Raw genomic sequence first — 65,291 nt, 5'->3', positions numbered from 1 at the left:
CTCACTACTTTTGTGGCATAGTGACTCACAGTATCATGAAGTAAGACAGCAGTCTTCAAATTGTAATTGTATGTCTTTGGCATGAACCATTGTTTTTGTTTGTTTTGTTGTAAAGTTCCATATATATTTGATGAGACTATATAAATGAACTATAGCCTTAACAACAACAATCCATGCTCTCTAAAGAAATCCCATGAAACCCACTAAGATGCCTCTACATCCGTGGTTCTCAACCTTCCTAGTGCTGCAACCCCTTAATACAGTTCCTCATGTTGTGGTGACCCCCAACCATAAATTATTTTCGTTGCTACTTCATAACTGTCATTTTGCTACTGTTATGAATTGCATGTAAATATCTGATATGCAGGATGTATTTTCATTCACTGGACCAAATTTGGCACAAATACCCGATACATCCAAATTTGAATACTGGTGCCGTTGGGGGAGATTGATTTTGTCATTTGGGAGTTGTAGTTGCTGGGATTTATAGTTCACCTACAATCAAAAAGCATTCAGAACTCCACCAATGATGGAATTGAACCAAACTTGGCACAGAGAACTCCCATGACCAAAAGGATATATACTGGAAGGATTTGGTGGGCATTGACCTTGAGTTTGGGAGTTGTAGTTCACCTACATGCAGAGAGCTCTGTGGACTCAAACAATGATGGATCTGGACCAAACTTGGCACAAATACTCAATATGGGGGAAATAGACCTTGACATTTGGGAGTTGTAGTTGTTGGGATTCATAGTTCACCTACTGTCATGCTCAAGGCAACGGAGCACCAAGAACCGAACACGGAGGCCAATAACTATCTAATATCTTTATTAAGGAAATATATAAGAATAATAAAAACAAGTAGAAAATATAGTCCAGAAGCGGACCTATCAAATGAGGTCAAAGATAGTCCAGAAATACTTTGTCCAATAAATGATATTAGAGTTCAAAGTAGAATCCAATAAACCGAAACACACACTATTGCCAAGCAATAGTGTGGGGAAATGTCCAGAGTCTTTCGAGGTCCAAGGTAAATTCACAACAAGGCTGAAACAAAACTTGATTCTATGAACAAGGTCCGTGGCTAGGAACAAGGCAAGGCAATACTTGAATACTTGGTTAGGCAAAGCAAGGAGACTGGGGTTGCGGACTTTGCGAAGTCCACACAAGGCTGGAAACACGAAATCACTCCTGAAGCTGCTCTGTTGACTCCGCTCGGAACCAACCGTGCCAGGCACATTTAACTGGGTCTCGTTTCCCTGCCAAGCAGGTGTCCAGCGTTCTCTTTCCCTAGAGAACAGGAAACGAAACCCAGCTTTCTCCAGATGTGAGACTCCCTAGATTTTCCCAGGGGAAACATGGCTAATCAGTGCCTTGTTTAGCTGCAATTCTCAAACTCCTGCGAACCTGCTCCTTCACTCCCCTGTCCGCAGTATAGGACTGTCTCCTAGCGAAAGGAGGTGAGAGCTGTTCAAGGTCTGTTTTAATGGGTTCTTGGGCAAAAACATCAACATCAGGCATCTGGAAGGATTCCGGCTCTTGCTGAGCCGGCGAAAACCCCATGTTTTCATCTTCATCAGCCACAGTGGCACTAGAAGCAGGACTACAAGGCCCATGAGGCATTACACCTACATTCAAAGAGTCCCCTGAACCCCACCAACGATTGAATTGGGCCAGATTTTCAACACTGAACCCCCATGGCCAACAGAAAATACTGGTCTTTGGCGACCCCTCTGAACCCCCCCTTGTGACCTTTCCAGGGGTCTCGACCCCCAGGTTGAGAAATGCTGCTCTGCATTGTATTTCCTCAATTGTGCTTAAAAGCGCTGTGTCTTGGAATGATGGAAGTTGCAATCTCACACATCTGAAAAGTGTCAGGTTGGGAAAAGTGTTCGATATAAATAATTTGAGAATAATGAAAGTGTATTAATGGACAGAATATGTATTCACAGGAAAAGCAGTGGATTTTTTTCCCCTGGCTCTTTTTCCATAGGTAGTTACACAGCTCAAAAGGGAAGCTGCTTTAAGAAACAAATAGCAAGCAACCTGTTTCTTTGGCCATGAGAACTGCAGCAATGAAAACAGAAAGCTAAGCTCTAGCTGCACACAGGATCCTTTCTCACAGACACATATGTGCCCAGTTGTTCCTGTATTTGCTCTTTAAAAGCCTTTCCACCTGCTAGGGGGATTATTTTCTCTTCTATCTTCTATAACACATTTTGAAGAAGTAGACCCCACACTTATTGCTTCATACAAAGCTGAGAGTGGTGGAAGAATCTATTTTACTCCTATTCCCAGATGATTTAATATGACTCTGGCAAGACCATCTAATGCGGATCAATGTGCAGACTCCAAACGCAAGCCCCTGTTGGGCTGGCTTTCAAAGAAAAGAATAAAAAGAATCAGATACTAATCGGCTCCTTTGTTTTCTTTTCCACCCTTTTGGTTTATCTGGAGAACTGAGAAGAAAAATGAAAATACAACATCTGTGAAGCTTCATTTTAAAAATGGATTTGAACAAAATATAGAGGAATTTGGCAGGCTATATGATAGAAGAAAATTGATTTTCAAATGTTCAAGTTCACATGTGAATAGTTTGTTCATTTATTTTTGTTAAAAACTTTAATGTTTTTCTGAAATATATACCACTCACTGAGTATTAAACACTCAGGAGCTTTGAAAGACAAGAAATGGCAAATGTCCTGAGAATTGATTCATTGGAATACAGCTTACTATCATCTTTCAATGACAATTTTCTTTATAAGAAGTGTTACAATATGACTTCGAAATGAAGAGCCTCTGGCTGCAAGTCAAGGAGCAGCACAAAATGTACTCAAATTCTAAGAAGAGATTGAGGAAGCAAAAATGGAAAGGCATAGAAAGGGAAATCCCCAAGATTTCCTAATGGATTTTACCCTCAGCATAAAACACCAGTACACATAAATTGAGAAAGCCAGTGTGGTGTGACATAGTAAGTTTTGCGTAGTAGTTTGAGTAGTGGACCATGACTCTGGAGACCAAAGTTAGAATATCTGCTCAGGCATGGAAACCCACTGAGTGACCTTAAGCAAGTCATGCTTTCTCAGCCTTAGAGGAAGGCAAAGTCAGAAGCCTCCTGGAAAATGCATGCCCAGACCCCCATGATACCTTCACCTTAGGGTCACAATAAGTCAGAAACATCTTGAAGGCACACAACAACACATAAATTAATAAACGGTTGGTAAATGTTGTTCATTTATCACTTATTAATGTATGATTAATGTAGGGGCCCTAGTGGTGCAGTGATTAAAACTGCTAAGCTGCAAAACTTACTGATTGGAAGATCAGCAATTCGAATCCACGAGACAGGGTGAGTTCTCAATGTTAACCCCAGCTTCTGCCAACCTAGCAGTTCGCAAACATGCAAATGTGAGTAGATCAATAGGTACCGCTTCAGCAGGAAGGTAACAGCGCTCCATGCAGTCATGCTGGCTGCATGACTTAGGAGATGTCTACGGACAACACTGGCTCTTCAGCTGAGAAATGGAGATGAGCACCAATCCCTAGAGTCGGACTCGACTAGACTTAATGTCAAGGGGAAACCTTTACTTTTACCTTAATGTATGACTCTCTCATCGTGGGTCAGTGCCTTTTTTGTATTACTTACATCATTATTAGGTCTGCTTATTTTTATAATGTAGGCATTAAAAATACCACATGCAAGCTGTGATTAAGAACTGAAGTGTATCAAATATTGGATTTCAGAGATAAGACATTTTTGACTGTGGGTTCCTTTGAAATGTAACTGTGGCACATTATCACTGTCTTTCCCTACTGCCTTTCACATGTCCCCACTGAAAAGAGTAGATATTGTACAACAACACTTTTCCCCTTATTTAGAAACGAAGGTCTGAAAAAGCAAATCAGAAAAAACAGGCAAAATAATGTGTGTGTTCAAAGCAGGCAACATTTATGTTTCATCCATATTACTCCATTTGCTCTGTGGTGGCTGAGAGACTGTGATTTGATGTTGAAACCAGACAACAAAGGTATCAGATCACACTGTATCTACATGTAATATCAGGATTCATCCTCTTGCACGGTTTGTGCAAATACAAACAGCACATACTTGGAGCAAATGATGCAAGATAATGAGTTCTCAGCTAGTTTTGTCACCACCTTTGCATAGTGACTATGAAGTTTCCAAAGACAGGTTCATAATCTGTTTCTCAACATGATGTAAAACAGGTAAGGCAGAGAGTTGCATTTCTCCATTTATTTGGGGTAGGTAGGACTAGAGTCTTACGATTTATTTTCATAACACAATAGAGCTTGGCTGCTGCAATTGCTTCCATTATTTATTGACCCCAGAATAGATGGAAGTCAGAATTACTAGGCATGTCTGGCCATGCCTCAGCTGCAGTGTACATGCTTTGCTTTCTCTCCAGTCCCACTTTAATCCTTCACATCTCTTGGTAGGACAGGTTAGTGTGGTGGAGGCTCCATCTTTGGGGACTTTTAACAGAGGTTGGATGGCCATCTGTCAGGGGTGATTTGAATGTAATTTTCCTGCTTCTTGGCAGGGGGTTGGACTGGATGGCCCAAGAGGTCTGTTCCAAATCTAGAATTCTATGAAGCTACTGCTTATGGCTGTAGACAGGACAGAGCCAGATATATTCATTACCAGACCCTGAATTAGACATTGGAAGAGTTTGTTCCTTCCAGTGTTGCATATCAAGTAACATGGAGTCAGGATCTTAAAGCATAGACTTGGTGTGACTTTATAAGGCTGAACTGACTGGGAACAAAAGGTCTCTTCAGACAATCAAAGAGCTAATCCTTATCTCTGTTTTACTTCAGGATAACTGACTGTGTAAAATCCCTTTGTCATTACCACAAAAAAGAAGTTCTGGGTGGAGTTCACAGTTCACGAGAACCACACAGTGAAAAAAGAATAACTGAAACAAGCATGACTGATTTTTGATACGACTGTTTTCTAAGAAGTGAGATTAGCCCCTTAAGGTTCAGTTGGCTATGGTCCACTCATACTTAAACATTCTCCAGGATAAATACTTACATTACTGCCAGCCCTCCACAATAGTTTGGATTAAGGCCATAAGACTCCTGTGAAAGTGAACAAATGCAAACAAAATACTATTTTCTATTACTCTTTAGGTCTTCCTATTTAACTTTAGGGTCAATTTCTGGTAATTGATGTAATTAATTGTTGTTTTGGCTTTGACTTTCTATATAAAATATTAACAAATAAAAATGCTTGAATAATAACAAATAAAAATGCTAATGGTAACAAATAAAAGTTCAATAGAAGCATGATGGAATTTGGAGAAGACAGCATAGGTCTCACAGGACTAAACAACACCGAATGACAGTGAAATACTCAATCCCCATTCACAAGGAGAAAAGTGAACTACCTCAGTTCTTTTTCAAACACTTTAGACACTTGCAAGAATACTAAACTGCAGCATCAGCACTTTTCTTCATTTGTTTGTTTTACTTCCCTCAGCAAGTCAGTCAGTAAACATTGCCTTGACGTTTGGAAGTCACAAAGGGAAGGCGATGTTCCTTGCATCTGGTGGAGGAGCAAAGCAATTGTTGTCTACAACCTAAAATGTCATGTGTAACAACTACTTGGTGTGCAACCCGTACTCTTTTCAAATCACAACCTTCTTTTCCAGAAACAAAAGGAAAAGATAGGACAGATTGTGCTTGATCATGAATGGAAAACATTTTCACATATGTTGATTTCACTGATCGCTCAATTGGAGAGGAACTAGAAAAAAAAAGAACTGAATCTGTGTAAGTCAAATGTGCTTGCGTTTGCATGTTTAGGTGGCTGTGGCAAAATATAGCTTTGTCTGTGTGGTAAGATACCAGCTGTGTTAACATATACTTAATCTAAAGAATATTCAAGGATCTCACGCTAGCCATGGTTCAACAGAGTTAAGCACCCTTAAGCTCACTGATTACATTGGGCCTATTCCGCCTTGGTCAGACCACACCTGGAATCATACTGTGTCCAATTCTGGGCACCACAATTGAAGGGAGATGTTGACAAGCTGGAATGTGTCCAGAAGAGACAGCTAAAATGATCAAGGGTTTGGAGAACAAGCCCTATGAGGAGCAGCTTAAAGAGCTGGGCATGTTTAGCCTGCAAAAGAGAAGGCTGAGAGGAGACATGATGAGGGCCATGTATAAATAAGTGAGGGCAAGTCATAGGAAGGAGGGGCCAAGATTGTTTTCTGCTGCCCTGGAGACTAGGACACAGAAAGCAGATTTCACCTGAACATAAGGAAGAACTTCCTAACTGTGAGAGTTGTTTGGCATGGGAACTCTGCCCCAGAGTGTGGTAGAGGCTCCTTCTTTGGAGGCTTTTAAGCAGAGGTTGGATGGCCATCTCTCAGGGATGCTTTGAATCCGATTTTCCTGCTTCTTGGCAGGGGGTTGGACTGGATGGCCCACAAGGTCTCTTCCAACTCTATGATTCTATGATTCTAAACACACCAGATTCTGTGTTGGGTTGAGGCCATCAGCTTCATTTTCTTTTGTTTTAGGATATCTTAGTACTGGTTTGTTCACATTAGCATCACAAATGTTGGGGCATAGTCTATAGGTGTTGATAGGTAATTCTCCTGCTTTTTCTCTCAAAGCTAGCTTGGAATATATATTTGAGTCAAACCACCTTTAGTCTGGCAGGAAATAAAAACTGGTTTCACCAACCAGAGTGAAATATATTGTGCATAAGAAAAACTGGAAAACAGATGACCTTGGGATTTGATGAATAATAGCTCCAAATCTCTATTCACATTCTGTGTGAGGTCTCCAGCTCAATGTTAAAGATTTCATGACCTTGGGAAAGAGGTATGGAAGTTGTGAAATGCCACAAAAAGGGGATCCTGTAAAAAGATCCTGTGTACAGGTAGGATGTCTGCTTAGGATAGTCTGAATACCTGCCAATAAAATAATTTTGGTTCATGTGTTTCGCCTAACTGCTTGTTTGGATCCACTTTGTGTTTGGCTTCTCAGACTTCCCAGTTGAAAGGTATAATATTCAAAATGTATATTGGACTGCCTTCATCTCTTACTTTTGCTACTGACCCTTGCAAACATCTAGCTTTTCTGTTCCATGTTTCATAGAAAGATTTCCAGGTGATGAATAGTTTGATTAGGGCATTTCATAACCACTGCCCATCAGTATTTATTTTATATTTATTTTGTTGTGTGCCTTCAAGTTGTTTCTAACTTTTGGTGGCTTTCTTGGCAAGGTTAATTCAAAGGGTATTTTCTTTTGCTCCCCCCTTAAGCTGAGAGAGTGTAACTTGCCAAAGATCACTCAGTCAGTTTCCATGTCTCACTGGGCATTTGAATCTTGGTCTCCAGAGCTAAAGTCCACTGCTCACTATTCTGGGAGAGACTCTCCCACTGGGCAACCTGGAAGGCGCTGAACAGACTGTGCTCTGGCACCACGAGATGTCCACGACATCCGACATTTGAGTGTGGAGAAGAGCAAATCACAGACCACATATTACAATGCAGCCTGAGCCCTGCCACATGCACAATGGAGGTCCTTCTTAAGGCAACACCAGAGGCACTCCAAGTGGTGAGCTACTGGTCAAAGGACATTTAGTATAATGCCAAGCTTTTAACTTTGTGTTTTTAAATACATTACAACTGTACCCTCAGTTTGCTTCTGATATGATAAAGAAATAAATACTAAATTGAACTACAATTCTAGGGACCAGGGTATGAATTCTCACTCATTCATGGAAACTCAAACCTTGGGTGACTTTGAGGAGATAACACTCTCACAACCTCAGAAGAAGATAAAGGCAACCCCCCTCTGAACAAATCTTGCCAAGAAAACTCCATGCTAGGGTCATCCTAAGGTTGTCATAAATCAGAATGACTTGAAGACACACAACTGAATACTAAAATGGTCAATAAAATCAAGAAGCCATGACATTTCAAATGATGAGACAAAGTTATGGAATGCTCTAATTATAATTACCAATTATGATAAGGGGGAATTAGACAAATCCATGGAGTGTTAAAGCTACTCAACAGCTTTACATATTTGAAGATAGACTATCTGATTTTTAAAGATCAAAATGAAACTTTTGACAGCTGACACAGTGCAAAACACTGTCTTCTTCATTCTTATGACTGTTATGTAGAAGTCTGCATTATATGTACCCAATGAAACAAGAACAAAAATCAGCAGTTTTGCAGTTTGTAACAGAATCAACTGTTTCTTTCTCTTTCTCCTGGCCAAAATAAGGAAATTATGCTTTATTAAACAGAAAAGCAAAGCAACATAGAGGAGTGCTCAAAGTAAATACAATTGCCACTGTCCGTTTCCTCATGCACGTACAAAGCCAGAACCATTCCTTGTAGAGCAGGCATGGGTAAACTTTGGCCCTCCATGTGTTTTGGACTTTAACTCCCACAATTCCTAACAGCCGGCTGTTAGGAATTGTGGGAGTTGAAGTCCAAAACACCTGGAGGGCCAAAGTTTGCCCACGCCTGTTGTAGAGGAACAGCTCTTTGTTTACCACTTCAGATAAATTTGCAAAGTCAAATTTCCATTGAGGTGAGCTTGCCTTGAAGAAAAATGGCAACATTTGTAAAATCAATATATTTCTTGTCCTCTTTGAGTCCCTTCTTGGTGAGGAATTGCAGCCTTGACTTCAGCATGTTTCCATCTTACTGCATTAATTCTGCAATTTAGACGCAAGGTCACCATGTTCTCTTGCGTTTTAAAATTTGCAACATAATATGAAATGCTTCTTTACTTTTCCTGAATACAAAATGTTCCCTATAACAATAAAACTGCTGATAGGGAAGACTGCATCTTCTAATTATTATGTGACTCTCTTCAGGTAATGAGAAGTCCTCTTATGTTCTCGGCTCAAACAATGCAGCAGTTTCTCCACGAAGCTTTAAACATATGCTTAAAGCAACCTTTTGGCCTGACTCACATGTATCACAAGCTTCATTTTGAGCTCCTCTATGAAGCTGCCAAAGCTACAGCTTCTTTCACATCTTACAGTTCTAGCAGTTTGGAAACTAAATTATGTACAGTCTCATTGCTAACAATTCTGCATTTAGATGTGTCTGACGTCAGTGACTACATCTCAGTCAAAGATGTGCATAGCATTGAGGCTGGCATGTAGATTTTGATGCTCTTAAGACTATACTTATGATCATACTGTATTAAATCGGCCAGTCTTAAAGCTGTAATGTGACTTTTCAGGACCTGGTGAGTCCCACCAAGTGGTGAATCCGCTCCAGATTTGAAAGGAGCAATGCAAGATGTCAAAGTTAGTTCATGTTTATCACACAACCAATATGTAAGCCATCAAGTGCTTGGGTTATTCTGTGTTGTATGTTGAAGGGGCAAGGCTTCCTATGAAGAAATTTTTGTCAAATGAACTTTTTTCCTTGCTAGAGACATGTAAAATTGGTGTAGGTATAGCAATACAATTATTTTCAAATGTTATAAGGAGAGATGAAAAACTAGAAGGGATAGGTATAAAGACAAAACAGAAAGTGAGTTATTTGCTGATGACACATTGTTAACTATCAAAAATATGGTTAGTAAAACAGACAGGATATAGGGTCATTTAGACATATTTGGTAAAATAATGAGCCTACAAGTGAATTGGAATAAATCAGAAATTGTGTTATTTAATTATACAAAAATGAGGAAAATGACCTTGTAAAACAGGATAATATGAGAACAAAAATTAAGAATAAATTCAAATATTTGGGAGTAATTATAACCAAAGATTTAAAAGAAATGGAAGAGGTAAACATAGGTGCATTAAGAAAGGTAATTCAAAAATTAAATATATATTTTAAATGGTATAGGTATATGGAGGGTAGGGGAAAAATACTTTAGGAGCTGAAGGAAATATTGGCATACCTTCTCCAGCTGTCACCACTTGTCACCTGCAATCCCATCCTCCTTTATTATGTTCCAGGTATGTTATAAGTCAGAATAGGGATCTATTTACTCACAAACAGCTGTAGTGAAAGTACAGCTGGAGAGTAAGACTCATAGAGCATAATGTTCCATGAATGTGCTTCCTCTTTCCATGTAAGGCAGCTTCCCAATGCCAACATTTACCCCAAGAGCATGTAATGCTTTGGAGTATTGGGTCTACATCCTTGTAGAATCCAGCAGCAATCTTGCTGACAACAGCAAAGAGCAGACATCAACTTCCAGGATCTCCAGCCAGTACAATGAAGTTCTGGAATGTAGCTGCCAAACTGCAGGTGGATGATGTGTAGATGTTCTCTATCTTCCTCACCCACTGGATGACTGTCCCACATCCTTCTCTAGCTGCTAATACCTGTGCAGGTGCACACAGGTCCTGTGAAGCTGCCTTGTTATGGAGGATGGTTTGCACAAAGAGGTGACAAATGTCTCCTTGCATAACAAATGTGAAAGCACATATACTCATGCAACCCCCAGGATTCTGGTTTAGGACTGCACTTCCTAATCACACTCCTAAGAATTCACAATGGACGTTAGACATTAGTGCAAAAAGGACTTTATGTCAGTACAGCTATACAAGCATAAGCTCCTGGATCCATAAAGGAGCTCTGATTTCGACACAGATCACAGTCACGTGAAGGAGTCAGAGAGAGAGGTGTGTGTGTGGGGGGGGGGGGGGGGGAGAGTGCCATTTATCCTAATGTTCAACATGTGTCTCTTAATGATATGGTTGGCAGGCGCACCAGCAGTAAGACCACGATCAACAAGTATCACCAGTTCTCTCTTTTCTACGAGCAGTAAATGGATTGGAATGACACAAGGTGTCTTTTCAGTTGATCCCTTATTTTGTCCTTGCAGGACACTTATGAATATTCAAACACTCCGTTAATGCAGTCAATAGGAATGGGAACCGTCATTGTCATAAAAAATTCCTAATGCAATACAATGTAGATACTTACTTGGATAGCTGGGTAGTGAACGCAAATTTTCCCACAGCCTCATCCAGCAATTCATGAGACATGTTTAAATTTTCTGCCATCTGGGATTCATAATGTACAGAAAAAAAGTCCTCATACTTTTTGGGGAGAGGATTCCATCTGGAAGCATGGCTTTGCCCCAAGATAAAATTGCTTCTCATAAGCAAAGTGATCTTCTATACAATATTCCATTCTGACAGCCAGTTTCCTTGTTTATTATTGATAATAATGACACAACATTTAAAGCTGCATTTCTTCTCCAGGCTTAATTATATTAGTGTGATTATTTTTGCATCATGTACAATCTCTGTTCCTTCTTTTGGGCAAGGTTTCTAATATGAAATACCTGAAAACAACAATCTCATTGTTATGGATGACTTAATATTTACCCCAGGGCTGATTCCATTGCATCACTGGAAACAAATTTTCAGTATCATTTGACCCACCCTTAACATCCAGCACAACTTGTGAACAGCTTGCTGCCCTGTGCAGTGCTTGAAATAAGGTGGAATCATAGGAAATATATAGCCATTGATCTGTAAAGATTGTTTTGCATATGTAACAGGCTACTTCCTGGGACAGTTAGAATGGATTACATGCAAAATCCAGCAGTATTTTCATAGATTCATAGCCAGTTTGGCATGAGACTAGATGACTGGAAAAGCAGTCATTTTTCATGCAGAGATTTTTTTAAAAAAACTGAACTATTTTATAGAATGGAGAAATATGTTTTGAATGAAACTAGTCATTTTTCTGTAAAGCACTATCCCATGCAAGTTCTGCAGGACACACAAAAATGTGCTTCTTTGTAAAGTCGACCAATAGCAGTACTTTTATGAATAATTATTTGAATGTAAATACTTCACTCCAATAAAAAACTGTTTTCTTTCTGTGTGTTACTCAACAAACCTGAATAATTCAGCAGACGTATAGGAATTACAGTGTACTTACATTCTTGTGAGTGATAGATGGTCTTTTGGTGGGAAAGGGGATACTGGAATATCATCCTGAAATCTCTGTTAGGAACATAAATATTCTCCATTATGGATGAATAAATAAATACACATGTGTATTGATACATGGATTGTACATACGTTAGGTATAATGTGGATATGTGGACTCTGTGTTGTTGAAGGCTTTCATGGCCAGAATCACAGGGTTGTTATGTGTTTTTCCGGGCTGTATGGCCATTCTCTCCTGATGTTTTGTCACATCTATGGCAGGTATCCTCAGAGGTTGTGAGGTATATTGGAAAAATTAAGCAAGGAAGGTTTATTTATCTGTAGAAGGTTCTGGGTGGGAAAAAGAACTCTTGTCTGTTGGAGGCCAGTGCAAATGTTGTAATTAATCCCCATTGATTAGCATTAATGGCCTTGCCAGCTTCATGTCCTGGCCTCTTCCTGTCTGGGGGAATCCTTTGTTCAGAGGTATTAGCTGCCCCTGATTGATTCATGTCTGGAATTCTTCTGTTTTCAGAGTATTGCTTCTTATTTACTGTTCTGATTTTAGAATTTTTTAATACTGGTAGCCAGAGTTTGTTCGTTTTCATGGTTTCCTACTTTCTGTTGAAATTGTCCACATGTGGACTCTTATTTCATTTTGAATGTAAGCTAACCAAAGCTTCTTATAGATGTGTTCCACAAAATATGAAACAAAAATTAATACATTTTATGTTTGATTTTTCAACTCAGTAGAAGCAGGACGGGTTTCTATTTTTAACAGTCTAGGAGTGCTCTAACATTTATCCTAATATGAGCAGAAAAGGGATTAATAAAAGAAGTATAGTGCAATGATTTAAATCCAAGTGGATAAAAGACAAATTGAGAGTAATTCCAAATAGAATTTTTATCAGTCATGATTCATAGACAAGCCATTGTATTTAGATTTGATTTGGTGCTCTGCAGAGGAGACCCTTTTATGTCTTATCCAGAAAAAAATAGACTTAATGAGGTGATAATCTTTTATTAGACTAACTAATCTTTTAAAAGTGAAAAGCAATTATTCAAGGTATATAGAACAAGCCAATGGATGGAGACCTCCCGCATAATTCCAGCTGTAGTGCTCAGGCTAGGGATGTGTCCTTGCCATTTTTTCCATGATTTTTTTTAAAAAGTTAAGCAACCTCTTAAATAATATTAATGTGAAGCTACATGTACCAAGATGTTTTTAGATGCAAGTATAGTTATGAGGCAGGAGCCTCCAGTGGCACAGAGGATTAAACCGCTGAGCTGCTGAACTTGCTGACTGAAAGGTCGGTGGTTCGAATCCAGGAAACGGAGTGAGCTCCTGCTGTTAGCCCCAGCTTCTGCCAACCTAGCAGTTAGAAAACAAGTAAATGTGGGTAGATCAATAGGTACCGCTACGGCGGGAACATAACAGCACTCCATGCAGTCATGCCGGCCACATGACCTTGGAGGTGTCTGTGGACAATGCTGGCTCTTTAGCTTAGAAATAGAGATGAGCACCAACCCACAGAGTTGGACACAACTAAATTTAATGTCAGGGGAAAACCTTTACCTTACTCATAGTTCCGTGGCAGTGAGGGTGAGTGCATTATTCCCCACCATAAGTATTCTGCCTCATCAAATTAATTTTTTCTCCAGGCCCCAGAATCTTCTACTATTGAAGAAATGAGACATTATTGTTATTCTACATAATTATCAGTAGAATTAGTAAAAAAAAGTCCTGATCCCACACACCTGGGCTTAAATTCTATTAAACACAGAGATAAATTATTAAGTGTATTACCTCTTCTCTCCCTAATGACCCCGCATCATCAATAATCCCTCCCTTGTTTCTGATTTCAAGGGACAAGTGGGTGGACTGGTTAGCAGCAGGGGCATATTCTGTTTCATAACGTGCCTGAGCTCAGAAAGATCTGAACCAGATTTGAAATGGGATGAGGAACAGCCTCTATAATAATATATATTGAATCCAAAAGTATTTTGAGTGAACAAAAATAACCTCATAACCACTGGCAATAACCTTTGAGAACTCCTCCAGAAATCCCAGTAGGCTGGAGAAGGGCAAGTGTTGTCCCATCTTTTAAAAAACCCGGGGAAAGAAGACCCAAATGAGGACTGTCCAGACAGCCTGACATTAATATCAGGAAAGTTTCTGGAGAGAATAATTAAACTGTCTGTAGGTGCTTAGAAGGGATGCCATGATCACACAAAAGTATCATGGTTTCTCAGAAAGAAATCATGCCAGACTAATCTTATCTCTTTTTTGATAAATGCACAAACTTAGTAGATGAAGGGAATGCTGTGGATGTAGCATATGGAGCCCCCAGTGGTGCAATGGGTTAAACCCTTGTGCCGGCAGGACTGCTGACTGACAGGTCGGCGGTTCAAATCCGGGGAGAGTGGGTGAGCTTCCCTGTCAGCTCCAGCTCCCCATGCTGGTACTTGAGAGAAGCCTCCCACAAGGATGATAAAACATCAAACATTAGGGCGGTCCCTAAGCAATGTCTTTGCAGATGGCCAATTCTCTCACACCAGAAGTGACTTGCAAGTATTCTTGTAATGTGGGCTAGGGAATGATATTGTTAAGCGGAGCGTTGCTGTACTTCATGATGTGTATTTTGCATGTTCTGTTTTATCCTGCTTTTAAGTGTTGGATTTCCAGTGTTTTGTATAGATGCGTGTTAGATGTTGTTTCTGTCGGTGTAAATGCATATGACCAGTGATTGGAGCATTAATATATTGATTGATTGTTAGATGGATTGGGAATTGGTTAACTGGTCTAACACAATGGGTGCTCACTAAAAACTCCTCTTCACCTTGAAGACACATGACTAGTGCAGTGCCACAAGGTTCATTTCTAGTGCCAGTGCTATTCCACACATTTATCAGTGACTCATATGGTGGAATAGAGGGCATGCTTTGCCGACAACACCAAATTAGGAGGAATAGCTACTACCCCAGAGGACAGGATCAGAATTCAAAATGACTATAGCAGATTAGAGAGCTGGGCCAAAACTAACAATTGATTTCAGAAGGGAGAAATGTAAGGTACTACACTTAATTAGAAGAAAGGAAATGAACAGATATAGGATGAGTGATACATGGCTTGAAAACGTTACATGTGAAAGGGATCTTGGAGTCTCAGTAGATCATACATTGAACATCATTCATAGTTATGCTGTTCATATAATCTAAACTTACTTTAGCAAAATGTAGCATTATTAATGCACATTAACAGTGTTAAAGCATAATGAAATACAAAAGGGGTGGAGTGGGAGAAGACAGAAACCATTCTCGCAGCCTCTATTGACCAAAACTGACCTATTCAGAACAAGCTGTACAGAATGGATTGTCAAAGTGCTGAATAGAAATCAGATGCCCCAGTTTCCTTAAGTGCTTTAAAGTACTGTAGTCTACTAGATACTTCCAATGTATCACCAACATATTTTTATATGTGCATTGACAACGTAAGCATATCCACTAGGCTTGCCCTGCAAACCTATGAGTATTTACTCAGAAGAAAACCACATTTGGTTCAAGGAGGCCTCTTCCCAGGAAAGCATTTATAGATTAGATCCCTGTTTAATCCCATGCCTATTGTGAACAGGAAGCATGTGAAAATTGAGCCCAAACTGGCTACCTTAAATCTATTTCTGTTGCTTCCAATTGAATACAGATGAAAGCTTGACAATGATCGATCTTACTGTCATTTAGCCACAGGCTGTTGCTATAAAGAATGGGAAGCACATTTGTCCATCTTGAACAATTTAAATTGAAACAGGTTGCTTAGAACAGATCCGCTGGGAAATATTAATTTATTTAGACTGCTCTGATATATAATGCTATCTGACACAAAGAAATATCATTAGCACAGCATTTTCCCATGTCTTGCTTAACAAAACAACTTAGCTATTAACCATGTGTTCAATAAGCAAAAATAGGAGCCCTTTGCCACTCAACCTCTATGCTCATTGAATTTCACAGAAATATCTCTCAAGTGTGCAAGCTGTATCCCAGAAAGGGAACATCATGTGTGTAAAGACATTTCTGGATGCCTCCTGAAACCTGGAAATCCATGCTGCTTATCCAGACTGCTAATCTTCCTTTTCAGAAGATGTATAAACCCATCTAGCACAAGCTAAATACTTAGTTCCTGATCCATCTTCTGACTGATCCTTAGAAATTGTTGGGGGCGCCACAGGCAAATCCTGGCTCCGCCAGGAAGGTGTTCCAAGTTTTGCAGACCACAGAAGCGGCACCCGCTTCTCTGATCTGCAAAGTGCCAAAGAGCTTCCTTCTCGCCAGGAAGGCATTCCTCGGCACTCTGCAGAGCTTCTCTGGTCTGCAAAGCACCGAGGAATGGCTTCCTAGCGAGAAGGAAGCCGTTTCTCAGAGCTTTGCAGACCAGAGAAGTGGGCGCTGCTTCTCTGGTCTGCAAAGCGTTGAGAAACTGCTTCCTGGTGAGAAGAAAGTTGTTTCTCAGAGCTTTGCAGACCGGAGAAGCGGCACCCGCTTCTCTGGTCTGCAAAGCGCTGAGGAACGCCTTCTTTCTCGTTCCTCGGTGCTTTGCAGACCCCTCCCCCTCCTTGCTGCTCAGCCCCCCCCCCCCACTTTGGGGGGGGGGGCGCCAAAATTCTGATTGCCTATTCTCAAAAATTACCTAAGAACGGCTCTGCTGGCAAAATAAAACCCCTTCAAAGTGGAGTGAAACTTTAAACAGCGAATAACACTGGCTGCATCTTGGTACAGATAAGCCATATTGGCCATGCAGCAAAATACAGCAAAGCACACAAACTGGGATACCTTTTTGGGGCCAACTCTAAAGCTTTAAATGCATTATGTGATCTTTCAAAGCTTCATTGGCATCTTCATCTGGCAAAGATGTTAAAAATATTGCAGGAGAGGAATGGTGATGAGGTTAGAGATCCAGGCCTCCATTCTGTCTGAAAAGTTATCAGTTAAGAGGATATCAAGGGATTTCGATGCAGGCAGAAATCCTTATTGACCTTGTTATGACTAGCAATAAAGAGCAATAAGACAGGTAATAACATTTCAACTCCAATAGAAACAGAAACGTAACTTTAAATGCTCTACACTCTCCCCAGTCCTGGTTTAAAATCTTATTCCTTTCCTGCTGATTATTCCATTCTCTCCTACCTTCCACTCAGTCCAGTTAAAGACTTAAATATTTTATTTTTCTTACAAGTGCTTCCGCCCAGTACCTTTCATCCTCTTCCCCTAGTCATAGCTCTTGCTATATATATTCTTCTTTAAAAAAAAAAGTGTGTGCTCCTTTCTAGAGCAAGTTCATAAAATTGTGGTTAATATATTTATTTATACTTCCCAGTAAATTCCCTCCCAGTTTAGGAATCTCTTCACACGTGCTGCTGTTATCACCATTGTCCAGGGGCTCCACGTCTCGCAATTAATTGTAACCATTCATTTGCCTTCACTGGATGTCTATAAGCAAGGACTGGGTGTCCATTTGGACACACAACCGTTACTTTAAAAATGCATTGACAGTAACTGGAAGTTATCTACAGTCAAAGAAGGCAACTTTTATCATTTTGTCAAAATATTGCCTTGGGAAAGAACTTAGAGTAACCTAAAAGAGCACAAAAGGTTGTTGAAACAATTTTGCACAGTATAGACCAAATGGCGGCATAAACAATGACAGAGGTTTCCATTTCTTTCTCTTTCAGATAAGTGCTTTGAGCTACTGAACAAATATGTAGCCACTATAGAACTGTTTGTTCTTGATTCAGAAGATTTACATAACTATGTTAAAGATGGAACAACAATGCTTTATATTGTGAAAAAATGTACATGTTCCGTCATTTAATTCCTCCTCATCTATGTCCATTACTGTGTTTGTCACCCAACTTTCCCATATTCTCCAACTGTTCATGAAATAAAATGAACATTTCATGAAATGAACTGAAATCTGGAAGACATGTGGCTAAGTAACATCAGAATGTGAAGATGGCAAAAGTTATTGTACCCTAGGCAAAATTAATTACTGTCACATGGACTCCTAAATTACTAATCTCATTTTTCAAAAATGAATGTCTTGTAGAAATGTGAAAAGCAGAAAGTTTGAAACTGCTAAATTTATTTTAAATTTCAAAAATAAATAATGCAACAACTTATATGATCTATCTCAAACATAAAATAAAATGCAACATCTGAATCATTATGAATAATCTCATGAATTTAAACTTTAAGTTTCAGGCACATCAATATCTCACTTTATGTGCCTTATAGTTTGCGAATCTTTGTCCTTCAAAGATCAATACTGCCCCTAGTCTGAGATTTGTGCCTAGTTGGTCTAAAGTAGTGGTTCCCAACCTGTGGTCTGTGGACCACCAGTGGTCCCCAAGAACTAAAATATGGTTACTACACCGTTGCAGCGAGAGCAACTTGTCTCGTGAAACCTTCTTATAGTGCCAAGGCAATGGGAAAGTTGGGAAGGGAGTAGCTGACTACCCATGAAAGGTGCGACAACAAACCTCCTGACTGCTGCCTCTCCTACTCCTCCCTTCCCCTGAGCGGAGCTGTTCCATGTGGTCTTGGTGGCTTCATTTTTAAGCCTGTTCCTGGGGTGATTTGGGGTGCTGATTCAGAAAATTGCATTGCATAGACCACATCAGCTCTAGATTATTAAATATGGCTTTCTGTGAGCAAGCAGATGGTGACTACTGGGTGGCATATGTTCTGTATCAGAAACTAGAGCTGATGTGGTCTATCCAATGCAATTTTCTGTATCAGCACCCCAGATAATCAAACCAAATCTAAAGTTGACTAAAAACTTATTCGTAACCCTTTTGGTACTAATGTTGGAGAATGGTCCCTGGTCAAAGTGTTCCCTAGTCAAAAAAGGGCTGTGAACCACTGGTCTAAAGATAATAATAATAATAATAATAATAATAATAATAATAATAATAATTAATAAATATGATGATGACCCAAAATGCAGACTGTGCAAGGAAGCTGACGAAACCATTGATCATCTCCTCAGCTGCTGTAAGAAAATTGCACAGACAGACTACAAACAGAGGCACAACTGTGTGGCCCAAATGATCCATTGGAACTTATGCCTCAAGCACCACCTCCCAGCAGCAAAGAACTGGTGGGATCACAAACCAGCAAAGGTCGTGGAAAATGAACACGCAAAGATACTGTGGGACTTCCGAATCCAGACTGACAAAGTTCTGGAACACAACACACCAGATATCACAGTTGTGGAAAAGAACAAGGCTTGGATAATTGATGTCGCCATCCCAGGTGACAGTCGCATTGATGAAAAACAACAGGAAAAACTCAGCCGCTATCAGGACCTCAAGATTGAACTTCAAAGACTCTGGCAGAAACCAGTGCAGGTGGTCCCGGTGGTGATGGGCACATTGGGTGCCGTGCCAAAAGATCTCAGCCGGCATTTGGAAACAATAGACATTGACAAAATTACGATCTGCCAACTGCAAAAGGCCACCCTGCTGGGATCTGCACGCATCATCCGAAAATACATCACACAGTCCTAGACACTTGGGAAGTGTTCGACTTGTGGTTTTGTGAAATGAAATCCAGCATGTCTATCTTGTTTGCTGTGTCATACAACATCGTTGTGTCAATAATAAATAAAACAATCCCATGTAAATTCAAGTAGTTGTAGAAATTCTTATCGAGTACACGATTATCGCACTTGTAAAAACTATTTTGATGTATGTGGTGATAGCAACGTGATAGCAACTACAAGGGTTACCGTATTGTAACCTTTTTTCAGGAAAATTTCCCAACCTCATTTTTTAAATGCAGCCAAAGAGTGAGACAACACGGGACTAATCAGGATGGTATCTGCTGAATATTGTGCATGGCATTCTTTTTCCCTTAGGTACTACAATGGTTATTTTCTCCCCCCCTTAAACACACACTAATCCTCCAAACCTGGTTAATTTAGCAAACTGGTCCAAGCTCACCCAGCATGTTTTCTGGCTGAATAGAGATTTTGAACCTTAGTCTGATTTTATAGACATGAACCCACTCCATCACACTGATTTTCATGTAATCCTTGGAAGATTAGAAAGGATAAGTAAAAGCAGTATAATAAAAAGGGTTTCGTCAAGTGCGATATGACCAGAATAATGTCTATGAAGGTGATAGGATTGAGAGAAGGGTAGATTTCAAGGCCTTGGCATCTTCACATGGAAGTATATGGTCCTGCAGATAGCAGATAGCCTTATGAATGGAAGGCAGAAGTCTTCACCAGACAACAAGAAAGCTGTTTTTTAAAAAACAATATTCTAGGCATGGTCTCTCTTGTTTTGGCATTTCAGCACTGAGATGGAAAGGGATAATATGTGAGACCCAAATTCCTATTTTCCTGAACGGAAGTATATTCTGGCATCAATTACTGAAATTTAAAAATATACATCCTAAAGCCAGAAATCAAATATGAACAGGAAATTCAATTCTTTCCCCCCCTTTATTCATATGAGCTAGATTCTACAAACATTTAAAATGCTGAATATTGCATTTGTCTTTTTGTTACTTTCGTGTCAGCTTGGCCTCGCCTCCCAACAACATACTGCTTGTTTACTGTAATTACTCCAATTGTATTCAGGCCCATAGCCAGAAATACTGAGCTGGGGTGGCCCAAGTACGAGGGTGGTCAGCATACTCACATGAAAGGCAACTGTGCAATTATGAAAAATCCTTTTCTGTGTAGTAGTGGTGGTGCATGAAGTTTTTTTGCTTGGACACAGCCAGTTCCAGATCTAAAGGGCCTTTAACACATTGTTTTCTGCAGGATCTCCTGGTATGTTGGTAAATCCTATCAGGTTTATCTAAGCCCAGCAGTCAGGTTGTTTAAAATTGTCATATTAATTTCACTACAAGGGCTTTGATGTAACATCTTTCCAAGACACAGTGAGACATTTAAAATGATGACTTAGCTTGAGGGTCATAATGAAAGTTTCACGATGCCATTTCACCACCTTAATTATATCCCTTTCAACTGTGTTGTGGACTGACAGTGGATGTACATACACTCACTATTACGAATACAGCAGAATTTCTATGTCTACATAATAGATCATTCCCATGCTGAGAACTATGCCTGGAAAGCTATAGCAGGAAATGTGTATTTTTGCCAAAGCTTTCCAACTTGAAAGCAGTCTTTTTAACTATAAAATCTCTCCATTTAACCAGAGATAATTCACACCTGGGGCCTTTTGTTCCCTTCCGTTTGTTCATGTTTCACAGCAACTGCCATTTAAACATGGATATTTACAACTTTTCATATTTTCTATATAGTGGTTCATGTACAATGTGACACATTTCTCTTATCGCCATCGACTAAAAGGACATCAAAAGCAATCAGTCATTTGTCTTTATCCAGAAGCATCTACTTTCTCCAGTAATAATTTAGCTGACAGATTTCACTGGCAAATTACAGATAGGGTGGGTTGGGTTCAGAAGTTCCTTTATATCAGAAGAGAGCATTTGGATCTAGTCCATAGGATGAGCAGGCTACAGAGGAAGACAAAGGTAGGCTTCAAAATAGCTGCAAGGGGAAGTTATTTATATAAAGGTAAGGGTAGATTTTTATGAAAAATTAGATTCAGATTGAGTGGTGTTGGAAGTCATGGGTGGTGGTTCATGAGTGGAGGGAGTGGGTGAATATGGTAGACAGATGTGTTTGTATTATGTGTATTGGATTTATTTCTTTTTCTTTTATATTCTGTATACCACCTTTACACAATAAAAATGTATTGAGAAAGAAAAGAATGAGCAGGCTACATTACTGGAAATCTACGATGTGTTTTGGGGCCCCGGTGGCACAATGGGTTAAACCACTGAGCTGCTGAACTTGCTGACCGAAAGGTCGGTGGTTTGAATCCGAGTGGCGGGTTGAGCTCCCGTCGTTAGCCCCAGCTTCTGCCAACCTAGCAGTTTGAAAACATGCAAATGTGAGTAGATCAATAGATACTGCTCTGGCAGGAAGGTAACAGCGCTCCATGCAGTCATGCCAACCACATGACCTTGGAGGGGTCTATGGACAAAGCTGGCTCTTCGGCTTAGAAATGGAGATGAGCACCAACCCCTAGAGCCGGGCACGACTAGACTTAATGTCAGGGAAAAACTTTACTACTTTGTGTTTACTACTACTATATATGGTCTTGAACAAAGCATATATGAATTTGAGTTACTGTTACTCACTGATACCAAACTTCGATGGGTCAAATACACAAACCTTTGTTAAAATTGGATATGGAAGAGGAACATGTTGAAGAAAGTATGATAAAATGGGCTCAGAATTTTGTCTATAACATACAGATGGAACAATACCCTGTTTTCCCCAAAATAAGACCTACCCCGAAAATATGACCTATTGTGGTTTTTCAGCATTTCTGAGAATGCTCGAAATATAAGCCATATTTCAAAAATGAGCCCTAGATATAGTTCATTTAAAAAGTAAATTTGGACAAATGAGACTGCCCCTGAAAACAAGCCAGCATAGTAATTGCCAAACATTGGAAATCAGAGAAACCATTTAAGAAAGACTGGTGGATCGATAAAGTGATTGAAATTAAAGACATGGACAAGCTAACTTTTATGTTGAGGAAAAATGACGGCAGAAGGATGAAAGAGACGGACTGGTCATATTTAGAGGAGTATTTAAAGAAACAATGAAGAACTTGAAGAAGAGAGATCGGAAGTCACCACAACCCCCTTTCCCCCTTTCCCCCCTCTTTCCCACCTTTTTTCCCTCCTTTAATTTGCTATGTGCTATTTAGCCTTTTCCCCCTAGGCTTCCCCCCCCCCCCACCCTTCCCCAAATTCCCCATTTCACCTCTCCCTTCCCCTGCCCCTAGCTTACCTTTCCTAGTTCACTAGTTCACTAAGTTTCCCTCTCCTTACCTGTCTTTTCCCCCCGAACTTTCCCCCCTCCCAAATATGTACTATACAGTTAAACTTTAATAAAAATTTAAAATGGAAGAAAACAAGCTCTAAAGCATTTTTGGAGCAAAAATTAATATAAGACCCTGTCTTATTTTGGGAGAAACAGGTAGGAGAGAAACCATTTTGGGAGAAACCATTTTATATTTCTTTTCCGTTGCTCCCCCTAATATCTAACCTCCAGAATACCCCACTCCCTTATGACCCTGTTCGCTGTGGTTTTTATTTTTATGTCTTTCTCACCCCGAGTTTTAACTTAATGTTCATGTGGTCTGCCCTTGTTTTTATTGTCTCCTTGTTTTATTTTGTAATGGATATTATTTACTGTATTGTTTACTGTATTGTGGTGTGCTGTTCTTTTATATGCTGTTTACATTGTATTGTTTTGGGCATGGCCCCATGTAAGCCGCCCCGAGTCCCCATTGGGGAGATGGTGGCGGGGTATAAATAAAGTTTTATTATTATTATTATTATTATTATTATTATTATTATTATTATTATTAGGAAAAGATGAGGTCAAATTAGTTAAAATTTACTTTGTGCTAATCTTTACCACTTTAATTGCCACAACAACCTTATGGAATCCCAGATTTTTCAGTTTGGGGCATGGTTCTTCGAATTGTTAGCCAGAGAGCTGGACTAATGCCTGAGAAGACTACAAATCCTAGGATTTCACAGGAGGCAGCCATGGCAGTGAAAAGTGGACTCTCGGTGCCATCACTGTGTCGTGTGAAAGGGCCCCAGGAAATATTGCCAAACAGTGCAAGACAAATCAGCGCAAACTGCTAGTCTGGATGAGTGCAGTCTTGGGCTAGCCTTGTGGCTAGAATTACTGGCTAGAAGGATGCCCACTTATTTATTTCATGTTGTTTCATTTAATTTTTATTCTGCCAGAGGTAAACAAAGATGATGTATGGCAATGTCAAAAGAAGAAAGCAACAGCGGTATCCCCAGACATAGTTTCACTATACACATTTTCTGTGAGCTTCTAGCAGTTTCATATTCCCTCACAGCTTGAAGGCTGAGACCTAATTATTGCTTACAATGTCTTGTTTTGGTCTAGTCAAGGCGACAGGCAAATCTAGGAGTTGGGTAGTTGTTCCCCCCACTCCATAAATCATATTCCCATCAAAAATTTTGCATAGAAGATCTTAACATTTCTGGGCTATGAGTAGCATTTGGTCCATAGTACAGGAAACCTCATGCTTTATTGGTTGGAGTCTGTAAATTGTTCATACTTTTGTTCCAGTGCTCCTGGATCCTATCTACTGAAGTAATCTGGACACGTTAGTTCAGCTAAATTCTTCTTCTCTTGTACCCCATTTCTGAAACAATCACCAATTGTATTGAATGACTATTCCCTCATCATTGGTAAATAAATTCTTAATTTGTGTGTATCTGTCCATAGAAATTCCCTTTGGTAATGGACCCAGTCCTTGTTTTTGGGCTCTTGTTACTTTTTAAGAATCTTATAGTAGAATCTTAAGGGTGTCCTGCGTTGGTACGAAGTTTCACATTTCATGCCTCCCCATGTATCCCTATGTATGCCATTATTCTTCCCAACCCATAAGGTAAATGGACAGAGGAGAAGACACCATTGTGATTTATAATTAGAGATTAATCATGGGATCTGCCTATTGGTCTCTTATCTTCCTAGCTGGGAAGATGAAAATCCCATGGAAGAATCCCACTACAGTAAGAGCTTTGTGGAGGATGCCATCCCAGCCGAACCATGACTACCGGAAATCAGGAATGCATGTGAACATCATTAAATAATCTGACTTCTGGTTTTAGCATACCATAGTGTTGTACTGGAGAACCTAGAGAAATAGCCCCTCTAAGAATTTGCTATGTCTTCCATCACAATTCTATGATACATTCCTGGGGGGAAATGACATAGAATCATTCTGGAGAGCCAACCAAATTCATAGAATGAAATGTTTTTGATTACACATTTTATTTATTATACTTATTTTATTGTAAACTGCTCTGAGATGTTCTGAATCAAAATGTTACTAAAATCAGTTCAGTGTGATAAAAGGACAAGAGACTTTTTGTGTCTGAAATTCTGTAGAATCCATTTGATGCTCTGCAGTAATGGTAAGGAATGGGTTGAAGAACTGGGAGATTAATAGTATATGTTATCCCTCTCTATTATCAAATAAACACCATTGAATTCCACAGGATTTGCACTCAGAAAAGTTCATGTATTGTAGAGAACTGCAACCCAGAAGTTTCAAGATTTGTAATGTTGTAAGAGGATTTACGGGTACAGAATATTTGTCAACTTGGATTTCAAATTCACACTGCAAAGATTTGTTTCAGGGTGATGCTTTCTGCCATGCAGCCCCTTGTTTTTAGTTGTACAGTAGAGTCTCACTTATCCAAGCCTCGCTTATCCAAGTTTTTGGATTATCCAAGCCATTTTTGTAGTCAGTGTTTTCAATATATCGTGATATTTTGGTGCTAAATTCATAACTACAGTAATTACAACATAACATTACTGCATATTGAACTACTTTTCTGTCAAATTTGTTGTATAACATGATGTTTTGGTGCTTAATTTGTAAAATCATAACCTAATTTGATGTTTAATAGACTTTTCCTTAATCCCTCCTTATTATCCAAGATATTCGCTTATCCAAGCTTCTGCCGGCCCGTTTAGCTTGGATTAGTGGGACTCTACTGTACTTGTTTTTAGTTTACACAGGATCTCATACAGGTAAAATATATAGCTCTTTCTAACAAAATGAACCAATATTCTAGATATTGGAATTAATACTCTTCACATGGGCTGTTTTTCAACAGCAGAGGAGGGTTTGTTTTTTTTTTGCATTCTTGACATGGAGCCCAATGGCTCCCATCACACCCTGGAGAAGTATTTTTGGGACAGCTCAGTGGCCAAAGGGGGGGGGGGAACCCTGCTGCTGCCAACAAATAGTCGGCGGTGAAAGACAAGAGGCATCCCGTCCTTCAATAGAAATCAATGGGGACAGCCGGTTTCCTGACGCTTCCCCGCATGTGATGAGGTAGGGGGGAAGCCAGGATGATGTGGGGAATGGGGCAACAGGTTCCCACATCCCCATGGTGGACACCCCTGAGATCATCGCGATCTGCAGTGATACTTGGCAATTCTGACGGCCTGTGTGCTGAGGTCCATAATTTTTACAGCAGGGATGGACCACAGGAAGACATTACCTTCTCTACTGAAGAACTTGGAGGATTCACAGCTGCACTTTCTGTTACAAAAATCAATTGCCTCCAAATACACTCTAGGGCAGCGGTTCTCAACCTGTGGGTCCCCAGGTGTTTTGACTTACAACTCCCAGAAATCCGAGCCAGTTTACCAGCTGTTAGGATTTCTGGGAGTTGAAGGCCAAAACATCTGGGGGCCCACAGGTTGAGAACCACTACACTAGGGAATACGTGGTATTCTCAACAAATACCAATAGAAGAACTTTAAGGTGAATATATATATATATATATATATATATATATATATATGGAAAAGGTTTCTCCTGACATTAAGTCTAATTGCCGGAGCGGTACCTATTGATCTACTCACATTTGCATGTTTACGAACTGCTATGTTGGCAGAAGCTGGAGCTAACAGTGGGAGCTCATTCCGCTCCCTGGATTTGAACCACCCACCTTTTGATCAGCAAGTTCAGCAGCTCAGTGTGGACATTTTATATATATATATATATATATATATATATATATATATATATATATATATATATAAAGCAAAATGGCCTGGGGTGCATGTGGCTCACAGGACCTACAGGACCTATGTGAACTGAAAATATGAAACAAAAAAAGACCTTTAAGGAAACCAGATATTATTCTCGAGTGATTTAGCAATAGCTGGAAATGAGGTAAAGATTGTTGTAGACAACAGCCGTGATTCAAAGGTGCTATTTACATCCAAGCCATACAATTTCATCATTTTCACTGCTGCCCTCCCACCTGAATAAGGTAAGTTGCTATCCAGTTTTAAAAATAACTTGCCACAGTGAAAACCTCAACCAAAAAACTCTGGATCACATCACTAATCTGATTAACAGGAAGGAAAGGTTTTCTATGACTTCTTTCGTTCTTCACAAGAGCTGAGAAACAGCAAGCACTACAGCACCATCTAGTTTTAAACTGAAAAAAATGTTTTTGAGTTGCATTTACCATCAGGCTCAATATTCAATCACAGCAGCCAAATATATTTGTACCATATGAAGGTATTTCAAAAACCCCAGCAGCACTTTGTTTTAAAGCCTCTTACACCTGATTTTAAAGACATGTTAAAGCATCCAGTGATGTTCAATCTCACAATAGATTTCAGGCATTAATCCTAAATTATTTGATTTTTTTCATCTTCTTTTAGGATCTGCCTCTAAAGTTCTATTTTTATAGTGTGCCTTACAAATCGTTTTGGACTTATAGACATTGTGAGACAAACCTATCACAGAATTTTCATCTTTCAAAGGGAGTTAGCCCTTGTCCTACCTCTGAAGGCTCTTCCAGACTGGGCTAAATCTTGGGAGAAACTGGGATATTTAATCTCAGTTCCTTCCAAAATTTAACCCCATACCTCCCCCAAACCCCGTGCTTTCCTGGCTAAATACCTTCGTGGTTCAACCAGTCCCCCCCAACCTCCCAATGCATCATTTGGATGTGTCAGAAACTGTCTTCAAGGAGCCGGCTCATGCAGCCAGGCTCCTTTGGTAAGTTTCTGGGCAAAACGAGGGGCTGGGAAGGGGAGAGTGGGGATGATATTCCACTCCTTTGGGATCTGAGAGCCCAAAGAACTGGGATGACAATGAGGATTGCCCCCAGGATCAAAGAACACGCTCCTGAGAGTCAGTCCCCATAGGCCCACACCTGGAAAGATACGAACCTAAAATTAAGATCCAGTCTTTCCAGGTGTCAAATTAATCCAGTTTATTCTGGATTAATTTGCGTTTACGTGAGGTGTAATTTGGATGTCTCAGGTAAACCCATGATCCATCGTGATGTTGTTGTGTGCCTTCAAGAAGTTTCAGACTTAGGGTGGGGGCAGGGTAAATGGCCTTGGAGGGTTGCATCTGGGCCTTAGTTTGGGGACCCCTGTCCTACACCATGCTGTGATGCTTTAAGTGTTGGATTTCAACAAAATGTAATCCCTAGATTCATCAGTAACATTGCTATTAGTCCAGTTGTAAAAGCACACTGCCACAGGGGTTGGGAACACTATTTTGAAACACAACATCCCAAATCGACCAGGCAGGCAACATGGCCAATGGCTCAGGAATTCTGGAAGCATGATGATAAGAGTAAACATTTCAGTTGTTTTATTGTACATGTCTCTACTACAGACACTAAAACGGCATAGTCAATATGCTGCCCCAGTGTAGTGAATTAAATTTCAACTATTCTGCATGAAAATTTAATTCAATTTAAGTGAATGAGATTGGGAAAAAAGAGTTATTAAACAAGGATGTGTGTGTTTTATTAGTAGGTCTGTGTTCATAATGGTCACTATAATTCGACAGGCAACTTGAAAGTCTGTATGCGTGGCATCACTCCATCAAATCCAGATCAGAAGCAGAAGGCAGATGGGTTGTTTTATTTTTGTTTTTTTAAACATGCTTGGTTGATGGGACTGCTATTTTTTAAAAATGAACTTGAGTTTTTAATATTACATATGGATTTTTCACTTTTTCAAAAATGAAAGATTTATAAGAAGTGGATCTATTAAAATATCTTTATTTCAACACAAACTCTGGGCCCTTTGGTTGCAGTGCATGAAATATTGGCTGAACTGTTTAACTTGGCGTCTAGCTCATAACTTCAAGGCAGAGAGGAACATTCTGCTTGATCACTTCCCTAAAGCAATACTCCAAATTTAGTCTGGAATGTTTTCTTTACTATTGCTGAAGGTTTTTAAAAAAATCTTTTGAAAATGAGCAGTCATTTATTGTTGGTACAATCTTATACTGTACAGAAATATAGCAACCTCTCTCCCTTGGACACGGAGCGTGGATAGTTCTACTGGTAACTGCCCTCCACCCCAGTCTTGGACTGGTCCCAAAGGAAAAGTCTGTTCTCCATTTAATCAGGCCAAAGTATTCATTCATTCACAGTAGGAATCTTAAACGGATAAATGGCTTAGTATGCCATAACTAAGAAACCATCCCTTCGAAGAGAGCTGCACTATATGAGAAATTTAAGGCAGTCTTCCACAACTGGTAATCACTTTGTGTGTTAGACTACAGCTTCCATAGCAGCCTTGATTATAGAAGATCTAGAGCCAAAATGCCCTAAAGTCAACAGGTGCTTCCTGATTTCGGGAAGCTATGCATAGTTAGTTGTGGTTAGTATTTGGATGTGTGACCACCAAAAAATTCTAGATGCTGAGGTTATAGTTCAGAGGGAGGCAAACCACCTTTAAGTATTCACTGTTGAGAAAATCCTAGGAATCACAAGGTCACCATATGTTAAAAGATGACCTGAAGATATGTACACAAACAGTGCACCATCAAGTCTTAGACATAGGGATGTTAAGTTGATATACTAAGAGGCAAGATACCAAGTACAAAAAATGTGGAGAAAAAACTATGAAAATGAAATATATATTTAAAATAATAACTTTGTGGTTGTAAATCGTATAGTAGACATTGCTTGAATTTTGCATGAAGCAGTCCTAACACGATTAGGATTTTAAAATGGTATCCTCTGTTATTGATTGCGTATTTGAAGTAGGTTTATGAGCAGATTAATAAGTTTTGTCCTTTTTTATCGTGTCAGAAGCCACTTGAGAACATGCTGCAAGTTGCTTCTGGTGTGGGAGAATTGGCCGTCTACAGAGACGTTGTCTAAGGGATGCCTGGGTGTGTTGCTGGGAGGCTTCTCTCATGTCCCCACAAGCTAGAGCTGAAAGATGGGAGCCCGTCTCACGGATTCGAACCGTCAACCTTCAGGTCAGCAGTTCAACCGGCACAAGGGTTTAACCCATTGCGCCATCGTGGCTCTCATGTTTAGTCCTGATGTGACATGATGCATCCATCTTATATAAAGTCAAGGTGTTATTTTTAAAGAACTAAACTAGCGAAACTATAAAGTAGAAGACACTAATTTTCCAACTATATCAAACTTTCTCAGGTGTACTTCTTCAATGCCAAAAGGACAGAATACAATTTAGTTTAGAACAAGATATTCCTTTCTAAACTAGATGCTCATTTATAGCCAGCAATGTTCAAACTTGGTCTTGTTGAACGTTTATAACTCAAAAGCGAACACTTGTGGACCTTATGTTGACTTAAACTCAAAGGACAGGTAATGCCAAAGAACTAAACAGTACAGTTTGAACTACAGTCAGGTTCAAATAACCACAGAGTCAAACAACTTAGTATTCATTAAGAATCAAGAGAAGTTAATAGAGGTTCAGAGTAAACATAAAGATAAATAATTCATTCTGCTCAGTGTTATTTCTTAGTCACAGTTGGCACATCATGTTTCAAAATTACTTCAATAATGTTTATCTCCTAAAATTGCCATTTTATTTTTTTAGCCACTGACAATTTCAGTTGTTGGATGGATTAAAATATCATTAATTAATTTAAAGGCTAGTTTTTGAAACACAGCATGGTGTTTACACAGAGTATAGAGGCTGTTGCAATTGACCTTGAAGGGCTTATATTTATTTATTAGCACCTTAAGAACTGTTCTTATAGAGTTAAGCTCCCTTAACTCAAGCTGGACCCCACTTAAGAGATTCCAAAGCCATTATGTTCCTTTGAACTGGTGGGAATCTAAGGCCCCCATTTACCCTGCCATATAATGCAGTTTCCAATTGACAAAAAAGCATTTTATCCTGTTTAATTTCTATGCTGACTTATGTTTATCCTCTTGTATCCTCATCCATCCATCCATTCATCCATGGCCAAGCATATCCGATGGATGGACAGACAGAAAGGCATTCCATTCCCCTGCCACACCTTCCAAAGAATTGCTGTTTCTTTTTCATAATCTGATTCATTGTGCATCTGACATGGAAACCCTTCTCTTAAATGACTTTTCTACTCAAGTGCCAGAAGCTTGCAGACAAGTAGATTGCTAACACTGTTGCCAGAGATGTCTTTGTGCAATTGGGTTGTAATTCTAGATATAAACTCAATCTCAATCAATAACCACTAACCTAATTTACCATGTCTGTTAGGCAAAGGACAGCCTGGGTATTTTTTTTTTCTTATTCTAAGTGATACTGCATTCTCTCCTTCTTCTTCTGCAATCAGTGGACTGGATATTTCTGCTACCCACTATGTAAAGGTATAGCAGAGTAAAAGCACACTTTGCAGCATCAAAGAAAAGGCCTACAGCAGTTTAACCCACATTTTAGGGATTGTGTACTTATTGTCTAGGGGTGATAGGAGCAATAATATAATATACTATATTTATATATACTTGTAAACCGCCCTGAGTCCCCTTCGAGGTGAGAGGTAAGGTAAAGGTAAAGGTTTCCCCTGACGTTAAGTCCAGTCGTGACCGACTCTGGGGTTGGTGCTCATCTCCATTTCTAAGCCGAAGAGCTGTCGTTGTCCGTAGACACCTCCAAGGTCATGTGGCCGGCATGACTGCATGGACCGCCATTACCTTCCCGCCGGAGCGGTACCTATTAATCTACTCACATTTGCATGTTTTCGAACTGCTAGGTTGGCAGGAGCTGGGGCTAACAGCGGGCGCTCATTCTGCTCCCGGGAGATGAACCTGGGACCTTGGGTGAGAAGGCTGGGATATAAATGTCACAAATAAATAATAATAAATAATAATCAAAGATTCTAAACTAAAACCCCTACCACAACAGCACCAGATTGTGGTAGGGGTTTTAGTTTAGTTTAGAACAGTGGGCACTAGAGTGATCCTGGGGGCATGATGGCATCTATTAGGAATGGGGGCAGGGCCAGAGGAGGGGTGGGGCCTCTTCCCAAGTGCCGGAGACAGGGCTGAGCACCTGAGGTGCCTGTTAGGAATCTATACCTCTCCTGAGGCACTTGTTGGGACACAGGGCGGAGCTAGGGAAGGGGGCGGGGCCTCCTTCCAAGAGCCCGAGACAGGGCTGAGCCTCTATACCTCTCCTGAGAGGCCTTTTAGGACTAAAGGGCGGGGCTAGGGGTGGGGCCTCTTCCCAAGAGCGCAAGACAGGGCTGAACCTCTGTATACCTCCCCTGAGGTGCTTGTTAGAACATGGGTGCGGGGTAGGGGTTCAGCCCCGTCAGGCACTTGGGAAGAGGCCCTGCCCCCTCTAGCCCAGCCTCCTGTGTCCTGGAAGGCGCCACAGGGCAGGGATAGAAGCTCAGCCCTGCCTCAGAGCTTGTAACTCTGCCCATCCCAGTCCTGGCCGCCCATTTGTGGCCCCGCCCACCTACCCTCCCAGCCGTGCATCTTGGACTAGGGGAGAGGCTCAGCCCCGCCCACTTGAGCAGGAGCCACGCCCACCCCTGTGACCGCCAAATGAGAATTAGGATGACAGTTTCAAAATTATTACCTGTGATGACTCATGGGCCTTGTAGTCCTGCTCAGGACATTGTAATTCCTGATGAAGATGAAAACTTGGGTTTTTTACCTTCCCAGTCTGAACTGGATTCCTCTCAGCCAGATCTTTCCCAGGCAGATCTGGGAACCTTGCACCTGCAAGAAAGTTGTCTCCCAGAAGTATGTCAAACAAGCCCAGAGCCTACTTCTCCCGTATTCTTGCGCCGGGAGTTTTGTAAACAACAGAGAAGTTTAGATTCAGCTTCGCGCAGGAGTGCGAGGATTGCAGCTAAGAATGTGGCCAATTAAGACTGCTTCTCGTGAGAATCTTTGGGGAGTCTCACATCTGGTCTCAGAGTTAGCTTTCGGTTCTGATTCCCAGAGAACTGCTTCGGCGGGAAGCTAGACTCTATTTAGGTGTTTTACCCGCGTAGTAACTTCGCGGAGTCAATTCGTCAGCCTACGGAGCGAGTTGTGTCTGGACAGCGCGCTCCGGTTCAAGCCTCGCTCCTGCTCAAGCCTTGCCTTGCTATCCAGCCTTCGCCTTGCTTCCCAGCCTTTGTTTATCTACGGACTTTGCCTTGTTTCCCAGGATCAATCCTTGCCTTGTTCCACGGATTTATCAAGTTATTCCACGGACCTTGTTCTTGTTCTTAGTTACCTTGTTCCACGTTCAAGCCTTGTTTCAAGTATCAAGTTATTTCCTAGCCTCGCTCAAGTTTCATGGACTAAAGGACCTTGTCATCTCCCCTCACTTTGCTTGGCAAAGTGAGTGTTTCGGTTATTGGATTACAACTTTGGACCTTAATATTTCTTATTGGACATTGCTTTTTTGGACTAATTCTGACCTTTCCTGAAAGGTCTAATTCTGGACTATTTTCTACACTTGTTTTTATTAACTTTATATATTCCTACAATAAAGATATTAGATAGATTCTGGCCTCTGTGTATGGTTATTGGTGCTCTGCAGCCTGGGTCGTGACATTACCATTAGCAATTGGGATTTGCCAATGATTATGGGACAGATGGAGATGAGATCAAAGTAATTAACTGAACCATCTCCCTGAAAGACTGGTGTTAACAGATATGTCGCCTACAAGGGGGGGAAAATCACAGTTCATCACTATAAATATGAATATTTGCTGCACTGTAGGAGGAATGGGGGCAGCAGGCCAAATAAGTTTGGGAACCACTGGTTTAGAACCTTTGACTCCATCTAACATATCCTGACTTACAACAGAGCTTGAGATTTATGGCTTGTCTACACTGATAAAAGAAAATGGTACTCACTTCATATCTGCCTCAGTCCGGACACACGACATATGATCCTTTCAGCAGTGAAAGCGCATCTACTCACTTCTTGCTCTACAATTCCCAGGAAAACCCAGTCTTTGTTGTTTTGTTGTGTGTTCATCTAGATTGGAGTGACCTCAAGGGAGAAGAGTGGGACAGGTTGCTGGGTGGCAAGAATCACATTTTTTGGGGAAAAAATGTCTAGCACTGCCTTACTGGGATGCATATCTTGTGACATTAAAAATATATATTTGTTTGTTGTTGTTATTACAGTATTAGGTAAAGATAAACGTTTTCCCCTGACATTAAGTCTAGTTGTGTCCAACTCTGGGGGTTGGTGCTCATCTCTATTTCAAAGCCGAAGAGCCGACGTTGTCCGTAGACACCTCCAAGGTCATGTGGCCGGCATGACTGTATGGAGCGCTGTTACTTAACTGCCAGAGCAGTACCTATTGATCTACTCACATTTGCATGTTTACGAAAAAAGGGTTTCCCCTTTGAGTTAGTTATGAGGCAGGTTTTGAAATAACATCATCGATCATCTTTCTTCGAATGGAATAATTGCTCTGGGAAATGGTAGGAGGTTCCTGAACCTTCCCAAACAATGTCCTTTGAAATTATTTGCCATTGCCATCCTTTCTCTTCAGGGTCACTGCTTTCCTAGTCGAACAGCTTCCTCCAAAGTGATTTATCATTGCCTTCCTTTCTTCTTGGGGCTTCCATTGCTTTCTCAGCCAAAGGGTTTCCTGGCAGAACCCTCCTGCCAATTTGCTTGCTTGGACCGAGGTGCCGAGCCATGTGATTAGTGGTGAGGGACTTGACTGGGCTGCCTCACCACCAACTGCATGCCTGGCAACATGGTTTGACATGAAAGCAACGGACCTTGCCAGCAGGACTCTGCTGGGAAACTACTTGACCAGAAAGGCAGCAGCGGCAGACCAGAATGGCAGAATGGTCAATCACTTCAGAGGAGAAAAATGGTGGGTAGGTGTGACACTAACAGGACAAATATGGGGAAGCTCTGGGAATATGGGAAACTGCAAGTTGCTTCTGGTATGAGAGAATTGGCCATCTGCAAGGATATTGCCCAGGGGATGCCCGGATGTTTGATGTTTTATCATCCTTGTGGGGGAGGTTTCTCTTATGTCCCCGCATGGGACTAACAGAGAGAGCTCACTCACTCTCACTGGATTCAAACCGCCGATCTGTCGATCAGCAGTGCTGCTGGCCACAAGGGTTTAACAAATTGTGCCACCGGAGGCTCCACATGAGTATTGCTGTATTGCAATCAAATATTATGGATGCTTGTTTTTTTTGCCAGGGTTTGTTCGTTTTTTGTGGCTTTTTAGGCATATTTAAGATTTGCAGTGGAAAGAACATAAAATACAACTGCCAGTACAGGAAAGGGCTCCAAGTAAAGGACACTAAAAACATCTTTCATAATGCCAATACTGTCAGAAGAATCTGCCAAAAAGGTCTTGTAAAAAAAAACAACACAGTAATATTCACAAACATACACACATCACATTATTAATTTAATATGGTAAATGTTAAACTTGCAAAGTTTGTACTTGACACAGATTTCGGCATCCATGTCGAACATACTCCCCTCACCAAAGAAACTCAAAGCAAACTTTGATTTTGCCCTTTCATATAAGAAACAATATATTTACTACACCACTGAATTTGAGCATCCATGGATTTTGGTATCCATGGGGGTCCTTGAACCAAATCCTTGGTGATAGGAAGAGCGTGCTGTACTTGATATACAGACAGTCCTCGAGTTACAAACACTCAACTTGCAAATGACTCCAAGTTAAGAAGGGGGTGAGACAACAGGAAGTGAGAGAAATCTACCCCTTGGAAAGGAAATTCACTCCTGGAAGTTATTATCAAAGTGTCTCCACTGAAGTTTTATCACCAACCCTTGTTTCCACAAGCTAAATTTTTCAAAAGCACTAATGCTTGGAGCATGGGAAAAAACAAGATGAACTGGAACTTTTAGCATAAGAAAAGTTATGACATAATAGGCATAACTGAAACCTGGTGGGAAGAGTCCTATAATAGTATTTAAGAGAAATAAGACAAACAGGAAAGCAGGAATTGCATTATGTCAAGGATGTTTACACCTGTGAAGAGATGCAGGATTTCAATCTTGGAAACCAGGTTTAGAGCATCTGGATAAGAATTAAGGGAACAACGACTGAAAAAGATGTAGTTGTGAAGGGTCTATTACAGACCTCCAAGCCAGACTGAAGAATTGGATTAAGCCTTCCTTGAACAGATGACAATACATACAGAAAGAGATATAGTAGTAATGTGAGATTTCAACTGTTCTGATATTTGTTGGAAAACAAGCTTGGCCAAGAGTACAAAGTCCAACAAATTCCTCACTTGCCTTGCAGACAGGGGATCAGAATTCTGGATCTAATCATAACTAACAATGAGGACCTGATAAATGGAGTGGAAGTGGTGGGATCCTTAAGTGGGAGTGATCATATTCTCCTGGAGTTTGTGATACAGAGGGAAAGGGAAACTAAGTGAAGTCAGACATGCATTCCAGACTTTTGGAGAGCTAACTTCAGGAAAAGCTGAGCACATTTCCATGGACAGGAATACTAAAAGAGAAGGGAATTAATGATGGGTGGGAGTTTCTTAAAAGTGCCTCTCTATTCTGCTTTTAGTCAGACCTCACCTGGATTACAGTGTCCAATTCTGAACTCCACAATTCAAGAAAGATACTGACAAGCTGGAACTTGTTCAGAGGACAGCAACTTGGGGGCTGCCTGTAGCAGCAAAAGATATTAATTTAGACCTTTAAAAGTTACTGCTTTTATGTCTTGCTTGTTGATATCCAATTGCATAAAACAGGATCCCGTATAAGACAGATGGTTTGATTCAGTATGAGCACTCTTCTGTTTTTACTAACTTCTTCAGTTCTTATTTCCACACACAAATAATAGAACTTGAGGAGAAGGGACAATAGAGTTACCAATACAGACTGGTCAAAGAAAAACCTAAGCTCCTGATATTATACCTCATATATCAATCTTTGTACATCTTGTGGTTTCTCGTTCTTTACTAATCTACTCTACTGCTTATACAGCATGACTACAGAGTTTTATACACCAATCCCATTTAAGCAGCACAGGAATTTGATCAGTGCTGTCATTACAGTAAACAGATACACAGATACAGGCACAATACACAACCATATACTGTGATACCGTCATATCAATGGGCATTTTGTACCCACCATTGCTACAAAAAGAGTGGGCAGTCATGCCCCATAATATTAAATGGTGATGAAATGAACGTGCATACCTCAGCATGTCCACATTCACGTTACTGCAAATTACTAATATGAGGTGCAATGACCCATAGTTGTCTGGATCTCAAAGATCTGTATTTCTTTTATTCTAAGGTGCCATCAACACACACTAATATCAGCACCATCAACAGAAAAAGAGCTATGCACTTGCGATTCTAAGATGCACTAATATTTATATGGGGTAAAAGTGCATCTTAGATTTAAGGAAATACAGTAATTCACTATTTTCATCAGGTATTATTTAGATAGGATTAAAAAAACTAGAGATACTCTATGTTGACCTCTAGGATTCCAAAACATGTCTCACCAGTGGGAGCAAAATACTATGTGAAGACTTAGGAAGGCCATCTTTGTGATTGCATCCCAGAAGAGAAATGCCCTGTTTGGATACCTGGTTGACAATCATCAAGTTCAGAATAAAGTACTCTGTCCAAGCTGCTGGGGTCCCATGAACATAGGTTATTTGAGTTGTTATGTTGTCGTGTTCTGTACTCTCTTCATTATATTCTTTTGTGCTCTGCTCTTTCATTGTATTTTTCCTGCCCTGAGATATGCAGTTATGAGGTGGGATAATATAGAACTAAATAAAGTTGTCATCCGTTTTCCAAAATAAGCAATACTCCTGTATAAATCCAAGTACAGAAACAAAAGCACAGAAGTTCATTTAAGCAATAGCCTAGAGAAGTGGTTCTCAATCTGTGGGTCCCAGGTGTTTTGGCCTACAACTCCCAGAAATCCTAGCGAGTTTACCAGCTGTTAGGATTTCTGAGAGTAGAAGGCCAAAACATTTGGGGACCCATAGGTTGAGAACCACTGGCCTAGAGTGCCTTTTTGCAGATCAGCAATTCAATACAGCAGCTTATAATTACTGAATACCTACCTTCTTTACGAATTCAAGTATTTACTCATATCTGAAATCTGCACCCTGAAGCACAATACAGAATAATCCCAACTAATGTGTATTTAACTTAAAAGTGCTTAGAACATTTCCACCAACTGACCTCCAAAACCTGTATAATCATGGTTAGATCATATTGATAAGCAACAGAACAGGATAATTGAAGAAATCTAGCAGACAGTGATATCTTAGCCAAATATTTAACTTAGCTTGTTTCACAACCATTCTCCTTTGAGTGAAGAAGGAAAAGGGGTTCTTCTTTCTCCCCTCCAAAAGACATAAAGTGAAAATGAAATGTGTCCTTAGTCTCAGTTTATCGCAACAATATGGGTAACATTACCAACTTTTTTTTTAGTGTTCCACAACCACAATAGCAATGTTTACTGAACAAATTTTAAGTCATTTTAGAGCTTAAAATCACAAGCCACCAGTAGTTTTTATAGAACCATCAGACTTTACTTTTGGAGAAGCTAACACTTTCAAAAATTAATGTTCATATTAAACAAGAAATTAACATCTCATGTTCTACACTTTTCTGCAGCCTCAAAAAATGTGTACTTTGTTACGGTACAACAAGGCACATACATAGTTTCTTCCCTTAAAACACAACAGATAAATTCCCTGAAATAATTTTATAATTCTCAAAGCAATCGAAAACACTACGAACTTAGCTCTTTTTTCATATAAACTTTGTTCCTACAAGACCATGCACATTTTAAAAAGTGAGCTAATAAGCACGTTAAAGTGACTTCTTTACATATGTATCTGTAATGCTGTAATTAGAATATTTCTTATCCTGGATTATGTTTTTAACTGTTTTTTTTATTTTTAGTCAAGTCACCATCTCTAGTGGTTTTTGAGATTTATAGATGTTTGGGGGGGGGGGGAATAATTAAACCGATCACAAATACTTTTGAACTCAAGTAATCATTCGTTTTCAATTTTTTTTTTCAAAGGACTTGAATTACATATTGTAAGTGCTTTTACTAGTTAATCTAGTGCCATAAATATCTTCTAATTCCTCTTTTGGCCAAGAATATCTTTCCATAAAAACAACTGAATTTAAGAGGTAGATTTCTCCATGATGCATGTATTTATTTCAAATTTTAAAAAGTTCTCTTCAGATCAAAGATCACATCTTGAAAAAAAAAGCTTGGTACATTATTTAATACAGTTCAGTGATAACAGTCCTAAGCAGTAGTGGGAGCTGTTGAGGGAACCAATACATTAGGTGCTCTCTTCCTCAAAACACCAGCCTTCCGATAGTACTAAATCCTCCTCCACCGCCTCCACCAGTTGGCCCACAACTTCCAGGAGGGTCATTGTCATCAAATCCATTTGGCCGAAAGGAGCACGAAGCTGCAGCTGCTTGTAGGGCCTGTGTCCGAGCACTAAGCTCTTGCTCCTGAAACAGAAAGGAGAAGCACTGTCATACATATAACCATATACAATTTGGTTATGAAAAATGCATGCTATTCTCGAGAGCAAAAGGGAAGAGCGCGATTTCAAATTTGACACCTTTTCATCCAGCTCATACTGATGTCAACTTCCAAAGCAGAGAAATGTTTTTGACACAGCAAGAATGAGCAAATTTATGTCAATCAAATATCCAAATTTGTATGTGCACATCTGAAAAATAGAAACCGTTAAGTAGAAGCTAGGATTCTCATATTCCTAGACATCTTTAGGAACAACTTCAAGAAATATATCCTATATAGCTAAGCCAAAAAAATCTTTCCGTATAAAAGACAAATTCAGTTTCAAAAAAGATTTTGGGGGTGCAACAGCAAAATGAGGTCAACGGCAAGAAAGTGGGATCAAAAATTCTATTATATGTTGCTGGCAGAGAGTAAATCTTAGGAGGTTTTGGGAAAAAGCAACACGAAAGCTGGAAAATCATCCAAGAAGGTTGCTATACATAAGCAGTGCTTTGGAGAAGTTCAGTGGATAGGACTGTACTGCAGGAGTGCTGGATTCAGTCCCCGGGCTTGAGGAACTGTACCCCTGCGGTATCACTGCAGTTGCTTTATTTTCAAAATGTATCTTGGCTGGATAATAAAAGCTACCATGCAAATCCTATTCTAAAAAATTTCTGGTTTTGCAATGACTGTTTTAAGATTTAGGCCAAGGCTCTCTTATTTACTGAAGTACTGGGGATTATTAAGTGTATCAAATGGTTTGCTGTAGGAATTCTGTTCAGTTCCTTGGCAATCTTACTGGAACACGTTTTAGTTGAATAAGAGGTTGTAAACTTTGAAATAGCAAGAGCGGTGAACTGGAATGACTTATGTTTTAGGCATTTTGTTTGTTACCACTATGCACACCACACTCCATTTTAATTTCCATTAATACAGCAACAGGTTTGGTGAAGCGCGCTAATATACCAAAAACAAAATTTCTCCTAGATTGTTCTTACTTTTATAACTGGAAGCTGGATGAAAGCCTAGATTACAAAAGACAATCTAACCATGAAAAAGCAAACAGCACAAGTTCCTAAATAAATTGCTAGCCAGTAAGAAAAATGTCCAGACTATGATTTCATATACAGAGTGTCCATAAAGTCATTTACTAATTTTTAAATGGTAAAGAGACTTTATGGACACCCTGTATTTAGTGAGCAACATCTTTGGACAACCGCATGGACCATGATCCTGGAAATCCAGAATACCACCTTAAATTATCTTCATCAACTCAAGAAGGAGTCTCTGTATATCCACAATCTGGCACAGCAGATAAAGTATAAAAGTATAAAGTATAAAAACTGTTTTGTGCAAGGAGCTGATATGGATAGTCTTAGTTCTGTCTTTATTATCTTTTTTAAAGCATGCTGAATGCTTTTGTTGAATTACTTTAGAGGCAATTCCCAATTAAGTAATGCTATCAATGGCACCATGGTAAGGTGGAAGCAAAAGCTATGTGGGGCAAAACAAAATCCATTACACTTTGAATAGTGAAAGCCTTCAAACAATATATTTCCAAGTTTTTCCAACAGTTCTAAAACCACAAATGCTATTTCTGTAGCTCTAAAACTCAAGTTTTCTTTATATGTGTGGAAACAAAACAGTAATAATGATAAATGCTGTGTAAGAACATAAAGACTTTTCAGTTATGTTTTATCAGACAAATCTGATAATCAATGAGACCAGTTATCTCATTCTGGGCTGCTTTTTATTAGATAATGAAAGATAAATAATTCATCAAGTGTGTAACACACATCTACAATGTTAGGTAAGCAGTACTATCTGCTGATATAACTAACTGAATCCTGCCTTTTGAGTATACATGTTAATTAAAACACGAATAAAGTGCATATTAAAACTGGAAATTGTAATGAACTATTCCCAGGTTGGAATGTTGTGTGGTTTTTCCAGGCTGTATGGCCATGTTCTAGTAGCAGTTTCTCCTGACTTTTCGCTTACATCTGTGGCTGGATTATCCTCTGAAGATGCCAGCCACAGATGCAGGTAAAACATCCGGAGAAAATGCTCCTAGAACATGGCCATACAGCCCGGAAACCACACAACACTCCAGTGATTCTGGCCGTAAAAGCCTTCAACTATATATTCCCAGGTTCTTTTCAACAGTTCTACAACTACAAATGCTATTTCTGTGGCTCTAAAACTCAGTTTTCTTTACAATGTGAACAATGCATTTTTGTGCCTCTGTTTATTTCCCTGGAACAAGATCCAATTGCTACTCCAACTACAACAGACCCACTTAATCAACAAGTATTGAGTAGTAAGTCAGCACTTACATCAATGTGTTTATTCTGGTTTGGATTAGCATCTGTTATGTTATATATCTTACTGAGTTGCATAGCCACCCCCTTTTTTGGTTGTCTTTCACCAGATGATACTGGCAGGCTATTATCTACTATCTTCTATTTTAAAGTTTTCACTTTTGTGAATCACTTTTTGTGTTTTGAAGTGTCATTGATCACTCTGAGATCTACTAAAAACAGTAGATATGCATACACTTCTGTTCTGAGATGTCATAATTTTTGAATTTCCACTGCCTTCGCATTAGTACAAGACTGGTTTGTACACTGAACTGGGTACTATTTAATACCCTGTAAACAACACAAATGGTTTCATAATATGCTTTGCACTTTTTTTCCTGTTATTGCCCAAAATGAATCAGCTGCTATTTTGACCTTGCTTTGCTCAGATTAGGCTTCTAAAAATATTAGGGATAAATTGTTACAGTTAATACTACTTTGCCTTCAAGACTAAGTTTCTATTAAATAAGTAGTTATCCTACTGCACTGCTATACCAGTTTGAGAAGCTGTGCTGAAGTGTATTGGTAACAGACTAATTTTGATGGCCTATGGTGAAAAACAGAAATTAAAGCATAAATTATATCCTCCCCAAATGGCCTAAAAAAAGTCCTTAAGAGGTAAATCATAGAGTTGGCTACACCATGTGTTTATTCAAGATACTCTGTCCATACACATTAATTAATTCTGTAATTAGAAAACTATTGGATTCATGTTATGAACATCTGTGCTACAGATGCAACAACTGAACCAACTTTATAACCGAAATCAGTCACATGACTTGTACTTTCGCTTCCAGAGGGACTGCTCCATAGTGACAAAATGGTCAAGCACTTTGGAAGTTAAAATTTGAACCATAGTTGGATTCACAGCTAAATATAGGAGCATATGTCTTGAAACTGCAGTAATTACTTGCTGTTCCATCCTAAGCAGGTTTTTTGTTATGAACTTTCAAGTCAACTCAACTGATGGGTCACCCCATCCTAGGGAATTTCTGGCAGGAATTATTCAGATGAGATTGGCCATTGTTTTCCTCTAAAGCTGAGAGATTATACCTTGCCCAAGACCTCTCAATGGGTTTTCATGGCTGAGCAGAGATTATAACTTGAGTCTTCCTGAGCCCTGTTTTGAGACACAAAGTTTTACACCACTTGTTACCCCCTTTCCCCCTAAGAATTACCCCAAAATAAGAGGGCATAAGACTGCAATCCCATGCCAATCAATTCATATTTATATAGAGGTCTCTCCTCACATTAACAGTGTCTGCATCTTACCTGCAAATACAGCTTATTGTCTTTTGTAATTGCATCCATAAGATCTTTCTGCAGAGGAGGATCTCCATTGACCCAGAGTCCATTGGCTGATGAAGCATTAAGAGCATTAGCACTGTTTTGCTTTTTGTAAAGCAGCACATAAGCAGTGTCCTTGGGGAATCTGCTTGTTATTTTCTGGACTGACTGAAATGAGGTAAATGTCACTCTGCTGTCATTAAATAAAAACCACTCCTTTGACACCTCATTCTCCCCCAGTTTCTTTTCAACAGCTGCAACCGGAGCCTCTCCAGCCATGAAATTATTCTGTGGATAAGCTAAAGCCAGACTTTGGGATTGATCAAAAGATCCCGATGAAGACCCTGAACTGGAAACATTTCGGGCATATGAATAATAATGTCCACTTTCAGAAGATATGCCAGAGTGCACCACAACAGAACTTAATACATAGGGGATTAATTGAGAGCAACCTGCTTCTTCAGCACCAGAAGGCTTGAGTTTTTTAGCTAGATTCTCACCAGTGTCAGAAAACTCAACCCCCACAGACCACACACCTGACACTGGGCTTAAAGAGGAAACAGTTCTTTTGACAGGTAACTCCAGAACAAGCGGAAGAGACACATTGTCTAAGATTTTACGTCTAATATGACACTTAGGGTCATATGAAAATCTTAAGAGAGTGAGAATGAGGTATTCTGGCTCCTCCACTACTTGCATAGTCTTTTCTGCATTCTGTAGAGAGGCACATTTTTCACAGTAATATTTGTTATCTCCTTTAAGAACCTCAGGTGCCAGAAAATAATTCAGTAAGTCAATAACAGAGGGGGTAACTTCAGTGACATGTTTCTGCAAACTATCCTTGCATTCAGTCTTGCATGTAACTGGATCTGTAACATTTTCACAGTCTGAGTCAATGGGATGGTCCTTTGGTGTTCCATCGTTCATAACCATTTCAGAGCAATCACCAACTGCTAGAATATCAGATGTTGTTTCTGCTACAGGACTGAATGCCACATTATTGACTGGTTCCATGCTGGTATCTTTTCCTTCAGACAAATTGTCCACTTTTGCTGGTTCACCATTTTCTAAGAATACTGGGGGACAGAAAGCAAGTGAGAGATCTGTGAAGGGTTCTTCTTTGTGAGAAGTACTTTTGCAGTTTGAACAGCATATGCTTGTTTGCAATTTTCCTCGAAACATTTTCTCTATTAGTGTTCTATCTTCTGCTGCAGCGGGAGGTTTGGTACTCAGCGGGGTCTTACTGGACACATCCTGTACCAGAGACTCATCATTCATATCCCCTGGAAGTTCTGATGAAGATAGAGCTTTCAAAGTCCTCTCTTCCTCATGGAGCCTATTGGGGGGAAAATCAAACCAGGACATTTATCCAATTTCTTTTCGCTTTAAATATATCACTCTGTTTCAATATATTTAACAGACAGCCAATTATTAATATACAGAAGAAGAGAAGAATTCAAGGCTCTGAATGGTTGACCTATTATAATACATAACTGCTACCGGTAGTATTTGCCTCAGTAGTTACTTTCAATCCCTAGTTTAGTCCATAATAGGACTAAACTATTGGGAAAATGAAAATAATATATAAATAAATAAAACTTTATTTATATTCCACCCTATCACCCAATAGGGACTCAAGGCGGTTTATCAGGCTACATAAACTTTCAGCATACAGAGACAATTTCTTGTATGCGGTGTCCAGGATCCAGGATTGCAAAGAAAAACCAAAGTCTGAGTGAAAGGAATGGAACTTTAGATATCATAGCAAAGCCCTGGCTCCTAATTCAAAAGAAAACTAGGCTTGTAATTTCTGCTTTTGTGTACAAATGAACTTTGTGCCCAAGGAACCAAATAAAACCTAGTGAACTTCCCCTCCCCGAAACTAAAATAACATATTTCTTCTATAGACATTGAGTTTACAGTTCCTGAAAACTGAAAATATTTCTATATATTACAGTTCTAAACAAAACCCTGATGCAGGTTTAGGATGGAAATAATGGCATTTTTAAAAACACCAAATGTCTATGAAACATTTTATACGCTGAGAAGTTCTATTTAACATAAAACACCACTCCTGATTTCCAAAATACTATTACCTGTCTAAGAGGAACCTGAGATATTCAGAGCAGTCCTGCTGAGTTCTAGCAGCAAACCAAGGTGGCCTAGAAGCCTCAAAGAAAATCCGAGGAGCATATGCTTCCCTCTAGAGCAAACAAACGTAAATAAGGAAAAGTAAAAAATATAGACACAATTTTAAGAAGCTTTCCTTAATTATTAAGCTCTGACCGTTGAATGCAAGTCTAATGGTGAAACATTAAAAAGTTATTTGTAAACTGCACTGATTATATTTAGTACTGATGTCACAGCTCTGGTTTCATTAATCATTGCTGAAAAAGCTAACAATGGTAATCTGAACCTAGTTTCTGTGTTTTGAGAATCTTGATTGTACTGTCCAATTTAATCACCTAAAGTTTCTCTTTAAAAACACGATTTCTTCAATTTTATGCATGCAGACAAGTTATACATTTACATTCATGCCAATTCTTAAATAATAGTCATTTAAAAATAATAATTACACACCTGAGTATGAGCCAAAAATGCAAATAGATGCTGCAATTTTCTCATTAGTGAATTACATCCATTTAGATTTAAAGATAATACATGTCTTCTAAAACTGTAAAAAGTGAAAAAATTGAGATTACCATATTTTCAATTCTGTCAAATATATAATGTTGTAAATGGTAAAGACCCAATGTATTAATTGAGTGGGGGGGGGGGGGGGTGAGATTTTTTTGACTGTTTTGCTTTAAGAATGTTTTAAGAATGTTCCATAACACAATATTTATTAAAAACTGCTTAGGTTTATGTTAAATATTCAATATAAGACTTATTTCTGAAGCATCACAATTCATCCAAATTGCTCTCAAGATTAAATAAACACAAGATTGGAGTCTAAAACAAATACTTTAAAGAACTAGAAAGATCACAAATCAGTGCATTTTTTTCTAGTGTGTAAGTACCTTTTAAGGAATAGAGTTACCCATATTTTTGACCACTTAAGTGATATAAAAGTATAAGTGATATACTTATCAGTATATGCCCAGTCTGCTATATTATTTACACTTCTGAATTTACTGAATTTCAGTAAATTTCCCACCAGCTTTAGTCAAATGGATCAGCTCTGAGAAGTTGCTGCTTGCCAGTAATTCTCAAACTATATTAAACCTTTCACAGACTAAAGAAAAACACACATATACCAATCTTTCCCACAAAAGGAAATGTAAACTTACTCTGTGGCCATAAATAATGCCTGAATCACACTGTTCATATAACATGTATTTCCCAAGTTAATTAGACCTGTCTTTCCAGTTTCAGATTTTCCAGAAAATCCCGACAAACAAGATTGCAAGGAACTGGATTGAGAGGTCCAGGCACTCTGATTGAGTATCATCTTAATTTTTTCTTCACCGGGTTTAGGAAGATCCTATGAGAAAGAGAGGAAGTGAGCTGAACACTGAGCACTATTACGATGCATTTGTCACTCTATAGTTCAGTCATAAAGCCTAGGGACAATACTATGTAGTTGTCTTCTATAGTACAGGCAGTTCAAGTGTTTGGCTAGTCATCAAAGCTTCATTATGTATGCACAGACAACAAATTTTCAGAGACTACGTTTAGTAGTTACAGAAATTAAACAGTGTCTTTGGGTCATTTTGGGTCCGTTTTCTTGCCCTTTCTTCACAAAGAAAAAAGCATGTACAACTGTAAACAGTAGTATTACTATGTAACAGTTTCTAATATACACATACTTTTCCTTACACCCCAATTAAAAAAATCCAATAGAGCCAAATGCACTATTGTGTATATTCTCCCCACTTTATGGAATAAATTTCTGATCTTTATGAGGAAACTGAGTGGTTATATTTGAACAATTCCTATCTGCAGTTCCTTTATTTAAACATATGATAAAAGGGAAATAAATGTTCCAATAGGGAATTTTTCAACCAATTTCAAGCAAAGTTCCTGAAATGAAGATGTTCACCTAAAGATCATCCCACACTTTAAAAATCCCATTAGATAAACTAATTCTGTGGAAATGCTCCTTTAAGGTAAGAATACACATTATAATACTCTACATTTCAGCCCTTTTCTGGCAAGAAATCAGACATCATGTTTTACAAGACAGATACTGATAACATAACATTTCAGATATTTTACAGGGATTTCTTTTCTTTTCATACTAATTATATTCCTACCATCACTGGCAGTCTAAACGGCACATAGATTTGGTACAGAACAATAAAGAACCAAGTTTCAATCCTATAAAAGTTAAGTATTTGTGTTACCATACCTTGATAGCTTCTAGAATAGGTTCATAAAGTTCTGGGAATCCTGAGTAATGATACATCATACAGTGTATTAACTCACTGAGTTGTCCCAAAAACGTCGTACTAGAAGGCAGGCTATTGCTTTTGAAGGATTTTACCAGTTTCACTACATGTGGTACAATCTAATATCAAGAAAAACAGATCAAAGCATTTGTGTCAATAGGTGTTTACATATTTTGCCATGTAATCCAAAGCCTTTAGCAAAAGCATTATCTGATGAAAATACTAAACCAATAAAGAATGTTATTTTTTCTATTTGGAACATACTGCACAAATCACTTTTGCTTCTTATTGCAAAACAAAACAAAACAAAACAAATTATGGATAACCAGGCAGGTCTATTATTCTGCACAAATAGAGACAGCCATCAGAATTGCTATATTTTTATTTTGTCGCCTCTATGGGATATTTTACAGTTTTGTCTAATATGACTTATCTGAAACTTGTTTTAAAATAAAATAAGAATGAGAAGTTCTATAAAAGTGTGTGTTCAACAGCATTCAATTAGCAGAATGCCTTTTTGATCATCTCTAAAATGTAGCCCTCTCAACAATTTTGCACACACATTTTTCTGAAGTTTTGTCTTTATATCACTACGGTTTAAGCTGTACTGTTTCTTCATACCAAGACTCAATAGCCAGCACCATAAGAAGATTATGTAGTAAGGTATCCCTCTCTATAGAAGGAACTCTCTTTTGCTATTAAGCTTTTAGAAGGTCAAGGGACAGTTTGGGCAAAAACCAACATTTGACTTCCACTAGGAGAATCTCTTCTTCCCATGGTCTTCAAAATCTGCTCTCTGGAGAAGACACAGTTTGGGGAAAAACTCTCAGGATGCTGGGAGGAGCAGGGAGTGAACTTTTGTTGAGTTAATATTGAAGTGCTTTGTTGGATTTAGACCTCTGGAACAGTGGTATATTATTGATTGCAGGACAAAGGGGTAAACTGCAATGATCACGAGTCCCCCTTTTGATCGTGGAAGGCTTTGCTGGATTAAAAGAGCCTTTATAAAACAGAATACACTATATCATAAAGAAACTATTACAACCCTTTACTACTGAAAAAGATATGAAAAACATAACAGGCCTTTATCACAAGGAAAAGAAGGCAAAATCTCTGTCAAAGACTCTCTGCCACATATGTTTGATGTGTTAAGGTAAGCATATAAAAACGTCTTACTGTATAATCTGTCTTATCTATTAGTTTGCTTTAAACATTGTATGTGCAACAGAATTTCCAGAGACAGCAGTTCAACAATGAAATAGGTACCATATAACCAGGACTTTTACTTGTAATATTTCCAATCATTATTATTAATATTTGTTAGCCAAATTACAGCAAAAAGATAATTTTGACTGGCCTTTGCACCCTAAATTCATACGTTACTACAACTGGTCTAAAACCAGCACCCAAAAGCAATATCTCCAGTAGCAGGTCCAAACTTATGAACACTTTTATCATTAATGCAGTGATGTTGAAATACCTCTATGAATAAGACTACAGTCCATGTTTTTTAGAGGAAACTATGGAGTGACCAACATGTATAGCAATCATCTGCATGTTGTTTCTAACGAATAGATTTAAATCTCAGGTAATGGCAACTTACCAAGTGAAAAGCCTCTGGAGAGTGCTGAAAACTAAGCAACATATGAGAAAGGACAGCCAAAGCACCAGGTCTCACAAGAGGAAACCAAAGTCGATTAAAAACCTTTAAAAAACAAACATATATCATAAATATATTTTGGAAATATTTAGCAGAAAAATAATTTTAGTTTTGTATTGCACAACATTTACAACCCTCTGGTTCAGAATAGGAAGAAAAGCCAGTCACAGCATAACTGTAACAATCCTACCATTGAATGATGATACCTACCAGTTCAATTTTAAGCAAAGTAACATCAATAAGGATAGTAAACTTCTGGACTGCAGCCAGTCCTTTCAGCAGCGCTATCACCCAAGTCTCCACATGCTGAGCCAATGGCCAGGACAGCCACTCAATCATTCTGGAAAGTGATAGATGCACATTAGTATTTCAGTACCAGACTTTATGTTTCAATTACCTAACTGAAAGTTAAGAGTTAGTTTATATGACTGGAACACCACTTGACGTTCACCATTAAATCATACTGAAAGCCACGAAACTGAATGGGATTCTATTCTTGGGAAACATCATTTCTCAAGATATCCCTTCTGTTGCAGAAAAGTTTTATTTTAACTTAAGTATTTAATCACACGTTTGTTGTCTGGAGCACCCTGTGAAATACATTTGTACAAATATTACAGACATATGCCATGGACACAGATTGTGAGCATTTTTAATCTTCACATTTCCTACCATCTACATTTATTGCTAAACATCAAAGGCAGCTGATGGCATATAATAAACACTTTCATTTATTTCATGTTCAAATATAGGATAATTACCATGATAGAAATGCCAATAACAGAAAGCAATGCAAACAACAGTAAAAATTGCTAGTAAACATGAACATTAACATTTTTGACATTTACTGCAATCAAATTATTAAATGTCCTGCCAATTCAATAACGTTTTGGGCATGCAGCAATGAATATGATTCACCACAGTAATGATACCCAATAAGCAATGTGAATTCACATTCCTGTAAATTTATGAAAAATTCACTTAGAAATGCAAACTAGAAATGGTGCCAAGTTCAAGAATGCCTTGGCTACAGACATAAACATGAGTGATAATGCCATGCTTAAAATCAAGGTTAAGGTAGTATGACTCTCAAGGTTCCTCTTCATCTTGAATTTTAAACCAGGCTAGCGACTATTTCCTTTCTGTCTCCTAATTACCTGGAAAATAAATCACACTTTCCTAGGACCAAGGAGAACCGTGGAGAGAAGATGCATGGAGGTATCAAAATGGAGGAAGAAAAGGAAATGGAGACAGCAGAAAGGTATGGATGTCTTACACCAAATAAAGAGGCTTGAAGGCTGAATAACAAAGGGACAAGGGGCAACATACTTGCAAAGTAATAAAGGAATTGGGGGGGGGGAGGGTTAACCTATCTCACCCACCAACTTCACCAAAGTCCTTCACATATTAGGTGCAGTGAAGAGGAGGGGGTAATTCCATGGATATTTTGGGATAAAACGATTTCCTGAGCCTTTCCCACTTTTATTTTACAACTGCGGGTCCCAATCCAACCAAGAAAAGGAACTCACTTAGATCTAATTAAAATAGGCTTTAGGTTTTTAAATCGAACGTTGTCTGTATAATGAACACATTTTTGTGCCATCTCTACCAAGTATTGTAGACAAAGGCACTTTTTCAATGAGATCAGATTCAGGTTTATATGATCACTAGCTGTATCCCTCTCCCACTTAAACTTTGACAACAAAGAATCATCCCATTTCCATTTTTTATTTATTATCACTGAGTGACTTCAAAGGGAAACTCTCAGGTAATTGCCAATGTATGGCAACTCTAAGCCAAATCTATCATGGGGGTTTCTCGGCAAGATTTGTTCAGAAGGGCTTTGCCTTGCTTTCCTCTAAGAGAGTGTTCACATGGCTGAGTGGGAATTCGAACCCTCATCTCCAGATGCATAGTCCAATGCTCAAACCACACTGCCTCTGGTACAAGAAAATAGATGCTATGGAGACTCCTTTCCAAAAGATCCAGTTGATTTTCCTAGGACTGCATCCTCTCCTTGCAACAGGACTGTGGATATATTAATTAAAGTGAGGCAAGCAGTCCACAGTGCTCACATAAATATTCCTTAGTTTGAAACAGGGTTAAGTACTCATGTACATCCCTATAATTATATGTCTTGTCCTAAGAGAGAAGCCAGCATGAGGTGTTGGGTGCCTTAACTAAAGTTACTACATACTACGTTATAATGTGACTTTTCTTATGGTGATGGGATCTGTTTGCTATGGTTCACAGAGATGTCATCACTAAAATTTAAGATGACAGGCTATCATACAGGAAGGCTAATAAAAAAAACAGCACTAACAAGATACTTTTGTGGACTTCCTAATGGAAGTCTCATGAGGGCAACAAGGGACTTCAACTATTTTGGACATACAAATGAACACATGCCACAGAACTTTTAATTAATTAATTGAAAGAGAATAATCTTTGAACTATTTTCAGATGCAAGACTAAAGCCAGTCGGAGGTCTCTATATACATTTACTTAGATTACCATAAATGTACTGATTAACAGCTATTCCCATTTGCCTGTCTAAACCTATAAATGTAAGCTAAACCTGCAGCCAGGACCATCATGCCTCCAAGCCTCAGAGATTGTGATAACAAAAATAATTAAATGACACGTTTGCTTGTTTTAACTATGTAGTTAAATGTTTTGTACTCATAATCCTGTAATTATAAAATATCACAAAATAGCAAACAGAAACCTTTGTATCTGTTCACTGCTCTTTCTCTAACATGGTTTCACATCCCAGCTATCGTCTACAATTCAAAACCACATGGTCTTGCCTAAAATAGAAAATGGACAGCTTGTACTTGTGTTCAATTTCAGGGTATTTGTTTATCACAAGTTTAGTGATTTCATGAAAAGATGACAGATCATTATACCTTAGCATCTCTTTTCCTCAGTCGGGATTCAAAGCTTTTAAAAATACACTCAATATATGTGACTGCAAAATTCATTTGAATACTAAGAACTCTACTGTGTAGGTTGTCTTAATCAATTAAAACCTTTAGTCAATTATAATCCCTGATAATCCAAGAAGTCATTTTAAAAACACCACACACATTCATTTATTGTAGTTCAAATACAGTAGAGTCTCACTTATCCAAGCCTCGTTTATCCAAGCCTCTGGATAATCCAAGCCATTTTTGTAGTCAATGTTTCCAATGTATTGTGATATTTTGGTGCTAAATTCGTAAATACAGTAATTACAACATAACATTACTGTGTATTGAACTACTTTTTCTGTCAAATTTGTTGTATAACATGATGTTTTGGTGCTTAATTTGTAAAATCATAACCTAATTTGATGTTTAATAGGCTTTTCCTTGATCAGTCCTTATAATCCAAGATATTCGCTTATCCAAGCTTCTGCCGGCCTGTTTAGCTTGGATAAGTGAGACTATACTGTACTTAAAACAAAAACTTTACAAAGTCAAGAATCCTTCTAATCTAGTGCTTTCAGCAATTGCATACATCATCTAAAAACAATGTATATGTACTCCTTAACTGACAGGCATACTAAAATGTAATCAATTGTTTAAAATTCTTAAAATCCATAAGATGCTTTAACTTAGCTAACATTTCTGCTGTGCCATTTTCCACAACAACAGTCATACCTGCACAAAGCTTGTGTCATACTTGCGTCCTTCACATTTGGATCTGTAGTAAGGCTTCCAATAAGCACTGTGATCATTTGCAATGGGATATGTTGCACAAGACTTGCCAAGGCAACTGAAGGTTCAAAAGAAGTATCTGTAATAATTCAATATAGAAAAAACATCCTTAGTTTTTGGAAAGTTTAGAGAATAGATTATTAGGAATTGTGTTCAATATACCTATTATTGTAGTGTTACACCTGCCTCTGGCTCTCTATCAAGCTCAAATTGGGAGTCAGTGCCACATATTCCAAAACTAAAGAACCCACACAACAACATAGCCACAGGATCACATTCAAAGGGTCAACCCTAAAGATCAGTAACTCAATCCAACAGGGGAGTGCCTAGAGGAATATGGGCAGGAGGAGTGACAGGATTCCTAAGGGTTGATGTTTTGGGGCCAGCCTACATAAAGGGATCTGTCACACCTAATTACTGCCTTTACCTAGACTCCTGGTCATCACAGGCATTAGTCCAATTCAAATATTCCCTCCAGCACAGGAAATGTGGCCTAGTCATACAATGAGTTAGTAAACACAACTGAAAATGAACTTAAAGCATTAAAGCATTATTTAGCTAGCAATGCTGGAGGCTCCTTTATTTATTGGTTATTTGCTAATAACAACAACAACAACAACAACTACTACTACTACTACTATATTTTTGTATGCCGCCACCATCTCCCCAAAGGGACTCGGAGCGGCTTACATGGGGACAAGCCCAATCAGTCACATTTACATCATAAAATACAATTTAAAACACAAGTATCAACTAGAAAAGGATTAAACATATCATAGTTAAAATAACATAACTATAAAAACATTAAAAGTAATTTACAATCATCCGTGAGCCTTTAGAAGGTCTCATCCTAGGGCAAAATGGGTGACTAATAACTCATCAAAGTTACAACTGATATATAAATCAAAGTAGAAATACATGGGGTAGGAAGTAGGTAGGGAAAAAGTACTGAGATGAAAAACAACTGTAAAGTGGAAAAGCAGATTTCAATATGAATAGGGGGCAGGTTGTAAGGGCTTGTCTAATTGAATGCACGACAGAACATCCATGTTTTTAATTGCTTATGGAAGAGAGAGAGGGTAGGTGCTAACCTAATCTCCCCGGGGAGGGAATTCCAGAGCCAGACAGCCACCACAAAGAAGGCCCTCTCCCGAGTCCCCAACCATGCTTGAGAAGGGGGGGGGGGGGAGCGAGAGAAAAGCCTCTCCAGAAGATCTTAGAGATCGCACAGGTTCGTAGGGAGATGTAGTCACGATCAAATGCAAGGAAATGGAGGACACTGCTCTATCTTACACCAAACCCACCTCTTGTTTGTACATTATAGACTAATTTTCCCTTATTTAAAATGCTTGGGATCAGTACAGTTTTGGATTTTGGAATACCTGTATTTTCTTATATGTACATAATCTTGGAGTTAGGGACCAAGTCTAAACATGAAAGATATGTTTTATGTACACCATATACATATAGCCAGGATGTAATTTTGTACACAGTATTTTAATAATGTCGTCTATGAATCAGTTTGTGTACACTGAACCATCAGTAAGTGAATGTGAGAAAATATTTCGGATTTCGTAATTCAGGACAAGACACGCTCAACTTATGCATAACTTTAATGCCTTAACATCCCTTTAACTGCCATGGTCCCTTCATAAGGAACACTGGGATTTGCAGTTCAAGGAAGAACATTTGGAATTCTTGACCAAAGACCTGTAGAGCCCCCGAAACTATGAATGCCAGAATTCCACTGGATTAAGTCAGGGCAGTTCATCAGCCAAAGGAGAAACTATTTGCATACAAGTGTGGAGGAGATGATGACAAAAAGATCATGCAAAAAAGGCAGCAGAACACACCCTTTAAATGCCACTGTCTTTTCCTCTAAAACACTGGGATTTGCAGTTCAAGGAAGAGCATTTGGAATTCTCTGACAAAGATCTTACTACAAATCTCAGGATCCCACTGGATGAAGTCATGACTGTTAAATAGAAATCATAGCACTACAATTGTGTGGTGTGAACACATAACACCATGTAACAAAATGTGGAAAATAAATTGTTCCTGGTTTGAAAGTGTTACTTCCTGTTTAATTGTGCGGTCCTTTATTTTGAAAGTAGTTGCTATACTCCAGAAACTTTGTTTTTGTTGTTGCCACAAACTATGTTGAATGGGGGAAACTCTATGAGATATTCATGGAAAAACTATAGCAACATGTGCTGCAGAATGTCCTGCAAAAAAAAAAATGAGGTGTAATAAGCCTTTTCTATGTTTGTATGATAGAACCAAGCAAGAAATGACATTTATGACCCATGAACAAAATTGTGTTACATAGGGCCCTTCCACACAACCAAATAACACAGAATATCAAGGCAGATAATCCACAATGTCTGCTGTGGACTATTTTATTTATTTACTGCATTTTTACCCGCTCTATCTCACCCCCACAGGGACTCAGAGCACCTTATCTGAGTCCACACTGCCATATAACCCAGTTCAAAGCAGATAATGTGGGATTTTATACAGCTGTGTGGAAAGGGGCACAGAATAATTCACACTCCTAATTTGCAGTCCAGGGAAGAGCATTTGGGATTCTTGGCCCGGGATCAAAGCCTTTACCTTAGTTCTGTGTATTTGTATTGAAGGGGACAAGGGACACCTGATTTAATCTGATTCATAAATAACAATATTGTGGAGAGTGAGTTTGATTAAATAAATAGCCTTAGTCTTAATGTTAGAATTTAGCCATGAGAAACACACAGGACAAAGAAAACACGCAACAAATGGCAGTTGAAAGGGGAAAGCTGGCGACAAACAAGCCATCACCTTCTTTAGAGATGCAAAGAATTCTGTGTGACCCAGGGAACTCACAGAAACAGGCAATAAAACTTTAGAGACAGCAGTCTTAGATGTATGAATTATAAATGGCATTTTGATATAGTTTGATTTTGATCGATTGGGCCAAATTGAGGCTTTAAAAAGGCCCAGATGGCATACTGATCTACTGAATGAGTGTAATAGGGAAATTGTGCCTTCCCGAACTGTTTTGATAAGCATCTAATCAAAGGAACCATGGGAAGATGAAAGGGGAATGGAAAGGAAAGAGCCTGGGAAAAGGGATTTTGGGAAGGTGTGAAATGTCATTGGAAATCCTATAAAGCCCCAACCGAGTTGAGTCTTGCGGTAGCATTTCCTTTTTATGCTGCCCACAGGTCTCTATTTTGCAAAATAAAGTCTGCTGTATCTTTCATTATCTTGCCTCTGAACCTCATTTCGGAAACCAGTTTCAGAGGTTTAAAAGGGGCCAAACCTCCTCAGTATGTCATTGTTATTCCACTGTATTAAAGGCATTGAATGTTTGCCTATCTGTGTATGTTGTAATCCGCTCTGAGTCCCCTCGGGGAGATAGGGCGGAATATACTGTGTACAGTATTAGTATTATTTGTACTACTACAAATCCCAGGATCCCACTGGAATTTTTTTGTATGTGTCAGGAGCAACTTGAGAAACTGCAAGTCGCTTCTGGTATGAGAAAACTGGCCACCTCCAAGGACGTTGCCCATGGGACACATGGATGTTTTGGCATCCTTGTGGGATGCTTCTCCCATGTCCCCGCATGAAGCTGACAGAGGGAGCTCATCCGCGCTCTCCCCAGGTTGGATTTGAACCGGCAACCTTCAGGTCAGAAATCCAACTTTCAAGTTATAAGTCCTGCCGGCACAAGGCTTTAACCCACTGTACCAGCGGGGGCTTCTATCCCACTGGATGAAGTCAGGACAAAGAGACCACACCACGAAAAGCGAGAAAACAACTGAAGGGAGGCGCTGACTGACCGGTGGAGGAGATGATGGCGAAGAGCTCCTGCAAGGAAGGCAGCAGCGTGTCGGGCTCGGTCTTCCAGACGCTGCGGAGCAGGCCGCTGACCTGGCTGACCTGGGCGACGTAGAGGCGCAGCTCGGCCTCGCGGGTGCCCTGCGTCTGGAAGTGGGCGATGCTGCGGACCAGCTGCTGGCAGAAGCCGAGCGCGGCCTTCCTCCCGCGGGGCAGGCACTGCGGGAAGTCGGCCAGGAGCTGGCAGAGGCGGGCGCAGAGCGGGGCCGGGGGCCGCTCACCCACCAGCCGCGAGGCCTCCTCCTGCAGCAGCGCGAAGAGCTCCAGCACCGCCGGGCAGCTGATGAGCAGCCGCAGCCCGCCCTGGATGTAGTCCAGCACGGCGGGGTCCAGGCCCGGGGGGATGGAGGGCGGGCCTTCTCCTCCGGCGCCGCGGAGCAAGGCCAGCACCAGGCCTCGCGTGAAGAAGGCCTCGAAGGCGGCGCGGTGGTGGCGGGCGTAGGCCTCGAGCACTTGCCGCCCCACCTGCCGCTGGAAGGGGTCGGGCCCCTGCAGGATGAGCCGGGTGCTCAGCTCGAACATGGCCCGGCACTGCGGCTCGCTCAGCGGCGCCTCCGCCGACTCCACCACCCGCCGCACGATCGCGCGCTTCAGCGGCAGCGGGTGCGTCGAGCTCACCAGGCCCTCCAGGATCTTCTCCATGGCCAGGCCTCGCCGCCTACCCTCCTTGCCCGCCCGCCCGGCGCCTCAACATCGGCCCCGGCTCGCTCCCTCCAAGGCCCGAGCGCCGGGCCAAACAGCCGACCCGGAAGCGACGCAGCGCCGCATAGTCACGCCGGGCAGGAAGTAGGCCGCCGTCGCTTCCGGCTTGGGAGGCCTGGTGGTGGTGGGCGTAGCCCTAGCAACGCACATGCGTGGTACTTGCTGCGGTCGGGAGCGTTGAGCCGCTTCCGTGGGAGTCACTCGTCAGCGCGCAAACGTTAAGGCAACAATGCGCGTGCGTAGCATTGGCTGAGGAGGCCGCGTGGAGTCCCAATCGCAAAGGGCGCAGGCACATTAAGCCGGGACAACATTGCGCATGCCTGGTCTTGGCAGAGGGGGAAGTGTTGACTGCCTTGCGTGAGACCCAATCGGAAGAGCGCACAGAGACTTTAGGGCGGGGCCAAACAATTAATGTTGTTGTTTATTCGTTCAGTCGCTTCCGACTCTTCGTGACCTCATGGACCAGCCCAGGCCAGAGCTCCCAGTTCCTTCAAGGTTAAGAAACTATAAACAAGCGGGAAGAAAGAAAAGAACCAAAGGAGTTCGACGACAAGATAAGAGAATGGCCTGTTGCAGCTGGATGAATGAAATTTGACGCCATGGCGCAATGCTGTGGAATCCCTGACGTTGGGTTCTTGTGAGTTTCCTGGGCTGTATGGCCATGTTCCACAAGCATTCTCTCCTGACGTTTCGCCCACAACTATGGCAGGCATCCTCAGCGGCTGTGAGGTCTGTTGGAAACTAGGCAAGTGGAGTTGATATGTCCAGGGTGGGAAAAAGAACTCTTGTCTGCCTGAGGCAAGTGAGAATGTTGCAGTTCACACTGAGTATTTGAACCAGGCATGGGCAAACTTCGGCCCTCCAGGCGTTTTGGACTTCGACTCCCACAATTCTTAACAGACAGCTGTTAGGAATTGTGGAAGATGAAGTCCAAAACGCCTGGAGGGCCGAAGTTTGCCCATGCCTGGTCTAAACACTCAGAAGACAGGATAATTCCAGATAAACCATCAGGGCCAATTGACACCTCCCAACAAAGGATTCCCCCAGGCAGGAAGCAGCCAGGCTTTGAAGTTGCAAGGCTCTTCAATGCAAATCAAGGTAATTAATTGCAACATTCACACATGCCTCCAACAGACAAGAGTTCTTTCTCCCACCCTGGACCTTCCACAGATATATAAACCTCACTTGCCTACTTTCCAATAGATCTCACAACCTCTGAGGATGCCTGCCATAGATGTTGGCAAAACATTCAGGAGAGAATGCTTCTGGAACATGGCCATACAGCCCAGAAAACTCAAAGCAACCCAGTGATTCTGGCCATGAAAACCATCGACAACACATCCCCGATGTTTGTAGTCTGGTGAGGCACCAGCAGAGAAAGCTATGTCTCTTGTCAACCCACACCTCTCAGGATCCCATTGCACTGAGCCATGGTAGTTGAGGTTGAAGTGGTGTCAAACTGCATTAATTGAACTGGATTTTAATTTTTGTGATTGTTTTTAGTAGAATTGTTTGTTTTTGTTTTATGCTGATGTTTACAATATATATTATGTTTAACCTTGTTTTATGGTGTCTTTTTGACAATTGAATGTTTTTTGTTCATGTTGGAGACTGTCCTGAATCCCCTCTAGGAGATGGAGCAGTATATAAAGAAAGCATTATTATTATTATTATTATTATTATTATTATTATTATTATTATCATCAATTCTATGGTATAAATGCACCCATGCACTTAGGGCCCTTCCAGACAGCCCTATATCTCAGAATATCAAGGCAGAAAATCCTACATTATCTGAGTGTGGACTCAGATAACCCAGATCAAAGCATATATTGTGTGATTTTCTACCTTGATATTCTGGAATATAGGGCTGTCTGGAAGGGCCCCTAGAGGCTGTGTTCATTGTTGCAATAGACATCCCTTTCTTACGGAGAACAAAGTTAGGCCTCACATAACCAGAAAAGGAGGTGAAAGAGGTCTTACAAACAGAAAAGATATTCCAAGGTTGAGGGCTGGGGTATTTTTTAAAATATTGTCTTATCTCAGAGCCCTTCCACACAGCCATATAACCCAGAATATCATAGCAGAAAATCCCACAGTATCTGCTTTGAACTGGGTTATCTGAGTCCACACTGCCATATATTCCGGTTCAAAGCAGAAAATTGATCTTATTCAGCTGTGTGGACGGGGCCTCAAGTGTTCTTTGCAAGTAGACAATTAGCACAGCAAGGGGGGCGTCTACAGTATAGGATGAATGTAGTTTGACACTTCTTTCACTGCCATGAGATGGCTTAGAGCTGAGACCCAAATCTAAATGCAAAATTCATTGATGTTTCATATACACCTTATGCACACAGCCTGGAGGTAATTTTATACACAACATTTCAAATATGATTTTTCATGAAACAATGCTTATCTTCATTGAGCTGTCAGAAAGCAAAAGGTGTCATTATCTGAGTCACTCATTTGGATGATTTTGGAATATTTTGGAATTCTGGACAAGGGATAAGCTGTATATACTTTTCTGTTTACATTGTTACAAATATTCCAGTTACACGTATAGATTTAAATGTAATTGACTAGAAGGGGCCGTTGTGACGCAATGGTTTAAACACTTGTGCTGGCTGAACTGCTGACTTGAAGGTTGGCATTTCAAATCCGTGAGATGGAGTGAACTCCTATCTGTCAGCCCTAGCTTCCCATGTAGGGACATGAGAGAAGCTTCCCAGCAGGATGGTAACACATCCAGGCATCCCCAGGGCAATATCTCTGTAGATGACCAATTCTCTCACACCAGAAGCAACTTGCAGTGTTTTCTCAATTCGCTTCTGACATGATAAGAAAATTGACTAGAACATGTTAAACAAATGTGTTAAATAAAATAAAACTATTTAGAGCCCGTTTTTCCTGAAAACCATACTATGGGAATAAAATGTTAAGAGCTAAATGATTGATTAAGGAAAAAAGGCTATGAGCAAGGCATTGGCTCAGGAAATAATGTAATACATATTTTTTATATAGGCAGGACAAAGACATGTGCAAATAGCTATTTTGTAGGTGGCACATGGAAATTAATTATACAATCAGTATTGTGAAGACTCATTGTGATTCATTAACATTACACAGTTAAGCATGACTCATCATTGCACAAGGCTTCAAATTCCAATCATCAAATACCTTCCCATTTCATTTTTATTGCATCTTGGCAGAACAGATTCTGCATGAGAGTTTCTTGTCTTAACAGGTGGGGTATTTTTTTTAGAACAGCCACATTCACATCACAATAGTACAAATTCATTCTCTCCATTATTTTTTAATCACAAACCTTTTTATCACAACGTCACACTGTGTTGTTGAAGGCTTTCATGGCCGGAATCACTGAGTTGCTGTGAGTTTTCCAGGCTGTATGGCCATGTTCCAGAAGCATTCTCTCCTGATGTTTCATCCATATCTATGGCATGCATCCTCAGTGGTTGAGGTGTCTGTTGGAAACTAAGTAAGCGAGGTTTATATATCTATGGAATGTCCAGGGTGGGAGAAAGAACTCTTGTCTGCTTTGAATAGCCCTGCATTGAATAGCCCTACATCTTCAAAGTCTGTCAGGATTTCCCCTGTTTTCTAAAATCAGGACAGTAAATAAAAAAAAAACAGTCAGAAAATAGGGGATTCCAGACAGGAGACAATCGGGGCCAGCTAACACCTCCCAACAAAGTATTCCCCCAGGGAGGAAGCAGCCAGGCTTTGAAGCTGCAGGGCTATTCAATGCTCATCAAGGTGGTCAATTGCAACATTTACACTTGCCTCAAGCAGAAAAGTTCTTTCTCCCATCCTGAGCATTCCAAAGATATATAAACCCCATTTGTCTGGTTTCCAACAAACCTCACAACCTCTGAGGATACTTGCCATAGATGTGGGTGAAACGTCATGAGAGGATGCTTCTGAAACATGCCCATACAGCTCAGAAAACTCAAAGCAACCCAAACTTCACACTGACAGCAACCTTCCAAACGACCACTACTTTACCACACCTTTGCCTTCCGTGCACTGTTAGATACACTCTTGATACCACTTCATTGTTTTGTAATCAGTCATTGGTTTGAATTGTGTGATTTCATAAAAATTGATGAGCAGGGACATAAAGATAAAGAGTAAGCATTCTTAAGTGTAGAAATCAGGTTGTTCTCTTATAAGAAAGAAATAGGCTCATATTATGGGCATCATCAGTAGATAAAACCTTTATAATATTTTTCTATTATGCTTTTGTCCTACCACTTTTTATTGGTTTTTTAACTTTGCATTCATAATTATTAACAGAAACTTAATTGTTAAATTAACTTACTCTTACAATAAAGTGTCATAAGATCCAGTATTCTTTTCTAAGATATGGCATTCTTTATCAGGATAAGATATTTTATAAGCTGCAATTGATGACCATTAGTTTGATTATTAGAATGGTAAATATTAGAATGTGGAAAGCTATCTTATGTTGAATCGGGTGCAGAGAATAGTGTTGAATTCTATCTGTGTATATATCTAGTAATTCAGGTCTGACAGGCAGTGGTTTTCTGCCATTCCAGGTGTGGTTCTTCCCCAGCTCTTACTAGAAAATCCTTGGTTTTAGCTGATGGACTTGGAAGCTAAGCAGAGTCAGCCCTTCTTAGTACTTGGATGGGAGATTGCTGGTGAATACCAGGTGCCAAATTTCAGAGGGAGTAACCAGCTAAACTGCCTCTGAGTATTGTTTGCTTAGGAAAATCCCTAAGAAAAATTAATGGGGTAACCATTGACAGGTGACTTGAATGCACACATTCCCACTGACATACTAAACATACCTAATTCTATTTAGTTATAGGAGAAATTGAGATAATCTGATTTTCGAGATGGGGTGTGCTACCATATAATTTTTCTACACATATGGAAATCAGGTTACACCCAAATGATTATCAGACAGCTCCATCTTTGTGCCACCCATTGCAACTTATATAGGGCTTGTCCGTATTTATCTGACCTGCTGACTTGATAAACAGGTTTAGCATGCCAGACACTTTATGTTTAATAATACAACTATTTAATAACACAACTATTTATACTACAGAGAAATAATACCAAAACTTACCGTAAAGATACTCGCATTCCCATGGTTGCCCAATTTTCTTGTCTGGTGGATCTCAGAATTTCAGCGGACACCCATAGCGATTTCATGTAACATCCTTGGCAGTGGATGAAAAGTAAGACTATCCAGAGTTAAGTTTAAATTCCCCAGATCTTTCCTTGGTGTTCTCAAATCCTAGGTTCAAAATATTGTCTTGTTTATCAGTTTAGGCTTTAAGCTCCTCCCCATTAATAAAAAAAGAAATCTAACAAAGCCAATCAAATATATCCACAGTCTATTGGACCTATTTGGCTTCATATGGCTGTAGATGAAGACATATATTTGTTATGATGGTGATTCATGACAACTCACTATCAGAAGACAACATATTCTGGTGCTGAGCATTATGACTTGTGATTAGTATTCAGCTGTCATCTTTCGAAGCCCATGATAATTCTACAATTATGACCTCATATTACATATTGAATTTCATGAGACGTAAAACTAAAGTTTCTTTTTTAATTCTGAAATTAAAGTCACTAGATTTCAGAAATGACATCATAGTTCACTTTGGGATTTCTGTCATGTCTACCAGATGACCTGTTTTTGACATTTTTATTTAATACTAGGTATTGCATCCAGTGTTGTTAGAAATAATATTAACCATTGTTCCCCAACTGGAATCACTCTGGAGAATGTATGTATATATCTCTAGGTGCCCAGGTATTGCTTCGGTTGCTCAGTTATTGAATATCCTCCTTCGTTGGTGCTGAGGAAGCTTGCTTCACTGACTGGTCACTATTCAGTATTAATGAAAAAAATGATTGAGATGTCTGTCTCTTACATTTGCTGTGTTCACATTCTTTTAGTAACTTTGCCATCTGTTTTTCTCTGGAAAAAAACGTATTTTTCAATGTTTAGCCGAAATTTTAGGATACTGCAACACTAGAAATTTGGGAACTGAAGGAAAATTTCATTGCAGAGGGCAAAATTCATTTGGAAAAGCAGTGCCCTCTTGTCTCCCAGTCCACCCCCACAACAATACCTCTGAGCCCAAAGAAATGTCTTCCAATGCTTGCTGGCCATTTGGCACACTTTGGATAGGCCTAATAAAACTCTTGTTCTTTTGAAATTTTGATTTATCTTTAATGAGCCTGTAGACATTTTATAAGTAAACCAATTCACTTTATTATTTATTTAATATATTAACTTTACATGGGAGGGGATGTTTAGGACCAATTGTGATCACTGCCTTGGCCATCTCATATTCCAGAGATCAGCCAAGAGATCATGAGCAAAGGCTATAGGAAACATCTCGAGGGCTATTCTGGGGTGGATAATCTTAATTGGCCCCCAGCCCTGGAGCAGCTCTGAGTTCCTATGAGTCAAAAACCCACCAGGTAAGTGATCTGCCCATAACTATAGGAAGCTCCTGGATCATACCTAGATCACCATAATCTTTCCCCGCACAGGAAACTTAAGTTCATTGTATGTATTGCAGCATACTACAGTAGAGTCTCACTTATCCAAGCCTCGCTTATCCAAGCTTCTGGATTATCCAAGCCATTTTTGTAGTCAATGTTTTCAATATATCGTGATATTTTGGTGCTAAATTCGTAAATACAGTAATTACAACATAACATTACTGCGTATTGAACTACTTTTTCTGTCAAATTTGTTGTATAATGTGATGTTTTGGTGCTTAATTTGTAAAATCATAACCTAATTTGATGTTTAATAGGCTTTTCCTTAATCCCTCATTATCCAAGATATTTGCTTATCCAAGCTCCTGCTGGCCCGTTTAGCTTGGATAAGTGAGACTCTACTGTACTTGCGACAGTCCCATGGCTGTCACGGAGGACGTGAAATGTTACTGACAGGCATGAATGTTTCCCAGCACAACTAGACAAGGGGACTCCAACAACAGCTCAACTCAGAAGAGGAGACTGTTGAACAATGGGATGAGTTGTACACCAACAGAATCCCTATTCTGTCCCATTTACTCAGCTTTAAGTGCACACATTCACACCCATCATACTGTGAGATACAGCTCCAGATGTGGGAGATGGAATCGCAATAGACGGCTGAAACTGCCTCCCCATTCTCTAGGTCTTGCCTGCTGCTCCACAGAAAACCCAGATGGATAGAGCTGGGAGAGATAGCCTCCCCCCCCCCCCCCAAATACACCTGCAGCTGCTTCATCCGCCCATGTCTCTGTAATACAAGCCAGGCAGGCATGCTCATCCAAGACCAGGTTGGCATGCTCACCCAAGTCCTGGATTAAGTATGTTTTGTTTGGCGAGTGGGCTTATTATCAAAAGACCCTCCCCATAAATGTACAGCAGAGTAACTTATTAGCAGCAGCATGACCCAGCACCAGTAGCCAAAAGTGATGCAAAGAACAAAAATACACAGACCAATGTTATATCTTCCATAGGAGACTTTTCTTTATAGCAAAATAATATGGTTTCTGTTTCCATAACAGAAAGTTCTTTATACTTCTTTCTTTGCTTCCACGCTGGGCCTCTTTCTCATGCAGATAAACAGATTTGCTCTCACAGAGCCTCCTTTCACACCAAAGTTACCCAGAAGCATCAAACAGTAGCTTTACAAACAGCAGCCTTCACACTGGAGTGTCACACATGAGGCCGTTGCACACTGAGGCTTCTCGCATCGAAGCTTACTCACACCAGGACATCTCCCACAGTGAGGCTTCTCTCGCTGAGGCTTACTTTACACAGAGGTTTCTCACACACTCCTCAGGACAACACTAGCTTTGGCCCACTAACTCTTAACAGGCTTCAGCCTACTCACTTTCCTCAGGGTGATGCTAGCTTATTTAACCCTTTCAGTGCTTGACTCACATTTTTGTAA

General features: G+C 39.8%; 1 protein-coding gene across 3 annotated transcripts; it reads right to left on the bottom strand.

The window, feature by feature from the left end:
- Positions 1-38,793: 38,793 nt before the first annotated feature.
- On the bottom strand, positions 38,794-62,593 carry usp38 (ubiquitin specific peptidase 38). Of its 3 annotated transcripts, none has more exons than XM_016994065.2 (10): positions 62,442-62,593; positions 52,682-52,817; positions 49,248-49,377; positions 48,981-49,082; positions 47,338-47,496; positions 46,277-46,470; positions 45,567-45,660; positions 45,083-45,189; positions 42,972-44,322; positions 38,794-39,326 (listed from the first exon to the last, which is right to left on the bottom strand). In XM_016994065.2, exons 2-10 carry the CDS (start codon positions 52,756-52,758, stop codon positions 39,165-39,167), a joined length of 2,376 nt encoding a protein of 791 aa, XP_016849554.1. In that variant the 5' UTR covers positions 52,759-52,817; positions 62,442-62,593; the 3' UTR covers positions 38,794-39,164. The 3 variants fall into 3 exon arrangements, with proteins under 3 accessions (XP_016849554.1, XP_003221712.2, XP_008110067.2); XM_003221664.4 differs by lacking the exon at positions 62,442-62,593 and adding an exon at positions 56,566-57,504; XM_008111860.3 differs by lacking the exons at positions 48,981-49,082; positions 62,442-62,593 and adding an exon at positions 56,566-57,510.
- Positions 62,594-65,291: the final 2,698 nt, after the last annotated feature.

This window comes from Anolis carolinensis, chromosome 5 (assembly GCF_035594765.1).
Source record: "Anolis carolinensis isolate JA03-04 chromosome 5, rAnoCar3.1.pri, whole genome shotgun sequence".
NCBI lineage: Eukaryota > Metazoa > Chordata > Lepidosauria > Squamata > Dactyloidae > Anolis > Anolis carolinensis.
The sequence above is the reverse complement of the archived record's forward strand: the minus strand, read 5'-3'. Positions and strand labels throughout refer to the sequence as shown.

What these genes read in the sequence shown, in the direction of transcription:
- usp38 (XM_003221664.4), bottom strand. Translation starts at nt 57,265, where the DNA reads ATGGAGAAGATCCTGGAGGGCCTGGTGAGCTCGACGCACCCGCTGCCG. An exon ending in CGCCATCATCTCCTCCACCG is followed by an intron (nt 52,818 to 56,565) that starts GTCAGTCAGCGC and finishes GAATTATTACAG; the next exon opens with ATACTTCTTTTGAACCTTCA. An exon ending in ATGACACAAGCTTTGTGCAG is followed by an intron (nt 49,378 to 52,681) that starts GTATGACTGTTG and finishes ATCACTTTCCAG; the next exon opens with AATGATTGAGTGGCTGTCCT.